Below are 72,089 nucleotides of genomic sequence, written 5' to 3'. Positions count from 1 at the left end.
GTTTGTATATTTAAAGCAGGGGTCGCCGCCGGATTCGGCCAGCCGCGCCCCTTTGACAGCTAGACATGAGTCCATTTCAAATATATTTTGACTATTTTACCTTTAGTACGGTAGAAAAATTTTTGCGCTTCGCGCGAATGATCTTTCTACGTCCAGTTTGTTTACACATTTTAAAGCTGTTTCTGGACTAGATCAGCGCTTCTTTACCGTTGCGCCGTGGAAGGCTACCAAGTGCGTCACGGAAAAACGGAAAACGTATTAAAAAATATTACACATATATTTTTTAACAATTTTTTGGCAATGTAATAATAAAAACTAGCAGGAAATTTAAAAGAAATGCCGGTATACCCCAAAAAAATCGCGATCGCTTCGCTCACCAGGTGCGCCCGGACTTATCTATTAAGGTTAACGCGTTTCCTCACAGTAGCTTTATTATACTTTTCATGTATGTTAGACCAGGGGTCGGTAACCTTTTTTGCCGGTTTAAAACTAAAATTTTGTCGCGGACCGGCCTTAAAAAACAACAAATGTTTAGAAAAGACAATAATTACAACTTTCAATACGAACTTTATGCTTGTTTGGCCGCAAAGACATGCTCCCATCTAAGAATTATTACACTTACTGAAACCCGCGAACGGCATCCGGCCAGCCAAACAATTTAATTTAACCCAGCCCGCGGCTCATTTTAATAAAACTTTTACGCCTTTACGTTTTTTCTTAAATTACACTTTAATACCATTATTACCAATTCCTATGTTCTTAGCCTATCAGCTTGTCAAAATAAGGATATTTAAAGCATTCTTCCAAAAGAGGTCACACTTTTGTATAACATATAGGAATGTATGATCCCCTTTTTGACCAGGCCCTACGCGACACTTTTATTAGTTAGCCTAACGTAATATAAAAACGAAAAAAAATAATAATAGCAACATGAAAAAGTACGAACCACAGACCGACACCTGAAAAGTATAGGATAGACATACGTACATGGCTTGCCAGAATGTTTTTTTTTAGACAACAAAAATAATTTTTTTTAACGTGGTTGATGTCAGAAAAATCATGATATTTTTGGCTTTTTTGTCATTTTTATAGAGTCTAAAACTAATTAATATACTTACGTTTTTTCGAAACCTTTCCTGCCTAAATTTCAAAATAATTAATTATTTCATTATGGAAAATAGTTTTATAAACATTGTTTGCATTAATTTATTCTATTGCACTTTAAGGTGAGCTCGCTTAAAATTAAAACACATGATATTTTAGCCCATTTTTCGATATATTTTAAGTACTAGAAGTAAGATTTTGTAATAAAAATATGCATTATGGATGTTGTGAACGTGCTATGTAACTCATATAGCCACAACACACTATTTGTTTTGAACCTCACGAGAGCTTGATACTAATTGTGATTTTTGTATCAAAACAATCAACCATGGAGTAGTAGGCTATATTAAAACGAAGGTAAATGTGTTTTAAACAGAAAAATGCGTTTAATTATTTTTGACTTTGTACCAGGATTTACGTATAGTTCGTGTTTAAACAAAATGTTAATCTGACAACCCTGCTACGGATCGGTAGCCAACTCTTCGCGGACCGGTACCGGTCCGCGGACCGGCGTTTGCCGACCACTGTGTTAGACAACCTAAAATCTGACTGACAGCTTATCGAAACGAAAGTGAAGACAATATGATGGTAGACAACGATTAATATAATACTTTACTGTAAAACAAGATAAGGGGGGCGATATGAAATAATATTGAGCCCAAGGGGGCACTATAGTGTAAAAAGGGTTGGGAAACACTGATATAGACTATACATAATTTTCGAAATGCGATACATAATGGTTTAACAAAAAGTCACTTAAAAGCAACTTACAGACCTTTTGGTCGGTAATTTTACTTATTATATATATAATTTTGATAAACTAGGCAGAATCAGTTATTGTGAAATCCATGATTCCAAACGGTGGGGATGTCTTTTTCGGCAACGCTTGTTTATATTTTGTGTTCCGTATTCCAAGCAAATGCTTTGCTGACGAGATGGAGCGTCTTTCGACGTATCTTTCGACGAAATCAATTCTTCCAACAGCTAGCTTCTTGCAGGTTTCAAGCATAATAGTTTTTAGGCGGTCGTTTGTAGGTGGTCCGTACAGATTAAGGCACATCTTTTCTTTGAGCTTCGTTCGACGACTTTTCTTGGCCACAATAAATAGAGTTCTTTCTTCCTCACTCGATGGCAACTATTTGAAGCAGAGTTGTTTAATTACAAGTCTCATTAAACTAATTTGCCTCGACCAATCAACCTCGCTATTGCTTCAATAAGTATTGCTGTAGTCCGATTACAAATCCACACAGTTTGTGTTGGCTATTATGGGCAAACCGGCAAATGCCGGCAAGCACAACCACTCACTGTATTGACTAGACAAGACTGGTTATATTGATATAAGCTTTCGCATATATAAGTTGAAAGTTTGCATAAAAGAGAAAAGGCGACACCAAAAAGCGGAAATGATTTATAACCCGGAGCCTTTTTGGCAGCCGGGAACTTTAACAATAACGCGTTCACACATGTGAAATACTTTTATCTGTTACGGAATATGGGTCACGATATAACATTTATCATGTGTGAAACAGTCGAATGCTCTGTTCTCAGAATGACAGCGAGTGTTTGGTAAAAAGCGTGAAAAAGTGACAAATCATAAATCGTAACACATTTGATAAATACACAATACAATAAATTCCAAATTATCCACTAATTATTACTTATGACGCTGATATTGGTGTCGAACGCGTTTAAATACTATTTTTATGTCTTTAAATATTATTTCACACAACGTTCGAGGTTTAAACATTGCTATGAAAATAAAATCGATTTTTTATTTTTTACGTCGTAAAAAGTGTCACGTTGCCCTTTTGCAGGAAACCCATGGTAGTGCTAAGCACGAAAAGTTATGGGGTATGGAATGGGGAGGGGAAGCGTTTTGGGCGCACGGCACCTCAAGCAGTAGAGGGGTGAGAATACTAATCGACAAAAACTTATCCTATTCCGTCTCAGGCACAAGGGTAGACCAAGAAGGTCGATACTTAATGGTTGAAATTACAATAAATGCAACCCCAATAGTAATTGTTAATGTTTACGCGCCGAATAAGGAAGATCCTTGACAGCTTTTCCGATGCCCCAATAATCATGGGAGGGGACTTTAATCTAGTTCTGGACAATGTCCTAGACCAAAACGGAAGTAAAAAACATCGTAACCGAAAAGCAAGAGAAAATCTTTTGCAATATATGACACATTACAAACTAACAGATATTTTTCGGCACAAATTTCCAACTGTTAAAAAGTTATCAAGGCTTCAGAAACTACCAGCCGCATCATCGCGTTTAGATTTCTTTTTAATTGACGGATCTCTCGTCGAAAACATTAAAAATGTAGACATATAGTCCCCGGTATAATGTCCGACCATAATATGGCAACTCTAGGGGCTGACATTAACCCAGCACCTCGCGGTAGAGGCTACTGGAAATTTAATACATCACTATTAAATGACCAGCGTTACAAGGATAAAATAAGAAAGGTAATCACATATAGGCGAAACCGACCCACATGTAAGATGGGACGCCTTGAAAGCAGTTGTTCGGGGAGAAACTATTAGATATGCGGCCGAACTAAATCGAAAGCTAAATATTAAGCAATATCGATCTGGAAAAACTGATTGGCGAGACGCAAGACGCTATTTTAAAGAACTCTGAAACAGAATTAGGCCCCTTGCACGAAAAAGTGTCTAAACTTAAATCGGAACTCGACCAACTAATGCTGCGCCAAACTAAAAGCGCCATAACGCGAAGTAGGGCGAGAAAAATACAAAATACTTTTTAAATTTGGAAAAAAGACATTGCGAAAAAAAGGTTATTAACAGACTTTTTGTAGATGATAAAATAATAACTAACCAAAACAACATTTTGGACGGTCTATTTGACTTTTACAAGCAACTCTACAAACAAAACGAAGAATCGCCTCAAAATTAAAAACACTAAATCCCCCGAAAATTAAGGCAGAACAATCAAAACTATTAGAAGCGGAAACAACAGAAGCGGAAGGAATAATCAATATAGATTGTTGGTCTTACATACTTGTTGGCCTTACATACGAAATGGATCTCTAAACTACTTGACGAAAACGCGGAAGCTGATTGGAAACAAATCGAAGGCCCCTTTATCCAAGGTAACAGATTAGAAGCGCTTCTTAATGGGAAGATAGAAACAAACAATGCAATCACAAGGCGTATACTTCCTATGCGAACGTTACGTTGCGCAATAACGGCGTGCAACTCTTGGAAATTATAGATCCAAAGTCAAACAGCCGTCCGCTTTGGCTAAACAAAAAAGTAAAATTCCGCTCAAATGTTTTTTTTATGCCATCACTTATAGATTCCAATATAATTTTTCACCAGTATTTATTGAATAGAAACGGCAAATATCTACAATATGACTCATTAGTAAATAAATTTAACTTTACACCTAACAAGACAGATTTTTTCCAATTCATAAAATTAATATCGAGTCTCCCAGAAGAATGGGATTCGGGTAGCGCAACAACGTTCGGATCGTATAGAACCCAAACATTAAAATTATTTATCCAGCAGTATAACTCCACCAAATCGGTTTACGAAAAAATACAAACAACAATTTTCTTTCCTCCAAAAGCTCAATTAAAATGGCACTGGACCTTAAATTGCGGGAGTGCACGTCTGCCATGGGAGAAAATTTACCACAACCTCACAATTCAACAATCGAAAACAAACTAAGAAGCTTTCAGATAAAGTTTAACTTGGGTGCAATTGTTACAAATGACTCCCTTTATTCGTTCGGTAAAACCGAATCTAACCAATGTACTTTTTGCAAAAAGGCAACGGAAACCCTGTACCACTTGTTTTATTTGTGTCCTGTTACGTGTCTATACTGGGAAAACGTGAGTTAAGTACTAAACTACGAATATCGTGTGTTTTTTTCCCGCGAGCAATTACTCTTTGGAGTGCACAAAAACGAAGCGTGCAAAACATTTGTGAATTGTGTCCTGTTATGCGCGCGATATGTTATTTATCAAATGTAAATATGCCGACACTGTCCCGACTATGTTACGCGTTTTACTGTTGCTATCTTCTGTGCGAACTTCGGCTTTAAAAAGAGGAAGTATGACAAAACACAAAAGTAAATGGTCGTTAGCTGCTTGAGAGCTTCACTATTTTGATTTGTTTTTCTTGTTCGTCCGTTTGCGACATTTTGACCGGTTTAACTGTTAAGTTTATCCCAGTAGTCACTATCAGACTATTTTTTTATTTTTATCGCAAAGACAATTATGTGAATATTACTTTTACCAGTCATAAAACTGTCCTGGCATTAAATTGTTGTAATTTACCCCTTTTCCATTCCCCGAATCAAAGACTGGATTGTTATTTAAGTTAGTTTACGATTTTAGCTTGTTGTCACACTCGGAAAATCTTTAACGAGAAATTTGGTTGGCAAGGTGGCTGTGGTATGTTTTGGGGTAAGCTTCTAGTTATTGATCCAGAAAGTGCATTAAACCAACATGTGTAGTGTCTCAATCACGCTTTTAGGGATTCAAACGGATTTTTTACGTTGCTGTCAATTACGCAGCACAACTTCAGCACACGCTAGGTAGAATACTTATGTACACAACAGTTCATGTAATAGACGACACGAAATGGTAACCGGCACATTATAAAACACTACAACATGCATTTACCAAGTGAAAGGGTTTACCATAATGAAGTTAGATATATTGGTCAATTTTTACTAATAATGTTGTTTATGATTTTCTGAAGTTGTGAGAATTTTGTGTAAACTTCTAGAAAATACTTGTTTGGTAATATTAAACCTGCTATGCATTCTCTCCCTGGGTTAACAATTTATGGAACTAAAGAAACTGGTACTGGAATACAATTTAAGCAGATGCTGCTTTCCAAGTGATCTAACAGGTAAAAGTTGATTTTCTACCTCTAGTGCTCGCTGATTAAACTAGATGGTTATATGCAGTTTTTATTAAGTTGTGGGATTCTTTAACAGTGTTTGATTTAGTTAAAATAAATAATAATCTTTAATTCAAGAAATACACTTGTTTAGTTGCTATATTGTTGTATTTGTAGCAAATAATCATTATCTTATAAAAATTATTTATACCTCTTTTATAGGTTTGGAATCAAAACAGACAAATCTGGAAATATCATTTCTACGAGGGAAGATTCAAACAAGCCTGCACTAAAAAAACACTTTTAATCATGTTCTTGATGTTGTATATTTCAACAGGTGAGACATGACCACCGTACTATCTGACTCCACTGAATCGAAACTAAACAAACTGTCATAGCATTTCAAAGCAGGGAGTCGAACCGTTTGACTTTTCCGGTTCAGGTTCGGTTCGGGTTCAAGAATTTTTTCGGAATCCGGTTAAGTTGAGGTTTCGGTTCGGAGGAATTTAAAAGTTCCGGTTCAGCTCCGGTTCGACCATCGCTATTTCAAAACCGGTTCATAAAGTTCCGGTTCAGATACAATATTATTTTGGTTAAATCTCAAAATGTGGGTCGATAAATGTAGAGAATAATCTTTGAATTGTAAGTCATTTAATCTAAGTTACGTGACGTATTTAAAAAACAGCAACTCATTATAGAAATATCTAAAAAATAAAAAATCAACGATTATTTTTTTCATAAAATTTCGAATATGGCGTAACTTGACTCTGTAAAATAGAAGTTGTGACGTCATGCAGGAGCGAACCGCTTTTATTTACAGGTTCGGGTTCGGTTAAGGTTCAGGTACTTTCAAATTATTCGGTTCAGTTCCGGTTCGGGTCCTTAAAATCTTGCAAAAAACGGTTCAGGTTCGGTTACGGTTCGGATAAAATTGACCCAAAACCGGTTCATAAAGTTCCGGTTCGGTTCCGGTTCGACTCCCTGTTTCAAAGTGCATACTGTCAGGTCGCTTATAGATTTATTGTACATTCACATAATTTAGCATATTTTGCTTTCAATAAAAGAGCTTACAGCGCAGTAAAAACGGGTCTCGCAAGTAAGGCATGCATCAGTTGACTGTAGTGTTTAATCCAACAGCAGCGTGACACTATATAGCACAAGAGCGACTGCGATGGAGATTAGCAGAGTCGAATGTCGGCTAGATTTGCCAGAACGGCCACGAAAGGAAATGAGTATCTAGGTGAAATATTTAACACTTTACCAGGCGAACACGCTATAATTACAAGCACAAACAGACATGCGTCTTTCTCTACAATGTCATATACTACAGTTCACACCTAACAAAAATTCAACAGTTTTGCTTGTTTTATTAAACTTCATAATATGCATTTATTCTTTGTATGATACGAAATGAAACAAAATTATACAGTTGATCTAAACGCTGCGAATTAAATTGATGCTTTGCAAACCTGAAGTACGCAAAACCACAAGTAAAAAACATTCAAAACAAATTTCATATTAAAATCAGTACAATATTATTCTAGAGATTTGACTACTGTTTGAAGAATGATAAGATTTATTGTAGTTGTGACTTGTTTGTAACATTGGAAACTGACAACACGTCTTTCATTGTCCTGGCGTTGTTCCACAAATATACGGTTTCTTTGTCAAGATGTAAGATTTCAGTTCTGTAGGTAAAATATTCTTTGGAATTCAGTAAGTGCCTGATTTTTCAGCCAAATGCACAAGCTTGCATGATAGTGTCTGCTCTAAGGCTCCAGGCTATATTTATTCAACTTTTGTAAAACCACATGGGGTCACTTGTAAGAAAGGCTATAATAAGATAACATTTACAAAATTACACCTATTTCAAAACAGTATAACAGTACACATAGTTAGTTGTTTTAAAGGATGCGGATCACTCGAATATTTTCCTAAGATGTGAGGTATCTTGTATTAAAAGATGTTAAATTAATGTTGAGTACAAAAGAAATATCTGGTGAAAATTTTAAGTAAATGCACAAGCAATACAATGTCGTTTAGAATACTATACAGAAGATATATTTTCGAATTAAAAATGACTGTAAATGAAACAACTTGCAAAATGCAAAGTTATAGGTTAAAAAACAGCAGTACCACAAAAAAACTACAAAATTCCCTCATAAAAATGCTTATTTCAGCTTTTTTCGCAACTAGCTGGCCTTAAATATTCTAATTACATTTTATTTATAATTTAAAGTTGACGCAAATGCTTCCTGGTTTTCACCGAAACCCTATTTTAAGTACTAAATTAAATTTGTAACAATTCATGTTTAACGACTTCTCGCTACCAGTATTTGACGAAATTGCGAATAAAAAGTGATTATAGATAATAATTAAAGTTAACTTAAAACGAATAATTAGCTTCACAATAGATTCTACAAAAACAAAGCGCGAAAACACGTAACTGTAAACCACGGATAACCATTGTAAAAGATAGGCGCTCGCAACTGTTCATCTGACTCACGCAACGCCTCTAGTGGTGGAAACCATCCCATTGCTTCAAAAACCGCTCACGCGTGCCACTAGTTGCGCTATCTAGGTTTCATAGAGATCAGTGTTACAATCCCCTTGTTTTTGTTTTTTTATTTCCTCTAGTAATTTGTGACCTGTGAGATAAAATTAATACATTTGTAAATTGAAAATATTTGTGGCCTGCGATGCATGCTTACCAGTTTTTACTTACAAATTAAAATCAAAAAATATATTTATTAAACACAATGGGGCTCTTTTGATACGTATAAAGTAACGAAAAAACAAAATAAAAAGGAAACCCTGTATGAAATATTAGTTGAAATGTAAATTATGTCTAATAGCGTTGTAAGTCACTCCGGTGATGGAATCCTACAAATCACAGAATTCAAACAAATTATTAAATCAACGCACATTATTTGGGTTAGGGTATCGGTTAGAGTTTGGGTGTGGGTCGGTCTTGAAAGTATTGTTATATTTATTAATAATAAATTATTATAAATAGTAATGCTTGACCAACCCAAATTTGCTAACCCAAATAATGTGCGTTGTGGTATGCAGTATTTGTAGGACTTTTTTGTTACTTTCTACACACCAAATCGATGGACCAACAAGCATAAATTTGTTGTCAGATTAATTAAACAAATTGTTGTTTTTATGATTTTGTTGCATAGGAAATTAGGAATTTACAGTTGTCTTGTTTAGCAAAAAATATTTAAAATATGTTGTCACTTTTTTGCTAAAACCGCTCTAGACTAATTAATTAACCAATATTACTTTTTTCGACTGATACCAATAGCTTCTACTAAAATTTTGTTTTTTGTTAAAACTGTGATATGGTTAAAAATAATTTATTTTTTGCGACAAATAGGCAAGTTTTAAAAATCAAGACATTTGTTTGAATTTAAAGAATAACTATTTTATACTTTTAGTAAATGATTTGGCGAAATGTTTTCATATAATTGGATAATATTGTCTGTCTACCTCAACTTTTAGAGATTTTATTTAAGACAAAGCCTTTTGCTTGCTTGACGTTACCAACTTATGCTTTACAGCTAAATATAATTAGGCTGTTAGATTTAAACATTTTTGTTTACCTGCTATATGATTATATTAAATATTTAAAAAGACTCTTTATCACTTGATTTGTATAGTTATAAAAGCTAAACAATTGTCCTGTGAATGTGTTGCCTTTAATTAATTTATGGTAATGGTGTCCAGTGTTCTAGTGATGGATTCAACACCAGTTGTAAGAAGAAATCCACCAGGAACAAAACATGAGGTAATTTCTTACTTTAGATAAGTGGTTCTTAACTAGGGTTCAATCGCACCCATAGGGTTCAACGGAGATGTTTCTTTAAATGTATTTAATGTCAATAGGACTTTTTCAAATGGCCCGAACAAAGTTTTGACGAAATGGACAGTACACTTGTGGTTCAGCAGTACATTCAACAGATGATAAGAAGAGATTTTACAAACGTTGAAGCAATATTGGACATACCTGTTGGCCAAGATGAAGGAGTTTGGAAATATGAACAGCTAAGGTTGTGCAACTACCTTCGTTGCTTTATGTTATTATAATTTGTAAAATTAATTGAACAACAATAACTAGGACGATTATTTTTTGACCTAAAAACGAGAAATTTTAACCTAACAATTTATTTTTTTACAAAATTTTAAACTATTAGAAATACATTGATTTAAACATCATATTGTTGTTTGAACTTTGAAGTAGTTTAGTACTGCCTTGGCATAGTTGACAAAATGTTTTAGACCAGTGGTTCCCAAACTGTGGTACGCGAGAGTCTTTCAGATGGTACGCGACTACTTATAAGTTTTGCGAAACACTTTTTAACGCATCTATATAAATTTCCGAAAACTTTCAACTTTTAAAACTTTCAGATTGGGTAATTTGCAATGTTGCGTTTTGAGGCAATGTTGCGTTTTGAATTTAAGGTTTCGCATGTTTATGACGTAACACTTATCTTGTTCAAGATAATAAAACGTTAATTGTTAACAGCTGGTGGAGAAAAAACAACTACATCCATCGCATTAAAACTATTTGCTGTGTTTTGTTTAATTTGTGGCTTTTATGTCTTCTTGGAATGGCATTTGTTAAACTGTAATGCAGCTACATGCTTATTTTCTTATCTATATGCTTATTTTCTTATCTATATGCTAAAATAGTTATAGTTTGAGATATTCTAGTCAGATGTAAGCTTAACTTAGGTGGTACATGATCACTGTACAAAAGCTCAAAATGGTACACAAGAAAAAGTTTGGGAAACACTGTTTTAGAATGGTACGCAAGAAAAAGTTTGGGAAACACTGTTTGTGCACTGTTTTAGATATTTTACTTACTACTGGTCGAATACAAGCCTTTTTTTCCGGTTTATGCAAAACTCTTGAAAAGCTTAGTTGATATTTTTGTCATTTTACAAACAACTTAAAATATTCCAAAGAAAAACAAGATGCTGGTTATTTTAGAATTATGTCGTGTAATCAGTGTAAAAAAGGTAAAAAGAATTGCAGAAGATTAACAACAACCTAGCATTTTATCAAAATGGGACAGGCAAAAATACTGTTAAATACATTTTTACAAATCACAGATACAAAACAAAGTCCGAACTAACCTAATGTGATAAACTAAGCCTGCATGGTTAAAGTATCTTGCTGTAATAAATATATAATACAGTTAAAATGTCATTAAATGCAATAAAAATGAATTTTTTTGATAAATATTGAACTGGACTACAATTTTAACAGCTGACTATAGTATTTTTTAATTGTGTAAACGATTTTTGTGCATTTTAAATTGATTTTGACTTGAAATAGTTTTGACAAATTTTGACTTTAAGGTGTAAATTTTGACTTTTTTGACAAGTCAAAAAATATTCCGCCTAATAATAACCAAAATGTATGCTGATGATTCTTAGCAGCTTCAGCCTCCAAATTAACAAATGACTTCGTCCAAGTGCTGTACTGTGAACTACAAACATGTAATATGAATAATAATATGTTGTAATGTAATATGGTATTACCAATGTTTTTTGTTTGACTTATTTTAGAGTTGCTAAAATAATTGACATCTTTCCATTTTAGGTATTTTATGTTTTTTTGTATTAAACAAATTTTTAGTCAAACAGAAAGATATTAAATTTGCTATTCTAAATCAATGCAGAGTATCTAAAAATTATATTTCTTTTTGGATATTTACAGGCAATTTTGTTTGGAGCTTAATGGACTGGCAGTATGTCTTCAAAGTGAGTGCACACCAGATACCTGCTCACAAATGACTGCAACTGAACAGTGGATATTTTTGTGTGCTGCTCATAAAACTCCAAAGGAGTGTCCAGCTATAGACTACACAAGACATACTCTGGATGGAGCTGCTTGCCTTCTAAATAGCAACAAATACTTTCCAAGCCGGTAAAATGGACACTATAATTATATACATTATTATTTTTGTTCTAAGCCAGTTTTCCACATTCTGAGTGCCCAATTTAGTGATCCCTAACAAATTATGCTTAATTTCTAAAGACCAATTATTTCGTTAAATTGCTTAATCATCTCATCACATAACTACACAAATCATGTACTTTTTGGGAACCCTTTTTTTAAAAGTCAACAGTAAGGATTCAAGGACTATCGGCCAGGCTGGTGAATCTTGCCTGGTGACAAGCATTTTTGGCCTAAGTTCTTTGTTTTTGGTCGCACCCTTAAACTTAAATGATGTGTTTGCCTAGAAGGAATGTATTAACCTTGCAATGTTTTGGCGATAAACAAGGTTATTAATAAGTAAATTTGACAACAAAAAGTTAAAGAAAAAAGTTAAAAATTTTTGTTGTGACATCAAGTCATTAACAAATACCAAGGGGCATGCGAAGGTACAACCTGGGGTTTTGGGGTGTACATTTCTGCTTTTCTCACTCTAAAAGTGTCATAGATAAGCTGTTTTCAGGCGAACTTGTGTAAAAACATGCAGCTCAAAACCAGATTGAAAGGCACGAAAAAAATATTCTTTTTATTTTAGGTTAAATTTCCAATTTATATTGCTCGAAATAATGATATTTATAATAAAATTTAATGAGAAATTTGACACAGTCACATGAAAAATTGTCATATTTAAAACAATGAAAAATATACGTTAGGCCTTAGGAGATAGATGTGATTAAATATGTGTGGAAAGAACCGCAAGGTATTTTGTAAATTGGATCTTGGAAAATAAAATTTTTCTAAAAAATTTCAATTTTGTTTTTCACTTAAATCTTTGCACCCATTTCTTCGGTTTTCTAGCTGATTCTTCAGCCGACATAGTCGCCAAGTCAACAGCATTCTGCCATACTGCTATCGGCTATCAAGCTATAATTTTACAAATCACAGAAAGTTTTTACACATTACTATCGAGTCACACCCTGTCCAGCAATCATAATTTAATTTCAATATTTACTAGTTTTAAACAAAACGTTTACATTATGGAAAAAACACATCTAAAAACAAAAGCTGTCCTAAATAATTAGTTTATATTTGTCTTCTCAAAAAATTATTTGGGTTGTTGTGAGATTTGTGCTCCCGAAGTATTACCAGGCAAGTTATGTTTCTTTTTGATTATGATTTTAGGTTTTATTCTATAGGTTTAACTTTTTTAATGCTAAAGATTAAAGGGGCTTATGACTAAATATTATATTTGTAAATGGTGAAAATATTATTTCATTGATTTTATTGATGATTGCTCAATAGTTTCCGTTCATTTAAGAAATAGGGAGTCTGCGAAATTTGAATGCAACAGTTCCTATATTTCTTATATATATATTCAAAAACTGCACATATTACGTCACAATAATGAAAGTATGGCCATGCTGCTCACACAGGTTAATAAAACTTTCTCGCATGCAAGTTTTAACTTCTGTTTAGAAGCATGAATTAGTAAGTAATTTTCACAAAAGTATGAAACAGTGTTCTGAAACCTTTTGTCATTTGCAACTTACCTATAAAAAATAGAAGCGATGATAAACCCATGGGCTGATATCCCATCAGCCGATGATAAATGGACGATTTACAATTGTATGTAAATTGGCGCTAAATTTTGATATATTATATTATATTATTTTATTTTCTAATGGTTTTTACCATCGGAATAAAAAGTAACAAGACTCTCAAAGTCCTAGAACTTGCCTCACCATGATGAATTACTAGGGGATGCTGGAGGCTTTAAAATGCATTTCGAAGATAAATCTTTTATTATATTTTGTACTATAATACTTAAGTTGCCGTTTGGACCACCAACCAAGACAAATTTATGGAACACCAACTATTAAAAAAATAGTTTCTGGTATAAAAATACTGCATTTTAGAAAGTACCTTTATAAAAGCCAAAGTAAAATAAATTAGCTACACTGCACAAACCTTTGCACCCCGGTTGCAAAGCACTGTCTTAAACCTTAAAACCAGGCTCTAATGTACTATATTCATATGCACTATTTTAAAGTATGGTTGACTACTTAATCGGCATAAAGTACGGTATACTGTGATGGACTTCCTAGTACCTTTTTAAAAATGATATTAATTTAACTAATGGCCTACAACTTCTATTAAGGGTCAGCATCAAAGAGTCCTCTGTTGCAAAACTTGGATCCGTTTGCCGGCGTGTATATCGTATATTTTCCCATGCTTACTATCACCACAGACACATTTTTGATGAAGCAGAGGTTTGTAAATTGTTGCTATCTACAATAAGATTGCTTTTAGACACACGAAAAATATAGGCTAATTTAAACATTATGTGTAAATTGCAGAACCAAACGTATCTTTGTCGGAGGTTTACATCCTTTGTTATCAAGTACAACCTGATGTCACGCGACAACCTAATTGTTCCAATTTTGGACGAGGCTTCGGACGCACCGCCTATCAATCAGTCCAACAACAACTCCGTAGCCACCGGTGACGCGCCTCCGACTATAACCCTGGCAAAGAAGCCGAAATCGGAAGACGGGAAGACGCTGGGCGGCATAGCGAGCTTTCTCAACCTACCCGAGGGTGTGGTGCCAGACGATACTGACGAAGAAGCAGTTGGCGAAAGCCTAGAAATCGACTTCTCGAGTGCCCAGCTGGAACCCGAGCCTGACGATAGCGACGATGTGGTTGATGACGACTTTTCCTATTCGGACGAGTCCGGTGCTGGCTATGGTACGTTAAAACCGGCCAAGGATGCATCAGACCTCGAAAAGCAAAACGCTAACAACAGCAGCAATGTAGAGGTTTCAAACTCACAGGAGGTCTCTCTCGACAGCACTGTTATTCACAATGACACCACTGAAGCAAGTGAAAATGAGGACTTACAATCAGGTGGTGACGCACCTGTCCAGATCGAAAACAAGATTTAGGATATTATTATCTTGTTTCATTACATCCTTGCTCCGTAGCAATATGTAATGTTTACGCTGTTGTTGTTGTTGCTGTTTGTTTTGAGGTATTATTACTTTTACTTATAAAGATGGTTATCGCGTATTTAGCAGCTTGAGTGTCGTGCATTTATGTTTTTGCTACTCAACTACCAAAACACTCAAAAAAATTAAACACTTTTATGTATCACACAGATTTTATGACTTCCCGTTGCACATATTAGTTTACAGAAATGTATCTTTAAAACAGGTAAAACGTTCAGTGTTTAATTTTCAAATAGTCAGAACGCGTGTAAAATGAACGTAGCTTATTTGTATAGTATTGTGTTTTATTAACTTTTTCATTAGAATGAACGCCATTTGAAGTCTTGATAGAAACCAGTAGTGCTGTATTAGAATATATATTTTTTTATTTAAGGCCGACAATCAAAATGCGAATAACAAAACATTTACATGTGTAGACCAGCCATTTTACAGTTGCAACCGGACTCATTTACACCAAGTAACTTGCTTGTATGCTACCAAATAGGCCTATTGGATTATTCCAAATCTCAAACAAAACCGTGAATTTTCCAAACGCGTACTAGACCACCAACTGAAACGAGTTACATGTGTTACCCGTATTTGGAGGGTGCTATTTGGCGCACGATAGTTGGCGTTCTTTTCTATCCTAGCTGTTAACAGAGTGACGTCCTATTAAACGTATTCGTGCATTTTCTACTGCACATGATCATGTTTGTTTTCGGAAGTCTGTGTTTTATATAAATTTATAAACGGTTTCTTCGTCGTTTCTGAAGTATAATCTTTCGCGCGAGCTGTCTTGTACTAGCTTGGTAAATTTGTTGGTGACTTATTTCTATTAATGTTTTGCTTCGATTAACAGTTTTCAGTTTTTTGCAGTGACTCTAAACAAAGACACGTTCTTCGAGAAAATGTTGTAAGCCTTCAGATTAAAATATTACGCATGATTTATCATGTTTAATCCAACTGTGCTAAGTAGAATTGTAAGAATATATCAGTCATATCTTAACTCAAATTTATTGGAGTTAAATGAAATAAAGCGTTGGTATGAAGAGTTTTTAAGTGTGTGACTGAACTGTATGACAGTGGTTCTTAACCGTGGATAGCTTGTAGCCTTCCTTCCGCAGGCTATTAACAATCTGTGGCCGACATTTTGTGTAGAGTTAGAAATATTGTCGTTAAAGACATAATAAGAATCGCAAACCAGAGTTTAACAAAACGTATATATGGTCTCGTGGCACACCCTAAGATCCACGTATAGGAAACCCTGATTGAAAGGTTAAATCACATTGAAACATGTGTGTTTCGTTAGCAGTAACCAAACAGCACCAAAACATAATGGACTATAAACTTAAAATGCCTAATTGTGCAAGTCTCTATTAGGGTCGTTCAATGTTGCTAACATGACTTATGAAACCTTTATTTCCGCATCTCGGTGTACCAACAAGGTTTCAAGAACGTGTAAGTGTTTTTTTTGGTTGATTTCTTGTAATATTTACCGGGTAGGTGTCAGCGACGTTACAAAAAAGTCCGCGGAAAATGATCGCGATAGCGAGGTGTTATTATCATATATAGGAAATACCGGTAATGACTCGTGTCGATTTTCTCTAATTGTCTATAACAGTGGTTTCCGAAATATAGTTATAAGAAGGTTTCCGAAATATAGTTATAAGAAAGACAACATTTTAAATGGCGGAAAAACATTTTCTATTCAATTATCTTGCTTTTTTGCAGTCTTTCTGAAAAATATAAAGCCCATTTAAGTAGTGATACAAACCCTTTTTTACTTACGGCACACTAACAAGGTTTAGTTTTTTTGCGACACGCTTACGACAATAGATTAGATTAGACATATGATCAGTTGATCACATAGCCTATCTAGGTCAGGCGAGAGCGATCCCGTGTTTAATAGTTAGTTCTGCCAAAGGCACTGAAATTTTGCCTTTTTTATCCCCTTATTACCAAATTTTGTGGTTTAACAGTCCTCCTATAACGTGAAAAAAGCTCCTCATTATTTTTAGGCTTGTCGGATCGGTGGAGACGTTGGAAGTTATAACAAAATGACTTTTAAACTGTTGGCTAACTTGGAAAAATGCAACGATGTACACCGAATAATCCGGTGAATTAACACCTTAAGAAGGTTTTGTGACAGACGGTTATTGGTCTAGCAACAGTCTACTTTTTATTAATTGCTGTTACTGTGGAGAAGCAATAGATCAGTGCTCTTTAACCTTTTTTGGTTTGGTGAACCCTTAAAGTTGTTGTAACAAACTCATGCACCCTGTTTACTTAAAACGCAAACTAAGGGCTGTTGCGAGTAGGCTACTATTGCATGTCATAACACAGCATTCAAACAAACTTGGGAAAATAGCGAAGAGAATATTTTATGACTGTTTTATCAATAAAAATGTGAAGTATCATGGTTCATTAAAAGTTTGTGATGCACCCTTGTATACCTTTTCGTACTGATGCACCCCATGCATATTTTGGTGCACCGTGCACACCGGTTGAAGAGCACTGCAAAATATGACTGCGGACCACCTAACAGACTTTTCACAGAACAAGTCACTATAGTTTGAAACTTTTTATTGCATATGAACCCGTGGATCTCAATCTTTTTGTTGTCGCGACCTCCGGTGGTAATATACGAATTACTAAAATGATCCCTATACAAGCAAGACAGATGTTAAACAGCGGGGTCCAACTACAGACCTTTTTTATGGTTCGGTGATAAAATCAAAATAATACATTTTATTTGCCAGCGATCAACTCGCCCGGCCACGCACTGCTGCATTTGTTTCTTTTTTGTTTCATTGCTGTGAGTGCTTCCCATGCTTTATTTCTGCCACTTTTAACCCAAAGTTTTTCGATTTTATAGACGTTGTGTATTAATGTTTTTGGCATGAAGGCGACGTGCAACATTTTAACATTTTGTATGTGTCACTAGCGCTGTGTAGAATAAGGCTTTCTACAAAACGCAATTTCTGCTTTTTGAAGCAATATGGCTATTGTATCGTAACACCTATCCCATTTTTAAAACGAGCTAAACGCAATATTTAATATTTACGCATTGAACGCGATGTCGGTGCAGCCATTCCGGTGTGGAGTCAACATAGTGCTCACAATTTCATTCGCCCTAAGCTTGAAGAATATTTCTGAGGTAAACGTCTTGCCAACTGAAACTAAATATATGTGTTTTTTCGCTTTTCACTCGTTATTTTGTCAACAGTAGCATGTTTGTCATCAGCTCAGCAGCTCTAGCAACATTGGCCCGTTATATGAATCAAATTGCATCTGATAGCTCGCGACAAAATATAGCTGGACCACGCTGTAATATTCTGTTATTTTTGTACACATTCCATTTATTTTTCATCACTAAAAAACAAAAATATTCAGAAGGAATTTCAGTGAAATACTTGTGTAGACGAATACATTAACACAACACAAAAAGTAAGCATAAACAGTATAACGCGTCTATTAAATGGTATGCTATATTTTAAATGTCTAAATAAGTAAAACAAAGAGGTTTAAAACAAAAACATAAATATTCCAAGTATATACGAAAAGCGAATGCAAGCAAATGTGAAGCTTAGCTAAATAGATACCACCGTCACCTCTTCTGAACGCGACATTGCACATCAGGCCAACAGTACAAAACGAACATGCCATGGTAATACTGAGAATTTTATCACACAAGGCTAGACCTATTTCGCTGCAACGGGATTAAGTGATCGTTCTCGTCTGTGTCCAACACATCCTTCTCGTACTGGTTTACTTTTGAAACTGTTTCTGTAAGTCCGGACTCTGTCAACCTTAAGGATAATAGGCAAATTATACTAATACAGCAATGAAAAAACAACGGATTACAGACATTTCGCTGAACATTATTAATAAGTTTTATGTTATTTAAAGAACTTACGCGTGGGACTCGACATCGTCGCTGTCATCTTGTGAAAGGGACAAATACGGATTGTTACAACCGGGTCGAAACTTATAACCAGTCACAACAAAGAAAACAAATGTCCCTGCTTCACTGAACAGCTGTAGCAGAAAAAATAGATATTAGTGAATGTTAAACAAATATTTGGATCTATATTTTGGAATTTAAGTATCTGCATATTTACAAAATCTACAATTTTAAGGGTTGATATTGAACTATAACTGTCTGCCAACCATCACTCGTTTGTACGAAGTAACAGTCGGCAAAAAATTTCCGTCCTTCTAAATAGTTTTTTCTCAAATGATTTAACTAGCCTTTTCATTTGGCTGGGTTTGCATCGTTTTTGTATGGCTGGCAACGATAGTTTAGCGGACTATTAAAAGCATGAGATGCGCTTGTTTATATCGTTTTTTGTTTTTTTTTAGTTGCGCTAACAAGATCGTTGGCGATTTAGGCAATACTTAAAATAGGTTTTGGGCGTTTAACATACTTTGTCACGCATAAACAAGTTTATTTTAGCAAGGCTGAATCTGATAACAGCAACCAACTTTTGTTTAGGGCGAGTGGGTGTAAATCAGCACCCGAAGTGGATTGCAGTCGCATTGGCGAGCGGGCGGGTGCAAATTCTCAAACCCGGAATTCTACAAAATTTGTGGTCCATAGCTATACATAGAGCAAAAAGTCTTACACAGCTACAAAACTGTTAGGGGGCCAAGGATTTAAAACTTATATGGAGTTATTTAAGTAATAATGTAGCGCCAGAACTTACCCTATGTATCCAGATTAACTGAAAGGGCAACGTAATTTCCAGGAGGTAAACAATAATTCGGGTAAAGTAAAGGTAACAAATGATCTGAAAGCAAAAATAGGCTATTACTTTAACAAAATTTTATTTCAGATTCGAATTAATGGCCGTCAAACTGAATTGTCATTTATAGTTTATTTTGTTTAATAAAATTCTTTTAAATATATATAGAAACTTGAAAACGCTCTGGTTGCAAAAAAGTGGGCAACAGGTAACAAAAATTCGTTTTAAAGCTTACCATAACATAAAAATGCTGGAACAATCGAAGTTTGGCCAGACTTATAGCTGCTTTTCCGTCAGTTTGTGATGCTTCCTGCAGGTGCCTAACAGACCTAAAAATTAAGGGACTCTTTAAGGCTAAGACAAAAATGATCTAAATGGGTTTTAAACTAAAAAAACTATGTAGCAAATTACTAAAATTTTTGCAACGGCCAGGATATTATTGGTTTAGTAAAACGTCAACCGCCTCTCTTTTAAGTCGGGGGTTTCTTACATTTTCTCCAGTGTTTGGATACTCATGCGACTGCCCCCATTTTGGTGTATTACACATAAATTATCACAGTCAACAAAAATCACACTCACATTGGTCAAACTTTTACACTTCTGGTCAGATTGTTAAAAAAATATGACAAAATGTTGGGATTTTCACCAATAATATGCCTAAGCAAAGTTAGTATGCCTAACCAAATAACGTAAATAATAATTGTTATTGATTAGGGATTGATGGTTTCTAGTTATTTAAAATAGAAAATTGTTGTTACAGAGGTTTTATGTTTAAAATAGTTGTTTTTAAGTACCGCAAAAAGGGTCTCACTTGGAAAGCAAAAAACTGGCAACAGTTCTAGATTGTTAACTGGAGCAAAAGTCACCACTTTTACTATTAAATTTTTGGAAGATTATATGGATCTAGATTTTCTCTAGATTGCTTTGGATGGAAATATATAATTATATATATATACCTCTGATTTGATACAAAAAATATTTCCCATTGCATATATTGTTTTTTTTTCGTAACTATGATTAAAAAACTAACCAAATAACTGGAACAAGGATAGCGCCACAGCATAATAAATCAACAAGTATCATAATGTCTTTCCATGTGTAATACAGCTTGCTGTCCTTATCCGTCCCTTCTATGATAATATAAGCAATGTTGGCAATCACCTGTTTAAATTAACCAACAAAGTGAAAAAGTTGGTAAACATAAAATAATCTAAGTATTTATATGCATTACCTGCAGTGGAATTACTACCATAAAAGCTTTTTTTTCACGGTCAGTCAAAACATACTTTATAAATGCCCATCCAGTTCCAATGAGAAGTAAACATATAAACAAAAGAATGCCTTTCAATCTAAAAAAAATAATTGAGTTGTATATTGAGAAAAATAACAAAGAAACAAATACTTACAAATGAACTATATAGAAAATAACAGCCCATGCTTCAGGTTTTCCTTCTTTTCCAATGAAATAGTAGTCAATCTGATAAAAAAACAAAGAATAGTGGTACACTGAAACATTGTTCATCAACGCATATCTTGTATTAAAAACAATTGCGTCAGCAAATGGGAAATATGAAACAGCAAAATGGAAAATAATAAACCGCAAATTAATCATATCATTAGGTTTACAGTGATCATGCACTGTGGGTGGATCTGTTATTGCAACATCAAGGTAACACAAACAAGGCTGATAAATACTTACAGCATGGAACATAATTGACAAGGCTTTCACAATCATAAGAATGCCCATTAAATAATGAATGGTAAAAACTCTGTCCTTGTTGGTACAAAGGACTAAGAACCAGAATATACCAGTCACAAAAAACAAGCATGACATTGTTCCATATATTGCAGGCAATGCTATTTCACCAGCTGACAGGAAGTTGTCTTCATTCATCTCAACAATATGAACCTTTAAAGAAGGAAGTTAAGTAATTATATGAGAACAACACTAGTTTTAATCCAATCAAATCTTGTAAGATAAATTTATTTGCTCTTCAAAAGGTCTGGGCTTCAATGATTATAAAAATATTTAGACCCTAAATTGTTGTATTTTGAGTAATAACTGCCAAAACATATATTTTTAAACTATAAACGCTACTCACAGTTGCAGAAACAAGATCGTTGCTATTTAATTCTAATGCAAAATCCTTGTTTTTTCGACAGTTATGAAAATACAGTTCATAATAACCCTCTTCCTCTGTGGAGCTTATTGGCATAAAAAATGAAGTTGACAACACTTTCATGCCATTCTTTGTGACAATCTCTACTGGCAGAATTTTTGATGAAAGTGCTTGGGTTGTAACATCTCTTGTCACTAAAAATAAAACTATATTTACCTATGTTTTAATTTAGGTTAAAAAAATACACAACAAAAAATACTAACATTAATACAAAATTAATGTTCCGAATTAGGAAATACGAAACCAACTATCCTAAAGGTCAACTTTGAACCTATGTACAAAAAAATATTTTGTACACAAGCAATTATAGGAATATTTAAATTCAATTATTTTAATCATGATGCTTACATTAACAAATCAAATATATACAAAGTAAAAATATTGAAGGACAGTAAACTGAGCCACAAACCACACCTCTGGAGGAATTGTTAAATGCATTCATCTCCAAATCCTTTTTAGCAATGGATTCATGTTTAGGTGGGGGAGCAGTGTAATCTTTCCACTCACTTGAAGTTGAAAAAAATGACAAATTCTCCAAGTTTTCATTTTTTATCTGCAAAAAACATTTGACAGTGAGTCAGTGACTTTCATAAGATTTCTACAAATTAACCTTAAAGTAAGTTTGTCATGGTAATATATGTATCTATTGAATAAGCAAATATATCTATATTTGAATTTAATCCCATATACACTACAATTAACTTTTAACCAAAACGTAAACCAACGGACAGCATGCTTAAAAAAACAAAGTACCTTGAAATACTCTTTTTGAAAGCTTTTAAACAAATCTCAAGGACATACTAGGCATTAATGTACTTTTGGAAATTTATGTTCAGGTTGTTTTTTTACCTTGCATGTCACCAACAGTTTTCCAATTTTGTGATAGGAACAGTATGGAAGCAGTTGTTTGTCAAAAAACAACCGGCCCCGAAAACTTTTATTTATTTATTTTAATGCCTTTAAATAAAAGTGTCCGAACTTAACAAAAAATATCATTCAAAACCCTCTGTTTCTTAAATGAATGGATGTTTCACAAGCAAAACAGGTTAAATGTCATGGAAATGAAATCATGACCCATTTTCAATAATTTTTTTGTTAATCCTATTTTTAGGTCCAAATTAGGGAAAACTTAAATTAGCTAAACTTTCTTTAAACCACATACAGTTACATGGATAGTGTATCCATGTGCCTATTAGACTCACAGTTGTGCCACCATAATTGTGTAGACACATACAAAAAGGTCAATTGATACAATCACTAATCTTCAAAGCATAACATTGTGCATAACATTGGAGTTACATGTTTTACTTTGGCAATAACCCAATCGTATTAAACTAAATACAATTTTAATTATGTATGTATGTAAGTATTGAATGAAACTATAAAAACTCTAAATACCTCCATCACTGTCTTATTTTGAGATTCAACAAAAGTGAAAATTGCCCTCGGGACATCCTTGACTTCATAATCAGTTTTTGTGAGAATACAACCATTAGAATTTTCTTCTCTTTCCTGGTAAAAAAGCAGCATGTCATTGTGAAACAATGTGGTCTGCGTTTACCAGTAGAACACAAAAAAATTACATAATTATTCTGGATAGGGCAAACTTTCTTTTTTGTTGAAATATGCTGTTTAAATTTTTGTGTTCAGTAAGGTTTAAAATACAAGATATATGGTGCCCATGATACAAAAACGCCACAAATATAATTACTTTACCAAATAACATAAAAGCAAATATTAACATTTGGCTTCTTGAACTAACAAGTTTGCTTGTTTTTATTTATCACTTTGTGGGTGTATCACTATCACACATTCTTTTTTTAGAACAAATGGTTTGTCAATATAATCTTTCATGGGAGATGCAGTATAGAGAACTCTATATTATGGCTTCCAAACAAGCACACTTGGTCGGTTCATTATCAAATTATTACGATATATGTTTACTTGACATGTTAAGTGAAACTAATTTTTTGCTAGCTAGTTCTTCCTTGGGAGCCTTGAGACACTGCCCATTTAAGCAAACACAACCATGCCTTGAAGATAACTTGCGTTGACATAATCAGCAACAAGTTATGATATTAGGATAATAAGGCAAAGTCTTTGGTCTGCGAAAACCTAATTAGGCTTGACACAATTAGCAAATACCTACATGCGGTGAAAAAAGGCACCTCTAATATCAAACAGCACACACATAAAATTATTTGCTAATAGAAAGCAATATTTTCTCTCCAATCTTATTGGGGCATTAAATTCCCTGTTCCAAAAAAGACAGAGGACAAAAAACAATAAATATACAACTCCAGAATTTTGCTTGTTCCGAATAAATAGTTATGATGCACTGGTTAACAATCACAGATCAAAACAGAAGCAGGAAAAACAGAAAATGATTTTTTTTAAATGTTACTTGCGGTGAATCTCTACAAAGTTAACATACTAGAATCTGACTGACTGGCAGAAAGTAGTCCGATTGTGTGCCAGATAAATTGAGAATATCAATGTTTTCTACTATTATGATAAGCCAAAGGTGGTAACATCTTTTCTAACTAACCAGGAATGGCAATGAATTCTACGAAGACATTTGACATTTTTTCTGATGAATGCCGGTTTATTTAGGTGCATATACTTAGTTGTTAAACGGCAAATCTGGAAGTTTATTTCTATGCTTAAAATGATACCGTTTAAAAAAAAAGGTTTCAGCAAGAGCTTAAATTGTTTTGCATGTTCTTTGCAAATTATAACAACCTTTTCAGCAATTTATTGATATTTGTTAGAAATCAACATGTTAAAAAAGTTAATAATGTCTTCAAACTGAGAGTTGAACAGGTAACATTGTATTAAAATGTTATAATGTGTTGTTAAGTGATGTATCTCATACTGTATTTTGCACCAAGCTTTCAAAACCACTTGTTAATTAGTTGGTAAAATCCTCTGCTTGAGTTTATACACACTTTAATAGCAACAGTGGGAGAACCCCATGAAGCTCTTGACACAGTTTTACTATCTTTATATTGGGCTTAGATTTAATGGTTTAGGGCAGGGAGGGCAAACTACTGACCCGCGGGTCACCAAGTGACCCACCACAGACTTTTAATGACCCATTTGTCTCTCTAGAAATACCGAAATATTCATTTTTAGAAAATTATAAATGTAAAAAAACAATTCTTCGTTATAATAACACTATTCTGTTATCAGGGCTGCCCAATCTGTAATTTAAAAACTGTTTTAGAGGTGACGAGTATAGGCCTACATAAACTACACTTCAACAAATGCGTGCAGAAAAGCAACTAAAAAGCATTTTGACAAGCATTCGTTTATCGCTGTTAAACATAAAGGGTGGCGGGAAACTAAGAGCTCGCAAACTAAAAATTGTGCATACCCTGTGACCATGCTGAAAAGCTTTCTGCTGAATTCCTGTATTCCATAAAAAATGCTGCAGCATTTATTACCTATATAGGTTCTTAATATTCGTGGGAATCCGAATTTGAAAATGTCAAAAAAAAATTGAATTACCAACCCAGACAATAACACAAAACAACGCAGCAGCAAAGTTTGCAATAAAACTAGCAAATAACTAAATATAAGACCCACTTGAGCATTTTGTAAGGATTAAGGTTATGTTTGTGACCCGCATGATAAAAAGGTTCGCCATCCCTGGTTTAGGGCTTGGGCATTTATTTGAGGGATTACAATTTAAGCTTTGACAGCATAATGGCATTTATTTACCAAACTTCCATTGAAAAATTAAGTTAGTAAAGTAGCTTACTCTAAACTTGTGCATTATTTTCAATAATCTAGCTAAGCAATAGTATGTATTTCAGTGAGGCAGAAACATGGTGATTTTAATTTCTGTCCATGTGTAAGGTGGGGGCTCTTTGCAACGTAAGAAAAGCAGCTCAAGGTTTTTGACTGGTTGGCTATTCACACTTTCAGCAGACTTGCACAACTTAATATAGTAGAAGGAATGCAAAACCTCAAAACTAAAATTTACAGGCAGCAAACAGGAGTCGATGTAACCATTGTAACAATGTATTCATATATTGTTCTTAAGCAGTTTAGGAATAGTATTTACATGTTCAAGTTAGCGAGTTTTTGTTGAAGGCATAGCATGGTAATCCCTTCTGGATACACCGCGCTGTTTGTGACCACCAATTTGCAAAATCACTGTGTTGTAGCCCCCACAAAAGACAACCCTTATGAGTTGTAAAAATTCCACATGCTAGTCCACTCAGTGCAACTATTTAGTAAAGTATTGAATTTAAAATAGACTAATGTTTTCTCACTCTTAAATTAACGTTTACTCACTCCTAAATGAAAAGCATATTATTAATCCCACATTAAACAGCAATTGAATGGTTAAGTCAACCAGCTAGGATACCTAAATGTCATTTCATTATTCTGTATTCGAAACTTACTATCCAAGAACACCTTGTTATTCTACTACAAACATCCTATACTTAAGTAAACTTACTGTATATGCAGAAGTCCCACTACTACCCGATTTGTCAAGAGTAAATCCAATCTGAACATAAAAAATGTTTTAACTGCCAAAATTGTGTACACATAAAGGATTGAAGATAAATATATTTAAAAAAAAGTACCTCTTTGAAATTTTCCTGCCGATTTCTGCTCTCCTCAATATAAAGTGATGTTATATTGACAGACAAGTATCCTTTTTTCAAATATCCAAATGAACTGAGGGATATCATCGTTCTACCATCTCTCTGTTAATATATTATGTAAAATATTCTTATATTTAATATAAAAACAGATACAAATTAAAAAACTTGGCTAATGGATTTTTAGAATTCATGTGTAACAGTACAAAAACAGCTAGATAGCAAATGACCTGTTAAGACAGGGGTCGGCAACCTTTTTCTAGTCGCGGACAAAAAACAAACAGAAAAGGTCTCAACGGGCATCACAAAATGATAACTAAGAACTTTGTTATTTGCATGTTAAAACAACTGTGAACCAGCCGGGCCTCGAATCAATTTTGCACTTAAAAATGTGTTTAATTACGTTTAAGAAGGCAGTAAAGTGTTGGCACAAAGCGCGCCCCCCAAAAAATGTTAAAAAATGTATGTCCAACATTTTGAATATGATTTTCGTTTATCGTGACGCACTTGGCGGCCTTCAACAACGCAGCAGTAAAGAAGCGCTGAACTAGGTGAAAACACAGCATCAAAACGTACTGGACGTAGAATATTGATTCTTTTTTGCACTGACGAAAAGTTTTTTGCACTTACGTAGTTAAAATAGTCAAGAAGTATGTGAAATGGACTCGTGTATAATTTGTCAAAGAGGCAGGGGGCTGAATGAATTAGCGGGCCGTAGGTTGCCGACCCCTGTGTTATGGGAATAATTTAAAAGCAAAAATCATCTAAAGAGTTAAAACATTTTAGTATAATTAAAGGCAAAACAATGATTTGAGGGTTACGCCGACACGGAATTGATTGGGATAATTGTAAAATTCTAGACTGGGAACCGCACTATTACAAAAGATGGTTCATTGAATCATTCCGGATTGACAAATCTCCTAACACCATGAATAAAAAGGATTCATGGTATCCGGCAATCTACTCGTCGTTGTAGCTATACGCAATAGCTGATAAACGCCCGTTGTCCGACGGCACAGTCCTGCACCAGATGACTCCGGCGCGTCACAGCTTATTGCATACTTCAGCGACGTCTAGAATTATTAATCTACATTTTTTACTTCTCAGTATATAAGATGGCTAACGCACTCTCGTTTTGATTATTACCCTGATGAGGTCAGCTGGTATCTGCTGCCGAAACGTCGGTTTATACTTCGTTTACACCAGAAGAGCGATTTCTATCTATATACTTTTATGTTGAATAGTCTCTGGAACACTAACCAAGATAAAAATACAGTGCAACCTTCGTATTATCTAGAAACGAAATGACCTGGTAGCTGAGTTTGTTTCAAAATTATTTCCAAGTTACGGCTTTTTGAGATTGAATTTAACATTAAGGAAAGTAAGTTTACCAGAAATGTATGTTGTATACAATCAAAATGCTTGCCTAAAATGTGTGTTTTTGGTATTATTAGTATTAAATATAAGCCAGTAATTTTTGGAAACTAGGAAAAGGGTATTTTGTACCACGGCACACCTTACATGGTCTCATCACTCTACCAGTTAAGAAGCACTGGTTTAGGGGAAGAGCATTGTCCGGTGCCATACTTATCTTTTATCTATTTAGCTAGAATTGCAATTTGTGAAAAAATGACCACAAGGGTTTTTGTAAGTTGTTTCGCGTAAAATGAAAATTGATCTTGCGCAAAAAAAATGAATTCAAATATTTTTTTGGTAAATCAATTTTTTGGCATCAATTTCTTCGGTTTTCTGGCTGATTTTTCACCTGACGCCTGATATAGACGCCAAGCCACCAGCCTTTTGCCATACCGGCACACACCTGCTTGACTGGCAAGTGCACATTTTCATTTGAAAGACCAACCTTGTGTTACATACAAGCGTAGCTCTCTATAGCAGAGTATTCAGTCAATCTATTTAAATGCAGTTAGTGATGTTTAAAGTAGAATATCGTATCCTTGGATTTGAATCCAAATAAGATTTGTATCCATTTTTGCAGTTTATATCGGTTAATTGGAAATGATATATTTTTTTATTTTTTCTGCAGAAGGTTGCGCCTTATTAAACATACGCGAGTGGAAAGTTTGGATTAAGGCCTGTTGGTGTGGTGACACATTTAAATAGGCAACCAATTAATTCAAGTCTTTTTTAGGCAACTTATTACATGTCTTTTGCGATAACTAGTAAATAATTGAGTGTCAATCAAGAATTATTGGGCGAGCGACGAATGGGTAATGCCAGGTGCAGAGTTCGCAATTTCCTTAAATGCGCAACAAAAATAACATATCATCGTATAACGTGCTGGCCTTGGACAAGATTTGCCAGGTTTACTCTAAAAGGTAAGCTTTAGGCTAATTCTGGACGAGGTTATGCATGATGTAGTTGTCAAGTTTTGGTTATGCATTAGTAACGTTGCATTCTTTGCAACATGTTATATTACTGCATAATAGATCACTTTAGTCAAATTAGTAGAAGTGAAACACAACTATGTTTTAAAAACAAGGTAGAATTGCTGAAGAGTCCATTGTGTAGTGTTGCATTGTACTCATTGGCAAAATTCTAAGTTTTGGCAACAACCTGGTCATGTATTACAGTTTACACTACTACTTCAAATGACAGTTGTTAAGAATGTTAAACATGAAATTATTTGTTATCATTACAATATGAAATGTTAGCAAATTAGTTTGCGAGTTATTTCTGTGATGGTGGACCCTTTAGGGCAGTAGTCTTTAACCTTTTTAATAAGCGACCCCAATTTAAATAAAATTAAAATAGAATTTACATTGTGACCCCATTTTGTTTTCAGATAGAAATAAAAATGTTTTCAATAATGCTGAAACTAAGTAACGACTGTCATACTTAATACTTCAAGATATTTACGATATTGCGTTTTTAATATGCTTGGTGTTTCGTTTTAACTATTGCTCGCGGGCGAAATTTCGCTAAAAAACAAAGCGATGTGGTTGAATACAGAAAGAGTAGTTAACTCACAATATTAGACAGATTCGGTTTAGCAAATGCGGGTGTGTAGTTACGACAAAGAAGGCACTGGCTCTTAAGGCGAGAGCCGACGGCAACCTAAGTCGCTTACACGTCCTTGTTGCATCGAAATCCAAAGGTAAATATTCATTTGCTGAAATCTTTGTAACCTACCAAATTTGAGAGCTGCCTAATATACCTTTTTCATCTAAAGAAACTTATCTTTGCTATGTACTCAGTCACGTTTATTAGCGTGACGTCAAATGTTGTAAAGAAAACAAAATATATAAATTGTAGTAAAACAGCAGAAATTTGATCAGTTATGGCGACCCCGGAAAAATTTTAGGCGACCCCCAATTTGGGTTTTTTATCATACCAAGTTTCATGTGACATAGTATTAAACTGGCAAAATAAACTATTTAAACTCAATAACACTGGGTATAAAAAGTACAAATTTAGAAATACCATTATTTAAAATAACAAACCTTCAGGTTTGCTGTGTGGTCCCTTGAATTGACAATGAGAAATAGAGTTGAAATTAAAGCTAATTTCATAAACAGTTTCATGTTGGTTTAGATAATTTCCAGGTGTCTGGCTCTTTACTATATAATTTATAGTTGTATCCTAAATAAGCAAATAAATGTAAAACAAACTTAGATGCAGTGAGCAAAAAATAACAGCTTTTTCTAAACATATGTCAGAGGTTATAAATAACAACATGTAGAGGCACACTTTTTTCCTGAATTGTTCGCTAATTCACTAATCTATGATACATACAACAAATAGGGTTTCTCTCCGAGAATATTTCTGAGGGAAATTAATAGCGATCCCCAATCTTGGGAAATTTTTTTTTAAATCCTGGTTATTCAGCAACATAGCAAAACTTTAAAAAACTTGTCATTTTTGACCAATACAAAAAAAGTATTACCAAACCTATTAAAGTCGTTGCCTGAGCTGCTTTATTTGCGCTTACCAGCGGAAAAACTTAATTAAATTTACTTCACCAAAAAAATGCGCCCTACATGTGCTTGTTTTCTAAATAAAAACAAATAAGGGTGCAGCCTTTAACATGAGAGGATGTTGTAAGTAGGGTTCCTCTTTTTCCCGGATTTTTTCACTCCCGGAAAACGGGATTGAAAAATGAAAATTCCCGGGAATCCCGGGATTCACGACGAAAAAATTATACATCAAATATGACGTTTAAAATTATTTTATATTAGCTCCAAACATTTAATTAGGCTCATTTATGTTCTGTAGTCTTGCTTCTGCAATCTTACAAGACCTTCTCGTATTAAAGTCAGCACCCTTATTTGTTTTTATAATATATTTTTTCTTTATATTAGTCAAAATCGACATTTTTTTTTCAAGTTTTGCTATGTTTTTGAATAACCGGAATTAAAAAAAAACTTCCCGGGATTCGGGATTGGTGATTCGCGGAAAATCCCGAGAATTTCCCGTCGAAACATTCCTGGAGAGGAACCCTAGTTGTAAGATTGCAGAAGATATACTACAAAGCAGAAATGAGCTTAATTATAATGTTTGGATCTGTGAAAAAAAGTGAAAAAATCAGTGATAAAGAGAAACTCTAACAACAAATAAGGTAACCTAAGCATGAAAACATGCAGTGGGTTAAAAAACTTATGCATACTATAGTGCTGCGCAAAACATAGTGCTTTTACGGTTTCACTTTTTTGTTTTGTACATGCAGCAAAGTGAGTCTTCATTCGGCGCTCTTTCACTATTGTACGTGAAAAGTTATGCAAAAAAAAATAATAATATTACCGCATACCACAACGCATATTGTTTGGGTTAGGTTTAGCGTTTGGGTGAGGGTGGGTCAAGTAATATTATCTTTGTTATTAATAATAACTTGACCAACCCTCAACCAAACGCTAACCCGCACCCTAACCCAACAATATGTGTTGTGGTATGCGGCATTTGAAGAAAATTTTTTTTTTATTAATTTTTACGTACAATAGTGAAAGAGCGCCCTTCATTCCATAGCACTTCACGCCAAAATTTCGGGTGTGCAGAACATATTTTGAGATGCACATGTGTTCAAGTTCAATTATGTTTTTTGCACACCTTAGGTTGGAAATCCTACCACAATTTAGTTTTTTTTCGAAATTTAAGTGCGCAAACTACCTCTGCAGGTTTGCACACACATATCTCCAAGTTTTCAACAATACACTTTCGGTTGTTTCAAGTTGCTAATAGCTATCCTGATCGAAAAACTTAGGATAACTAATCTGTGTACGGAAAGCTAACTGTGTGAAACGAAAAACTAACACTCAAACACATACGTGGAATTTTTGAGTGTACTAAACGAATAACGTTTTTTTTTTTTAGTACCGAATACCACAATTGTCCTTTCGGCAAAACAATTTATTGATTTTTTTTAATATTTTTCCACTGATTACCACATAGCAACTATACTTAAATTGAAAGATAAAACAAAATCTAAGCAAATTTTTAGGTAAAAAAGGTCTGACAATTCATTGATAATTCGTATGAACACGTATAAACAAACATAAAAACTTTAAACATATCAACAGCAGTGAATATTCAATTAATTGTTTTTTTTAAAGCCCAATATTTTTTTGGAATTAATGGATAATCAAGAGCGAATTTTGAAAACTATCTAATCTGAGTCTATCGAATGTAGGTCTTAAATGCTCCACTGAGAAAGTTTATAAATATCGCTATGTAGGTACTAAAGAACACACTACTAAAGAACACAGTAAATAAAGTAAGGTTCATCTCCCACTTACCTCATTAAGAAATTTACAGCGAAATGACGTTTTCGAAGCCTAATATTCAGTGTTGTAAACAAGTCATTTTGAAATGACTTAAGTCCCAGTCAAGTTATTTGTAAAATAACTTAAGTCCAAGTCAAGTCTTACTGAATAAATAACAAGTCAAGTCCCAGTCCAAGTCATCAGTTGCACAAGTCAAGTCCCAGTCAATTCATAATTAGAGCAAGTCAACTTCAAGTCACGTCCTTGTCGTAAAAATAAAACGTTGAACTATTGGAATTTTTAAACTCGTACGATTATGAGTAATAACTGAACTAAAAAATGAGAAAAACGCAATTTATAGCAAGCAAATTGTTTTATGTGCAAACATTTGGATAAATAGCTCAATTTTATTAAAAAAAAGATTTACAGAAAGCATTTCAATTCATCCTAAGTAATTTGCCCATAAGACTTAAGTCAAGTCAAGTCATTTGCCCCAAAGACTTAAGTCAAGTCAAGTCATTTGAAAACAGTGACTTAAGTGCACTTAACTTAAGTTATTACAACACTGGTAATCGTCAAAAACTTTCAATATTTTACGCGTAGAGAAAACAATTTTTTGGTTAATTTTAATAATGTGTGGTACACGCTTCCTCAATAACCTGAAAGATTAGGAGGATCAAATTTTGTGAATTTTTTTAAGTCAAACAACGTATATTTTTGCACTCAATCCGACCAAAGAGATCCAACTTTTGATCCTACTACAGGTACTTTTGATGGATTAAGCCAAATTAAAATCTTTCGTTTTCGGCCTTTAAGCCAAGCAGTAGGCTGTAGCTGCTAATTTACTGAGGGATCACAATTAATAGCATGGCGTGGTCTAAATCATTCTAATCTCAACCGTAGACAAAAGTGCAATTTAAATATTCGATTACTAACATAACTTACTTTATAGACTACAAGTAACGTACCGGTATAGCTATTTCTTTTATGCATTGCGTTTACAACGCCCATTTTTCTTGAAAATCAAGAAAAATGCTGTTTCTTCAATCATAATAAGACGTTTTTTTTCGCCCAGCGTTCATATAGTGGTTAAAACATCATATAGTTTTGGAGTTTATTTATCGTGTGGTTGTGTTTCCAATTATAGATTTAAACAAAAGTAGGCCTACAAAATTTCAGGGTTCCATTTTCTTTGTAACGGGTCTTAATTAGGTCTGCATAAAATATGTGATGTGCTTAAGCCGAGCGTTGTGTAATTAGTCGTTCACTTTCAAATAAAAAGACAACAATTGCACTTTGGCGATAAGAATGTTAAAATTAGAGGTAGATCTCCTTCGAAGTGAAGTTACTTAATGTACTAACATTTGATGGCGCCTTATTGTTTCTCGACTCGCTGTGCCCTCTGAGCCTGTGCAGCTCACAATTGATATAGCGACGGTACCGATATGGCCGAAGGTCGTAATTTCGAAACTCACTGCAGGCGCCAAGTTCGCCCAGTTCACTGCAGGCTAGTTGTTTTTCTAGGCTACCTTACTTGCATCCTCGATCGACATATTCTGTCGATATGTGATAATGGTTAGATATAAAATGTTACATTCAAGTAGGCTATAATTGCTTCACATTTCAAAAAATTCTGTTTTCCAATGCACTCATAAGAGCCCCTGCACGTTTTACGTAGCCCTGTTTGGAAACAAGGTTACTTAGTTGCAGCCTACAAAACGTTTTTTTAACAAAATTTCACTATGCTAAATCAACAATTTTTCGCGGTCACACGATGTTTTATTATTTTTGTAGCAATTTTAAACATGTGATCTTTGTAAGTCACATATTTAAGAAAATTGTAGGCCAAACAAACGAATTTTTACGTCAGTTGCATATGACTTCGCTCGAGCAGAGCAGTTTTCTGTAGATTTCTTGTATTACGACGTCATCTCTAACATTTCGTCCCCGACCCTAAATAAAATTCCTGGATCCGCCCTTTCTAATATCGTACGTTGTAAACACATAAAATTGAGAAATTGAGAAATCAAACTTTGAAACTGATGAAAATTGAAACTCATTTTCAGCCATTAGAGTTGTCGCGTCATAAATAATAATTAGTGGATATTTGGAATTTATGGTATTGTGTATTTTCTGATGTGTTGCTGTGTACTCTGTTTGGCGCTGTTATGCCCCTTTGATGTGACGTCACGGAATTTTTTAAAAACTTTTAGCATGCAGAAATCATTTCGCTGTCACTCTAAAAACTAAGCGGCTGTTTTCACACATGAAAAATGTTTTTGTGTGACACATATTTCCGTTACAAATAAAAGTATTTCACCTGTGTGAACACGTTGCTGTCACAGTTCCCGGCTGCCAAAAAGGCTTCGGGTTATAAAACATTTCCGCTTTTCCGTGTCGCCTTTCTTTTTCACGCAAATTCTCAACTTGTATATGCGAGAGCGTTATATGAATATACCCCAGTTGGTGTCAGTCAATACACAGAACGGTTGTGGTTGGCTGGCCGACTTGCTTGCTTTCTTGCTCACTTATATAGCCAACAAAAAAAAACTCGACTGAATCTATGACAGAATAAGGCAGTAGCTGAACAAACAATTTTCTACAACTTCCCTACCTTGAAGGAGTGAGGTTGATTCATCGGGCAAAAGACTTTAATGATTCTTATAATTAACCCGCTTGCTTCAGAGTAAAGCAACTTTAAGCAAAGTATGTATTTGGAGACGGGCTCAAAACCAAAATGTGCATATTGTGCGCACAATGTGCACTTGTCATATGTGCACCGCATTCTAAGGTGCACAAAGTGCACGAATTAAAACATGCACATTGTGCGCACAATGTGCACTTGCGATATGTGCACGGTTCAGTGCCTATTTGAAGGTGCACATTGTGCTCTTGCGATATTTGCACCAAATGTGCACTAAATCTGCATCTAATGTGCACCTTACGTGAATTTGATGCGCTCTTAATGTGCATGTGCGCCGAAAGTGGCTAAAAGGTTCAAACCTTGTGTTCCGTGATAAATTTGTCCACCGCTTGTCATGGTAAAGGCGCTATTTGTCCGGCAGCCGACTATTATCAAACTTAAAAACAGACAGACAGGCAGATGTAGGATTTGTACTTGCTAAATTCTTACCACAATATATACATTTGAAAGGAAAACGGTCTCCGTGGATAACGACCGCGAGGTTTTCGCCAGATTTTCGTTACTTAAAGTTGTATGAGGAATTCTGCAATATATATTTACAAACACGAAAGGCAATATTTTAATGTAAAATCACAATGCTATGGCATGCCACGTCAGATAATGTCACTTGCAGGGCTGTTAAACAAGCATTGATTGCTCGAAGTGTTTGACGAAAAGGAAAATGAATACATTCAGGGTGCAGGGCTAAAAAATTAAGTGTGCACTTTTGCAGTAAAGTTTTTATGTTAACGTGGCTAAAAAATTAGGTTTACAATTTGCAATCAATTAATGTGGAAAAATTAGCAAACGAAAGCTAGGAACGTACGTCTATAGTGTGTGTTTGATTCTTTACCTTTTTGGATGTTGCATAAATGTATGCCTTTACTTTTTGTTCTCAGTAATTATTTATTTCTCTGTAATCTAACAATATATATTTTTTATGTTTCTGGAGCATTTTTCTACGTTCGTCTTTAATTTTCCTTTTAGTGTTTAATTTCCCTTCAGTGTTCAGCTTTAATTTATTTTTGCTATAATTCCATTTTCTTTTGTCATTTGAGGTTAACGTTATTTTTTTTCTGTCGCATTTTCATATTACCTATATCTATAGCAGCACTTCGTCATATTGTTGTTTACACAGAGAATTTTTGTTTTAATCGCTGTGTCGTAACGGAAAGTTTTCGGTAAAATTCCGTTACCTAGATTTCTTGCAACCACATTCTCAATGTTTGCGATATCCTTTGCAAGATTCCATTTTTTGACACCAATTTTTATGCGTCAGAGCTGTATGTGATGTGACGTATATCCGTTTAATGTGAGCGCTTTGTTTTGAAATTCGCCTTATTGTCAAAAAAAATATTATTTCCGTCTATAAGAGTCGAGAGAAAAAGGTTTAGACCACGCCTTGTTGTCACGTGATTTATTATTGAAAATCGTAAGAATATCTACGTCAATATTTCCTGTGTATTGTAGAAATCTTTTCGCCAATAAGTATAGTCGCACAATCGAATAAACTAACCAGTATCAACCAGTATCACCCAGTACTGCCTAGTGCAGAGAGAAAATACTGAGACAGCAAAATTGACTGTTCATATATCTGAACTAAAGGAAAGAATTGGACCTGTCTGGCCTCACGAAGACAGGCCATCTCAAATCTTGAAGGAGTGTGGTCGATTCATCTTGGCAATTATATAAATGAGGACTCATTAATCTGACCCACCCCCTCATATCTGTAGTAGCCACTTCGTCATATTGTGTTTACACAGAGAATTTTTGTTTTTAATCGATGTGTCGTAACGAAAAATTTTCAGTAAAAATCTATGGCCTAAATTCTTTGCAACCACATTGTAATGTTTGCGTTACTCCTTGCAGCCAATGTGCAAACGATAAGCGGAAAGTTTTCGGTAAAATTCCGTTACGTAGATTTCTTGCAACCACATTGTAATGTTTGCGATATCTTTGCAGCGAATTTGCAAAAATTCAAATTGCTGACACCAATTTTTATGCGTCAAGGTATTTACATCCGTTTTTTTGTATATGTTTCAAAACACCGCGGTCTGAACATTAGTCGGTTTCCCCGGTCGTGTGATTTTCAAACTGTTGACATTTAACTGGAGTCAGAGGCTGTTTCGCAATCGCATTTTGACGTAAAATTTGTATGTTTCGCGTCAGAAATAAGTGTAAAAAAGGTTTAGACCACGCCTTGTTATCACGTGATATTTTGTTAAGTATTATAAGAATTAATGACGTAAATCTTTCTTCGTTCGCAGAAATTTTCTTAACTGATTCTCGTCGATAAATAGCGTGTTCAATCAATATAAAATGGAGAGGCTTTTACAGCTTTTACTAAGACAGCAAAATTGACTGTTCATGTATCTGAACTAAAGGAAAGAATTGGACCTGAATGGCCTCACGAAGACAGGCCATCTCAAATCTTGTAAGAGTGTGGTCGATTCATCTTGGCAATTATATAAATGAAGACTCATTAATCGGACCCACCCCCACATATCTATCGATAGTATTTCGTTTATAATCTTGCTTAAAGTATTTCGCAAATATTGCTGCTGCAGTTTACGTTGCGCTTTTCGTTAAAAAAATTTGTAACCATTTCCATTTTTCATATTACGATTGGTTTACGCCCTGTAGTGAGTATTTTTTTGTTCCCTTAATTGTTTTTGTGCTATATGCGTGCCGTGACGCCTTCAATTTTCTGGTTTTGTTGAAGTTCTTTTTAATTTACGGAATTATGGCCTGACTTAATGTTATACAATCACTCATTTTAAATATATATTTCATAATAAAAATGCTTGAATTTTTTTTAAATGCACTGAATCAGAGAGGTCGATAGAGCCACTACCGGTAATTACGAAATATATTTTTAGGAGTCATTGGTCATTTAAAAAATAAACAATCTAGGCTGACGTATCGCTATTCAATGTTCAACTAATTCTAACAATTTTTTTCTAAGTTAAAATTAAAATGCAATATTGTACTTGAATTAGATTAAAAATGGTCAAACATAGATCTTTAAATACAAGAAGTGTTGCCTTACGTTTAAAAGTTCCTACCAACATGCAATTGGGTAGGGTTTCCCAAAACTTGACATTCCCATAACCAATATCGTGGACAAAAAGTATCACAATCCGATACCCAATGACGTCATACCCATGCCCACATAAGCAAAGTAGATAAAAATTATGAACATTGAAAATTTTTTTAACAGGTTTTAAAGATAAATTTGCAGGTTATAGTTACCTTCAGTTGTTAAGTTATTTTTTTAGTAAATTTACCCCATATAATAAAAAAAAAAAAAATATAATATAATTATAAAAAGAACCGATAGAAAAATAACATGCATAATAAATCCACTCCATATAATCGGAAATCCATAGAATTGGGACTCAATTAAAAAATATATAATAATAAAAAGAATTGCACGAAAGATAACATGCATTGCTACTTGATCTTCTCAATACAAAAACATCAGCGAAAAAATCGTTTCATATGAAGTTATTTATTTTACTGTATAGTACGTACACTGGTACATTGTAAGTTGCACATTGCACATTGAGCGACAGTGAACAATGTGCACTTAATCGCCACATCTATCGCAAGTGCACATTGTGCGCACAATGTGCACGTTTTGGTTTTGAGTCCTGTTGTGTATTTGGGTGAAAAAAATCTTGTTACTTTTGCACAATTTGCATACTCTTTGGTGCACATGACTGCATTCCATAATTTGTAGCCGCCATATATTCACGCCAAAACTTTTTGCGGCCAAAATAGGACGATATATACGCAAAAAAGACAATTTTTTCTTGGTAAATCCACTAGGCTAGCGATATTTCACGCCAAATGACGTCACTGGCGGAATAGAATGCAATCAGGATGGTGCGTTGTGCGGTATTGCACGTTGTGCACCTTCAGATGCTTTTGGTGCACACATCGCTAGTGCACATTTTGTGAACAATGTGCACCTTAGAAAGTCTACCAAACTGTTCACATATCGCAATTACACACTGTGCGTACAAAATGCACGTTTTAGTTTTGAGTCAAGTGTTGGGTATTACAGGCAAAATGCTTTAATGTAGTGTTACGGCTAAAAAAGAGTTTTACGGGGTTAACAACTTTGATTTAACCAATCATTCCACATTAAAATTATGAATAGCAACAAAAAAATCTGGTTAATTAAATATAAGCAGTCTATAATAATCTGCGAAAAATATGCTTGACTGCACGTTCGAGCTGTGCCTGACGCTGCAAAAACAACAACCAAGGCAGCAGAACTGTACTAGTTAGTACATCTAACCTGCAATTTCGCTGAGCTCCCTGCGTTAATTCAAAGAAAATTTCGCAATAATGGAAATTAATGTAATAAACCTTCCTGGTTGGATAGAAGAAAACAAAAAGTTTTTTTTGCCACCTGTTTGCAATAAGCTTATGCACAATGACCAGTTGAAGATTATGTTTGTTGGCGGGCCGAATGTGCGCAAGGATTATCACATCGAGGAAGGCGAAGAGTTCTTTTACATGATTCAAGGAGAAATGTGCCTTAAAGTAATTGAACAAGGCAAACCACGAGATATTGTCATCAAAGAAGGTGAAGCGTTTTTGCTACCAGCTCGTATCCCACACTCACCTCAACGTAAGGCAAACACAGTAGGCTTGGTTATTGAAAGAGAACGCCTTAAACATGAAACTGACATTCTTCGTTATTATGTTGATGGCTCCTTGGATGTTCTCTATGAAAAAGCTTTCTATTGTGAAGATTTAGGAAAAGATCTGCCTCCTGTTATACAAGCTTTTTTTAAGTCAAACGCTCACAAAACAGGAATCCCAGATGCAGAAAATGTTTTAAGCAAATATCCGTTTGAGTTGGATCAAGAAACTAATTTGGGAAATGCAGCTTGTCTTTTGGATTTAATTTTAAAGTCAACACAAAATGTTGATATGGATCTATTCCCTGGCAACAATCAATTCAAAGTACAAGTTATTCGCAATGGTTCTCATAACTTTGAAACAGATGATATTGAAAACTGGATTTGGCAAATTTCTGGAAATTCTGCCATAACAATTGGAAACAAGTGTAATAAAATGGGTAAAGGTGATACAGCTCTCTTGCAGGCCAGGTGTTCATTCAATTGTACTCTGAAATCAGAAAGTGTCGCTTTAAGAATCTCCCAAAAGCGCTGAAGACAATGAAGTTTTCTGTTGTCAGCAAAGTTTTTATTATTATTCTTCAACAATCATATGCCAGGTTCTTTTTAACTAAGATGTAATTGTGCAATATTACAAAAAATATTATTATATAGGTCGAAAATTTATTTTTGCAACACATCTTGTTCTTGCTTAAAATTAGCTTAATTGAAAATTTTAGTTTTGTTTGTTTATATTTATAAATGTATTCGTTAGTATATTCAATACATCATGCACATTTTGCATGGAGGTACGAAATACAACAATTCAATCAACTGTTTTATTTTGAATAAAACATCAAGGATGCCATTAATATATAATGTATTTTTGTAAATGATTTTAAATATTTGTGATTTTTTTAAATAAACATTGTTTATTAATTGGCACAGTTACTGTGTAACTTGCAAACCTGTTTAAACAGTTTTGTTTGCTTATGCACTCTTTTGGATATGGCATGTGGGTTTACATGCCGGATGTTATTTTAATCCTATGAATTGGCATTTGTACCAACCTCTTATGCTTACGCTCAATATGTGGTATTTAGTGGGCTGTATAAAAAAATGCTTGAGATATTTAGTGGGCTGTATAAAAAAATGCTTTAGCAATTTCAAGTCTAAACAAAAATTTTGAAATACGTACAGGATAACCGCTAAGGTAATGTATCGTAATAAAACAATTCTATTTAATAATATGTGGTTAATTCATTGTGAAGTGAGAACTTTTTGACATCAAAAGTTTAAAACTAGTTGTAATTTACTACAATTTTTGTTGATTTTTTTGCACCATGAAATGCATCCTACAATCACACGGTGCAATCAAGTTAGCACTCCTATGTAAAACAGATTTTTTTCATTTTCATGCGCCCCGGGGCATTCTGAAAATACTTTAGGGCATCAAGTCTCTACAAGCCCATATTCACACAGTTACTTCGATTTAGTTTATCGGTGTGTAATATGCGTTTGCGAGTCCTTTACTTGCCTGCTTGTTTGTTTGCTATTACTCAATTAACGTTATATGTACATAGACAAGGGTATGTCTTAACGCTAAGCAGACGTGCTACAAGAGAACTGCACCTCTTAGAAAAAAACACAGTTTTGCTTAGAAAGTCAATTAGCAATGTGTCATCGGAAAACGACCGTCTTGAAAATGTTGTAAAGTCGCAGTATAACAAATTAAAGCGATTGGTTGAAGTAAGTCGGAAGAACATCATAAGAATTAAAGGTGTGCCAGAAAAAAAGAATGAAATTTTGGAAGAAAAGGTAATACACGCTCTTTAAGTTACGGAGAGCATTTATAATCCACGTTTAGCGTGTTAAAATGTTCTACAGTAGGGAATGTTAAAACGATTATTAGGACGAGTCCATGCTATAAAAACACGAAGTGCTTGTGCAGCGGTAGTGTAACTCTTCGTCAACTACAATACCGTACTACTCCTTGTCAGTGCGAAACTTTTATTATCAAATTTAGATCCTAATCAAGTTACCTGCTGTGCCCAGACGAACTTCAGGGAAATGTACAACTATAACATACTTTTAAATGAGGTGTTTGCGTGGACTAACTAAAAAGATTTACGCCAAAAATATGGAATAAATTTAATAAACTTTTGCAGGTTTATATTGTAAACTAGGGTTTTAAGTTTTTGCGCTGCGGCCCCTTGGCAGTATTTGCCAAAACTGGCGACCAGTGCTCCCTCTAAGAAAATTTGCTACTGCGCAAATATTTTTTGTATAACATTTTAGCATTATAGAATATTTGATTTAGAGCACATTTAAGAATCGCGAACTACTCGCTCATTTGCATTTCTCAAGATGAATATGCCAATTTGTGAGGGCCAATAATTGAGTCCACGGCTGTATATGCACAGAAATCACGTAAAAATTGCGGTTGTATTAAACTATTCGTCCCCCAAAATGCATTCGGTTTCATGATTTCTAATTATTGTCAATCACTCCCTGCTGTGCTTAGCATTCTCCTGACTTTCTTTTTCCTTTTAGCTTAGTTTTCTTGGGTAGACATTTAGTTCTACGTAAGATATAAAAACATAATCAGCATGATGATCAAAAAAGGATAATACAAAAAAGCAACAGCAAAACATGTATTAGGCCTACGTCACAATCGTCAATGCCGATTTGATTTGTTTACTTAGCTGCAAACATCAATCAAGATTTGTTTATCTTAGCTGCAAACATCAACAAAAAACATGGCCAATGCGAAATGCTTGAACTGTTGTGGCAAAAAGTGGAGATATTTGAGTTTTAATTTTGAGAATGGTGAAAGTGCGCAAGAGACAAATTTTACTGCGCAATTTGTCTGGTGTGGCTGCGCATTGAAATTGCGCAGTTGCGCACCTTAAAGGGAACACTGCTGGCAACCCACTCTCCAAAGTTTTTGTTTTTCTAGTTCAATGAATTAGAGCAAAATGCGTCTAATTCTAATCTAATTTGAGAATGGCATGTGTGCGCTAATTCTAGTTCTAATCTAATTCGGATTTTACCAAAATATTCTACTTTGTCCAACGGCATTTTTAGTATCTCAGTCAAAAAAATAATTTGAATTAAAATTCGTTGGTCGAAACGACTTGTGTGTGTGTAATATTTAAAAAGCATATAGGCTATGCTAAAAGGAATAACATCAGAACAGGAATACCTAGCTTTCACATTCTTATTAGATTTGTAATTTAAAATAAATTCATTGTGGATAATAAATGTAATTCTAGTTCAAATTCGTTTTTTATAAGAATTTGGTAGGCTAATTCTAATTGTAATCTAATTTCAGAAAACTTAAAATGATCTAATTCTAATCTAATTTTAAAAAGCTAAAATAAATCTAGTTGTCCAAGTCTGGCCCGCAGGTTAAGTACGAGTTCAATATAGTCTTTAAGATTGGTCGACACCAGGTGCACCAAAAGCTGCAACTTTTTGGGGGGTTGACAACATTAGGACCACGTACAACACTAAAGCATCACGTAAAAGTGCTTAGATAAAAGGCGAATGGCAATCAAAATATATATTTGCCCCCGTTAGTCACAAGTGAACGTTCAATCCACAATCTTTATTTACAAAATTATATTTTGCTTTGGTAAAATCGCTTGCCCAAGCGCTTTGAAACATACAACATAGCACAAACGATGAAAAATCAGTGCAATTGAATATAAAATCGCCGAATTGCTTAAAACATATATTAAAACCAAAAGCTATTTAATTACTGCTACACATTGACCTTAGTTGATATGGTATTCTTAACTTAGCAAAAAGTAATATTGCCATTTATATACCTAATTCCTTTATTTAAGATTCTTATTATTAGGATAACACACCAGTTTTTCTGAGTCATACATTAATATTTTTACCTGCCCTGATGCAATAAAATTGCCATTAACGCGTTGTTTATTCTTAGATTGTAGAGTTGGCTGATTTTATTGACGTTAAAATATCCACAAACGACGTGGAACGTGTCAATCGTATCGGCGCTAAACGACGAAATGGAGCCCGCGCTATTGTTGCGCAAATGTCATCATTCAAGGTAAGACAGCGGGTGTATGTTTTGATTTAACAAGCTTCTCACCAAAAAAATTTAGACAGGTGAAAGATAAACAATAGCCAAAATTTTATGATATGTTCGAATTAGGTTAAGCAACTGCTAATACGCGAAGCTGCTGCTTCCTTCAGAAACCTGGAATTTACTATACAAGATGATGCCACCAACTACATCATGCCAAATTCTATAAAACAAAAAACTTCGCAAACAACCACAGGTAAGGTTCGAAACCAATGGAAAATGTGTTTAACGCTAAAATATTGGTCCTCTTGAAATATGCTGGACCTTAAAAACAGTAAAATAACTTCTATAGCCTTGACGATGGCATTAAGAGTCCAATTGCGTGGAATTAAACGTCTTGGAACAAGTTAATTCATTATTGGATAGCTTATATTAGGAAAAGATAAACGTAAACATTGCCGAAAAATGCCATGCACGTATAATCTGTTTAAATTCTGATGCACACACATAGTTGGAGTATCTTAGTATGGAACTGAATAGCCTTTATTCCTTCCGATGAGCGTCCAACAGTTTTGTAAAACAAGTTTTTCGGAAAATTTTAGTAAAGGTAAAACATGTATTTTTTTGCTCACACCAACAAATGTTTGAAAAGTGCACACCTTATCTAAATTAGGAGCACTTTTCAGATTACAATTCTTGCCAGCTTAGATATGCGATGAAAGTTATCGCGCTTTTCCCAAAGGAATGATGTAGGCTATTTTATAGGACAAAATGCTCGCGCCTCAGACTTCTGTCCGTTTGGCAAAACTATAACGTTGTTGCCATATGATTGTTTTTCGTGCCAAGCTGCGTATATTATTTTTACCAAAATGTTTGGCCAATTTAAATCAAACAAAGGCATATGCCGAATTCACGTCAATATGTCGTTTAAATCTTAAATGATACTGCAGCTTCCAAAATCTCAGATAGCGCACTGATGACCACATGCTGATTCTTTTGCGTGGTTGTTTAGGTCCTGCAAAACGCATCACGCTGTTTGAACCATTGCATTTGCTTTTTTACCTTTATTGCAAGTGCATTAATCGCTTGAATATGAACGCTGTGCACTACTAAGGTGTGCTACAACTATCTTTTCTTAACATAAGTACAACAAGTCGAATGTAGAACAATTAAACTGCAAAAGTTTAAGTGCAAACATAAAGTTTATTTTTAACTGGAACATATTATTCTATAATCCTGCGATTTTGCGCATTTAAAATCAATCCATAACTTGACATGTGTTATGCCACGGTGTAAACTAGCTACAAGCTACGATCAATTAGTTATGTGTATATATAGTCAGTACCGGCACACAATACCCGGTATCGTCGCCAAGCTGTTGGAATGTTTGCTGTTAAGTTTGTTACATCACATTGTAGGAAGAACAGGTGACCTGTTCTGGTATGGCAGGTTCAGAAGAAGATAATGAGTACTTCGGTTTAGAAAATTTAGCTACCGCTAGAGAGTGATACAGAGATAGACGCTACAAAACCACGCTCGCTACGCAAATTATCAAACTTTATCATTTAAGCACTTTATTATTTGAAGAACTTTTTTGTATTGAAGTAAAAACAGTTTGCAACCCTTGTTTCAAAGCCCTGATGTATTAAATCAAAAAGTTTCGTGTACGGGACCCTACGTTGAAAATCACGGTTCGGCAATCCAAATAAATGAAGGTAGTACGAAACGCCATACGTTTTGCAAGCTGTCTATACACTTATAAGAACAGGAAACGATTTTTAAGCATATTAAATATGTTTTATAATTCCATCATATAGAATGCCACTTGGTTGAAGCAGTAAGCGAACCCGAAACTGTCGGCAAGTCTGATACGATATTCGGTGCCTGGATGAGAGATCCGCTTTCATCATCACTCGACGGGGAAGGCACAATTTGGGTGATGGTACATTTTTACGAAAATGACCAGATTGAAGAATATCCTTCCATGCGACATTTTGTGAGAAGGAGACCCAGAGTTACTTACAAGTTGCCGTATGACAGAGCAGGTACGCAATTCGATCGATAAAATTGCAGCAAAAATTAATAGAGAATGCGTAATAAGAATATCAAAGCCCATACAGAAGTAGGTATCATTTCGAACGTTTCGAATAACTCTTTATTCATTTTCAACATGTTACTTCTGTATTGCCTTTGATATTCTTATTACGTCTTACTACAACCACCAACCATCAAGCTCCAAATAGTGAGTACACTTAAACACATTAATTACCTTTTTACGACTAAACAGATTTGTGTCATTAAGTTACCCCGATAGATATATAAGTTTGGGAGTTCCTTATTATCAACCTAGAACAATGGGCAACCGTTAAGCAAAGTATTGTTAACCAAAAGATTGGGTACTTTTGTTATAGTTCGGGATCGACTCTCCCTAACAAATCGGCAACCGTATACTCTCAGTCGTGTGACATATTCTGATGAATAACAGGTACAGGACATGCGGTGTACAACGGTTCTGTCTATTTCAACAAATTTAACAGCAGCCTGCTGGTCAAGTATCGATTCTCGTCAAAGTCAGTAGAAGTGGAGAGAAACCTACCTGATGCAGCCTTCGGCAATGTCGCCCCTTACCAGGTTACTAATTAATTAATCAAACGCTGGCTTTAAAACATTTAGGATAGTGAAAACTAATAACACTACTTTATTGTATATTACGACAAAGTTTATTTTTACGCATATTAACGTAATTTTCGTGCTATTATCGAGTATGCAAGAATATAGGGGGTAACAAAAAAACCGTTAACTGTTCATTTTTCTGCAAAATAAAATAGATAAACTTAGATGGAAGGTCAATAGGCAGACGTCTTTAACACCAACGTGAAATTTTGAAACCAATTTCCGTCTAAAATTTAATTCCAAGTAAACATTTCTGTAAATACCGAAATAGGACATCAAAACTGTATAGACCACATTAGTAGGGATAAATAAATATTATGTGACACTATATCTAAATAATATTGACCAGATCACCAGGCAAACGTATATAAAGCAGGTAAACAATAATAATAATAATAAATCGTTCGCACGTAAAATATAAAATGTTTCACCTCAAGTTTAACAAGTTTGAACTACGTTAAAGAAGATATTTTTATATAGTGGTCAGGTTCTACGGACATCGATTTGGCAGTGGATGAGTTCGGTCTATGGGTGATCTACGCTACACCAGATAACGCACTTGACATCGTTATTAGCAAGTTGAATACGGATACTTTGGAGGTACAGTATGTCTACGTTACTAATTAGATTAATTAGAAACATAGTTTTACTACGTGCACCCATGTGGACTAAAATAACATAGAAGCCATACAAACACTGTTACTATATTTTGTAAAATTGGTGTTTATGGTTGCAGTTGGTGTTTATGGTTGTATAAGTTATTGTCTACATTTTTTGCAACTCAGCTATAGCCCCATTAAAATTAAAAACAGTTAGTCATTAGAATATATCATGTCGAATCGTTGATACAATTTTAGGTAAAGTCTATCACTTGGATTGTTGTAAATAGTTGGATTTGATGTTCAAATAAAGTACTCTGGCAAAGTTATAAAACCAAATAACACAATTCAACCATTTAAAATTATCCCGTGAGTGCTAAGTGCTTGCTACGGTTAGGGATGTCCGATACTTGACATTTTAATCCCATACCGATACCCGCTATTTTAGCTCAGTGGTACCAAACCTAATGGTCGCGACTCCCAAGGGGTCGCAAGAGGTTGTCTGGGGGGTCACCGTACACTATTTGTAAACTATTTGTTGGTTGTTTAATTGACTAGAAAAAGGCAATATGAAATAAAAAAATAGCAGTAGAAGGAGCAACAACAACAATCGTGTTGATGAAATTTGCTTCAGTAAACAAGTCGTGTTTATGACGTCACAATTTCTCTTATTTTCAAGGAATGACCGAAGCCTAGCTCCAGTCTAATGGCCTGGTCTAATATAAATTGGAACAGTAGTCATCTGCCTACCTAAGACGAAAGACCACGACACTTGATAAAACTCTATGTAACAACATTGTTCCCAATTAAACAATTCAGATAAAAACATGATACCTAATATAAAAACAATAGCATACATAAAAAATATTGCTAAAAAAACTACATTTTTATTTTAGACTTAAAAAAAAAAAAAGAAATAAATCAATTCTTATTTTCATCAGTTTACGGGAATTACATTTTTATTGTTACGTTGTAAGGGCACAATACATTTTTGTTATGGGGTAATAATAAATCTTATGACGTAAAACAACCTTAAACCGAACTTCAATTACTTGTGTAGGCTTTCGGTGTAAATCCAGACAGTTTTGCCAAATTTTAAAACAATTTGTCCAGAAATGTGAACAGTTTGCCAAATTGTATATTACTGTCATCTGGTTTGTGTGTAATACACCAAAATAAAGGATGCGCGCAGGTTTAACAAAAAACTAAACCGGGGATTGCGACAACAAAAAGGTTGGGAACCACTGTTTTAGAAAAAAGTTTTGCGATCCGATCCGATACCGAAGGTGCCATTACTATGCTCAAACAAATAAAATAAATTTAGTTGAAATGTTTAGCTACTAAAGAATTTTTCTCAGATTATATGGTAAAAATTTGCATAAGCGTGAAGACGTTTAATTACCATCAGTTGTTAACCTACTATTTTTTGACGAATTACTACCACTTGGCATCGGGTATCGGCTCCTATCCGATATTATTGGACATCCCAAGCCACAATTTTAATTAGTGACAGTCTATACGACCAAATTGTAAATGAACGGGCAGGTGGTTGATACTTGGAACACAAACTGGAGAAAACAGTGGTCGGGAAATGCATTCATTGCTTGTGGAGTTTTGTACGTGCTGAAAAAATACGACGAACGCAAGACCGCCATCAGCTACACATATGATACTCATACAAAAACATACAAGCATGTCGAAGTAAGTTTTGGCCGGTGTTTTGACGTGGAGAGTCTTAGGGAGTTTTTTAATGCGGTTAAAATTAGTATTACGAAGTGCGTAAAAATCAACTAAATCAAATGTACAGCAAACAAGTTATTCACGAGTAGATTTGAAGATCAATTGGATTTAGTTTCAATCCAATTTGTCAATTTTGACAACTAGAATAAATTAGAATTAAACCAAATATAAGGTGTTCCACATTTTATAAGTGCATATTGCATGTATGGAGTCAGCAAATCTTACTGATAACAAAACTATTGTTTGCACAAATTAATTAGTTGCGGAATATCAAACATTTCTATAATATCAAAGATTCCTATAGTTGACACATGTTAAAGCCACCGGTTACTGATATGACTCTGTCTAAGAATCATGTAGACCTCCTTCTTAACTACTTTAATAACTTTAATGATGATGTCTGTAAATAGATAATTTATTTTTATCAATAATATATTGCACGAAAAAGGCGTCTTTATGAAAACTAATGGGTTGTGATTTGGGTATCGTTGATTTAAATAGCATAGCTGATCAACACCTAATCTATTTGAAATACTGTTAAATTGTGAACTTGAGAAAGTTTTCGAACGTTTGTTCTTGCTATAAACCAGGGGTTCCCTACCTTTTTACACCGTGGCACCCTTTAAAAATTTTGAGAAATCAATGGCCCCCCTAATTTTTTTCAACCTTTTTAACCAAAAAAAATGTTATTTAAATTTAAAAGTGGTTTATACAGTAACCAGTAGTTAGAATGATAAACTGATATAAATACAACACATAATAAACATTATAGTACATAAGTAAGTTATTACATATTCAGTTATGGTTGAGTCCATGGCCCGCAGATTGGTAACTCTTGTCGTAAACAATGCAATTTCTTCGATTTTTTCTACACTAATGAGTAATGAGTATTTCTATTTTTCAATATATTGGCAAAGGACTAGGCAAACTTTTATGCCATTAACCTCTGAGTCTAAAGCGTGTTATTTAACCATCAGATTCCTTTCATCAACAACTACGAGTGGAACACAATGCTTGCGTACAACCATAAGGAAAAAGTGCTTTATGCCTGGGACCGGGGATTTCTTGTCAATTACAATGTGACTTTTAGACAGACGAGTTCACGTTAACTAAATTATCCCAAGGCAAAATTGTTTCAGATTATAGAGAATATTTGAGATAAATTCCCTGTATATGTGCAATGTTTTTTTTTTTTATAAATGTTGTGATTGAAATGTAAAAGAGTATTACAACGCTGTGTTTAACTATTTAGTCGTTTACTTGTTATGATTTCAATTGGGAAACTATACTCGACAGCAGTGAACAACTTTCAAAAGTTGACAATTTTTTTCTAGTCTCGGGCGAAAACCTAACTCAGAAATAATTCCAAGTAATAAATTAAGTAATAATAATTGACAATATATATATATATTTTTTTTTTTAAATGTCTAGTTTTTGAACAATTTTTATAACAAATGTTATTCAGCGACGGACCTGGATTTTTTTGGCGAATAAAAAATGTGTCTTATTAAGAAGACGAGAAAGCTTTTGTGCGTAGGCTATAGCAAGTTGTAATAAAAATAATTTATGCTGTAATTTGAATAGGGACGTTACATTTTTGGGGTAACATGTTCTTGTTACAAAAACGAAACGCACTCGTACAAAGCTCAATAAAATCCATCGAGATATAAGTTGGCGAAACTTCCATTTTTGATAGTTGCAGGGTATTCACGCCGCCATTAAGGCAAAAAGATTCCCTCAAAATCCAAACATACTAGAAGAATAACAGTTTAGTTACATATTTTTACTTTTACGAATAGTTAAAATGGCCAACAAATTTGGTCATGACTTTGTGCCTTGGTTGTAAGAGAGGTGGCGGGCCGAGTGAATTACATTGACGGGGCGGATATTTTTACAAGTTTCATAACTGAAAGGTATTTCTTAAATAAAACACTTTATTTATGTCAAAAAATATACAATGAATACTTATATTACGACTTTACCGGAACGACGTTGAAAAGCAAAGTCGGTATTAGGCCCCTAAGTAGATAAATGTGAGGCATGTAAACATTTTAATTAGGCAATAACGTTATTTTTACCAGTTGTAACTTTTTATGTAGATATAGTGCTATTGTACCGCTCATTACAGGTTAAAACTGTGTACCAATCAGTCAATTTTCGGCCAATTTTTGTTTAGTTATTAATTTGAAAACAAGCTATCGTTGTCGGTAACCATCGCTTTTCAATAAATGAAGTTAAAGTCGCAAATAAAGCGTCATAACACATATATTTAATATATAATTTCCAGCTTCCAAATGCATATTTGCCATTTGCGATCACCTTGCCACACGGTTTAAACGTGCGAAACACAGCTTTAAAAACACGTACAGCTTCACAAAATTAACTTCCTATAGAGTTTTCGCCGTCAAGCGTACAAAGAAATCTCTTTAGTACAATATTACTTTATTTGCAGTGGCATTAGATCGCAATTGGGGCAGCACCTACATTGATTCTTATCAGCGGCCATTTATTGACCCAACCTTTGGTATTTAGTTGCTCACCTGTAAAACGTTTGTAGTGCGTAAAACGATAAGAAATACTGCAAACCGAAATTTGCCACCTGGGTAAGCCAACTAACGTTATCGCAAATTCGTGGCAATTGTGAGGTACGAACAGGCTTTGACGCAATATGTAAAGAGCTCTGCCATTTTTGCGATAAAAATGAAATCAACATATTGCTTTGAATATGAAAAATAATTAAAAAATATGAAAGTTTATTAAAAAGCTTTTTATATGACAAGAATAATTTACAATACAACATTGTTTCAAAAAACTTCTCCATCGCCTATGTCAGGATTCGCCATCGCCTAAATATGGAAAGGAAGTCGGTGTTCAAGTTAAATTGGAGATCGAAAATGTGGTATCGGCCAGTTGTTATAAAATTAAGGCAAATATTATTTGCTGTTTATTATTTTTTAGTGTTGGTTGCATAAACATAAAAGACTTGACCAATAGGAATAAACTGAATACAACGGTTTGCAATCAGCGAAAATTAACAAAAATATGAAAATTTTAATAGCATGTATGCCGGATAATTCCAACTTGTCAATAAGACCAGCTTAATCTTAAGACAACTATAGAAAAACACCTCATAATTTTTATTACTGGCATCTTAGCATTTAGATAACAGAAGGCACAAGAATTAATAATATTTTTTTAACGTAGGTTATTGAAAGTTATTGCAAACAAAATGTACGCTTTGAGGGTACATTTATTCGACTTAGTCATCGACCATATTAGTATAATCAAGTCAAATTCAAGCATAAGGATAAACTGCATCACACCCCTTGCAACACTGTGCAAACGTATATTCTTGATTTTCGTTAACGAAAGGCGAAGTACCGGGAAATTTCAGAACAAACCTAACGAAAGTTAGCGGAAGGCCGCTGTTTGACAAAGGGATGACACGTGACATCCCGTCTCCACTCCAACCCGCGACAATTGCGAATTAGCGCTGCTGATGTCAAATCAAACAAGAAGCGTTGCCGCCGCACCCTGGGCAACAAAAGACCGACGAAATGTCAAGATCCTCCGCGTCTTGTCTTGTACTGGAGCGGTCAGTTTATACAGGGATATTTTCGTTCGTCGTGTTGGGAACGCTTTTGTGTTTAACACGTCAACGACAGACAGGTCGTTACCACTGAAAGTGGTGCGATTGCGACAGTTTTTGCCCGGATGACTTGTTCCGATGCGTACACTGCGTAAACTGACTCCGCCTTGTCCAAATTTAATCGAGTGTACTAATAATATTACTTGACTCCAATACATAACACCAGTTATTTGCCAAATTAAAAGTTTAAGTTATTTCGTAAAAATCTCATATGACTAGTTACTAAGCATCTTAAACTGTTTGCATTTATTTTATCGTACGTCCGCGGTTTTGTTAATCGATTAAATTCGTAGGATTATGGGCGATTTTCGTGCGGCGCGAAAACCGTCGAATCTCTAACGTTTTTGCGCCGGCGCCTTTTTGTCGTCAAATATTTGCGCAAATCCGGGTGGGCTTCTCCTTTGTTCCCGGACGTATATTCGGTGGCAACATATGCGCGGAGGTGAGCCAGGGCAGAATAGCAATTAGCGTCGTGCAACGGCGGCATTGGTGGCAAACGCTGGCACAAAGGGAACGTCGGCTCGCGCGCGCACATTGGGCCGCTGGCAGACCAACTGTCTGCAAATAGCGCCATTGAATTTTGGGCTGCCAATCATTGCGCTCATGGAAAAGTGGGCGGGACGACATCCGGAGCTACCGGGAACGCGGAGAGGATGGGCGCGCGGTCAATATGCCTCTTTCTTTGTTCGGGCACGTATTCCGACAGTCAGCGTCGCTCTAATTTGGAACAGTGACCCCGCACAGGGCAGCACTTAGGTTTGCTTTGCAGGCCCCCGGCCTTTGTTAGGCCTGTTTGCATTCGAAATATCGGAATCGCTCAGATCGGTTTCGCGACTTCTCCGATCACGTAAACACTCGTCGGACGACAAAATACCGGATCACACCTGTTTGCCCATCACTCATATACGCGATAAAATGTTTTGATTTGAAAACAACGGCCAACATGATCAAATAGGATTCAACGGCCCATGTGCTGTAACATCTATTTGTGTAATATTAAGTATTACAAATAACACTTGAAAAATAAGTATGGTGACCCATCATTTGAACAAAATGACAAAATTAAATATTACTGCCTATTGCAAAAACAAAAATGTTTGTTTATTTAAACTGCTATAGTTTTAAATCATGCATTGCCAAAAAAGTATAACGGCCTTTACTTCTACAAATTATGTGAAGGAATTAAAAGCAGTTTAATATAAGGAATAACAGACCAGTACACCATTAACATATTACGAATATGTTTTGCTTTTTATCATTTTTGGGGTGCGATACAAGCACACAAAAAATCCAGTTTAATTTCAAAGCAGCCAATTACCAGCCTGTGATTTTCAAGCAACTATATCGGAACTACACAAATTCAGCCAATCAATCCATTAGCATCCTAGCAAAGTGGATTTGACCTAACGCGTATAGGCTTTAGAATCGTGTGCCTGATACTCAGCCTTACTGGTTTATCGTCATCTCTATTCGAAGCGGAAACGGCCTTATCGCGATTCAAGCTTTATCGACAGGACGACGCTCGTTTGTAGAGCCGGCTTGTGGTGACACTTGAAGCCTCTTCATCGAGAGACGGTAAACGAATGCTTCCGAAACGGAGGGCTTGGCCGGGCGGTTGATCGGACGCAGTCGATTAAAAACAATCGCGGATCGCTTTTCATCTGCTTGACCGTACGTTCAGTTAATGGTGCTGCTGCGTCACTGGCGTGAAAGGGGGGACACATCACGTCGGATGTGTCACGGCGCGGTTCCCCTGCCCTACCAAAGCAAGCACTTCAATGTACAAAGAGCCACGACAGGTCGCCGAGTCACGAAACGGAATTGAAATGTTTCGGCGCCGCCTTGCTTTTAAACACACGTGGCAACCTGACTGCAGAGCCACGATTCGACTGAAGTCGTTTGTATAGTGTCAGAAATATGTCGGAAATATCGATACAGCGTTTTTCAAATATACATTCGGCTCATATACTTACACGATGGCAGTCTGACGACTCAAAAAAAAAAGGCGGCAGTCTGACGACTCAAAAATGCCATTCTTTATTCCTATTTTGGTTGTGATACTTTTGTTTAAATGTAAAGGTAACGACAATTCCATTTTTTTAAGATTATAATAAAACATCCCAGTTTGGTTATGTCCAATTATGGTAACCAAACTTTTTAAAAGAATGAATTATATCGCCTATTTTATTTAAATTGACAAGACAATATAGAAACTTTTCTATTTAGTCGTCTTGCGGAAATTCTGGCTCCGATTATGGCGCCGGCAGCGATCGAGCCTGAAAATTCAAATTAAAAACTCGTAATTATGTCAATGACGGCAAAAAATAAAAGGCCTTCGACGATTTACCGTGGCGCGTATATTTCTGAGTCAATAAAGTCGTCAGCGAGACAGCAGCGCTAAAACCATCCTTGCCTGGCCCGCTGTATGCTCAGCGTATCGTCGTCAGACGCAGTTTATTATTCGGGCGTAATTATCGCGCGCGCCCCTGCGACAATCGACCGATGTTATTTGCCCGAGCGCCAGCGAAAGCGTGACACCAAGTGTTTGTTTTCGGGCCGCGATCTCGGCCGGCTTTGAGTCGCGGAAACGCATTAGAGAGTGCGAGGGGAAGCGGTCGACAGTCGACGTACGGATGTCACTTTTCACTTTCGCCTTGTCGCCGGTTTGCAAGGGTCACGGTAATCCTGGCGAATAAATGACTGCCAGCTATAATGCGTAATTTCGTTTGAACTCAGAATCAGTTGTGTTACGTCGACCTGACCGAGGTAAAGAGTTTGGATTTTCTTCAGTTTCAGTTTCGACAAGGCGCAATTCATCAATTAAATTATCTCTACTCTTATGGTTATATATAAAAATTTGAAAGAAAAAAGGACCTTAGACATTTAATCGTAAGGGCAGGATTGCGAGTAGCGGCTGCTAATATATAAACAAAATGGCGCCATTTGCAGTAAAATAGCGAGCTTAAATTATAAATTTATTTGACCAAAATGATCTGTGTTTTATGTTATGAATTTCGCTAAAGTTTTTAAGTTATTTTTTAATCCAGTGCAATTAACAAATTATATTAATCCGTTTTGATATTCAAGTAATTACAGACGCCATATTTTAATTATTGTTTGAATTTTATTTATAAAATAAAAGAAATTGCCCAACAACAATATAAGACCAATCTCTTTGAATAGAAATCGACTTTGTTTTTAAATTACATTAGCAATATTTAGATAACCATAATTATACAACAATTAAAAACTTTGACACTGATAATTATCAAAATAAATTGGATTTCAAAGTCATCTTTTATTAAATTTCGGTAACGCTTTTAGAAGATTAATATTTATTTTTTATAACAAGGGTATTCATTTAAATTACTGATTTACTTTCCTATTGGAATTCATTTGACGCGCCTATCTTTGTCTAGAGGCAAAACCAGAAAAAGCGAAACGCATATATTAATTTTCCTTTTTGAAATTTTAACTTTAATTGCTTGAAAACGTGTTTGACAATTATTCATACAAAATTGCAATGTTTAGCCTGTTATTGTTTTATTTTGTTCGCACAACGATTACGGCCTTGGGTACACTATGCCAGTGCCTGTAATGTAGCTTGATAATGAATTGCAAAGCCAAAAAGGTGCACATTATCTGAAGATGATACAAGCCCGTATCGAAACGTCTTAATCAAGATGATGTCGATCTACTCGAACTTTTTCCTTTGCAATTCATTATTATCGATGAGGGTCTTAATATGCAACTAACACTAGGAACATCGGTAAATAAATCCACTTTTAGTATTTATTGGCATTGTCATTTACATTTTTTGCCGGTTAAGGTGAATAACTTTAAAATTAGTTAAATGCGAAAGAAAGTTAAAATTACGGAATTTATAACTGCTATCATTAAATAAAATAAAATTGCTCAACACAAGTAGGAAAAGTCTACGTCATATAGTTTGCTTTCCAAACAGGTGATTTTCTAAATGAAATTCGGCGTAATTGAAAATTAAACTTAAATAATGAAATTGACGCGTAGTCGCCTTGGCAGCATGAACTGCGCGAAAGGGCGCCATATTGGCTCGTGATGTCGTCATGTGTTGACGGCAGTCGGTGGCTACCGTTTTATGCCGCGCTTCGCAAACAGGTAGAGCGACTTTTACGACGCCTCTTGCTGCCGTTTTTGGGAGCAAAGTTCGCGGGCCTTGACGAGCGATTACCCGTTGATTATTATGGCTCCGTTATTTACGGCTCAGCTGTACGGTGGGCCGCTGCTTGCCAAACAGCTCGCACGATGCACCAGGGCTCCCGCGGCAGCAGATTTATCGCGAGTTTAACGGCGGCGCACTCGTTTCATAAACTTCCGTCGTATTAAATCTGTCAGGGGAATTTGTTACGTCGTTAGCTGACTCGTAAAGCAATGGCAATTTCAAACGAACCACCGGCGGCCGCTGCCTTTTGTTTTTCGTCTATACGTTAAAACAAAAAAAAAAGCAGAAAAAAAGTAAAAGCAGAAAAAATTCATAATGCGGGTTTTGTTTGATATTTTAATGCGGTTCATAAATATAGAATTTTCAACAAATTAAAATCAATTTAATAAAAAAAATTGTCAAAATTACAGAGAACATGAAAGTAATTTCAGCTAACTGTAACAAAATAAAAAATTGAAATTGAATGTACGAAATCTACGCCATAATTATTCACGTAGAAATAGGTCTAATAAACACATACAGGTCAACGGCAGCTAACGATGGTAGCAATAACCAGCCAATGGTCGGTTCAGGGTACTTTTAACGATGCGTCGCCTGTTGGCTCAACAATTTACAGCTTGCTGCCAGTGACGGAAATAGCCGCATAATAAAACATTAAGACTGGATTATATCAGTAGCCAAACTATTGGGACCAACGACCTCAATGTCGTTGAACCACGCCTGGAAACACCGGAAGAAAAAATTTAAATGAGACAAGGCGATTGTTGAATTGTGATTCGCATTATAAATACGTCAGTTGTTGAGGAGTAATATAAGGAAATGGGGGTCCTTGAAGATGGGACCGATTTTAAAACTCACGATTTTGCTTGCATTTTTATATTAGCATAAACAAAACTATCAATTGAAATAAATTTAATAAATGTAAAAGTCAATTTAGTTTTAAAAGGCAGCTTCGATTGCTTTAACAAGAGTATATTTCGAAATGGCTACTAACAAGATGGAACTGTTTACCACATATTTTAGATTAAATAAAAAAGTGTTACAAATTATTGTGTTGACTGAATTTAGGCTTAAACGCAGTATCAAAGTCTCAATATGACGACGGAAAAACACAGCCAAAATAATCCTATCGCTTTTCGCTGCGACAAATTGGATTTCATAAAAGATCATTGCAAAACGAGTACTTTGTTGACGAATCATCCTTTGTCGTCGAGCATGTCCGGCTGCAGAAACGCAAACTGTCTTTGTGAGACCTCACTTTCAAATCCGTCGCTTCTTTGGGAGCAAACAAATATGCCAAAGAAAGTAATAAACGTTTTTGACGCTGGCTTTCCAAGCCCACCTTTGGAAATCGGCCTGAATGTGAATTTGTTATCGCAACGGCGACGAAGCGCCAGTCCGCAGTCGCCGACTGTCAACAAGGCAGCCTACATTACTCCACCAATATCACCGCAAGAAATTTCGATGCAACATGCAGAAGTAAAAAATACCAGATTGTCACCGGTGAATGTCGCTCAGAAGAGGAAGCTCGAAAAAGAATTCAATAATCCCCTCAAGCGCTTGCACCTCGCAAAATCTGCGCCCGCCGAAGAATCTCTACGAGTTAACCCCGCGTATAATCAAGTCGCCACTAACTTTGAGTCGATTGTTGCCATGCAGAGTGATAGAGCTTCCAATGCATTTAAAAGAGTGAACTGCAACGAGCCCTGTCAAGCAACAGGTATGTACCTTATGGCGATGTCCCACTATAACTATCCACGCGGGCAATTCAAAATCAATTTTTTGTTGTTATTAGATGGCCTCGCTTCCCTTAACCCCCAGGACAGCAAAATTGACTTCTCCAGGCTTGCAGCGTCGCTAACTGGAGTATTAGTCAAAGAAGGTGCCGTGTTTTTTTTATATTAAATCGTTATATTACTTTTTTAGAAAATGTATGAGCATATGATATGCAGTGTAAGGTTTACATTTAAAGATTTTAAACAAAATCTTTTTTCAAGTATTACCATTGAAAAGGTAAAATTAATAAACGTAAAGGTCAATTTGGGTTACAGAAACTAGCGATATAAGCAAAAGAAGTTTGCAAACATCGCAAGACGAAAGGAAAAAACAGCTCAGCGATTTCCAAGTAGCCGCGCCAAGTGCATTTCGTAAACTTTCCCCGCATGAAATTAAGCCAGAGTCTCGTCTTTTGCCACCGCCAGCGCAAGGAATTTCAGCCTTTCCGCCGCACTTATCGCCCTTTAACCACTTGGTAAGTAATAAAAAATTTCACGAACTCTAATAATACATTACCAAAGCAAACTATTTAGAGCAGTGGTCCCAAGGGGACCGCGAGAGTACTATTTCTTAAACTAAAGCGACCAGGAAAAACAAACAACAAAACTTAAAATTTAGCAGTAGATTTCATTTTCTTCAGTGATAACCAGTCGTGTTTATGATTTAAGTCTGGTCTAAGACATACCATTTGGAAAACTCAAACAAGGATATTGGCCTTAAACCGTTTGATATTTTTTTAATTTTGTCTAGCAAATGATAGGAGGTGGAAACGAGTTTCAGAAATCTGGCGGCACTTTACCCTTTCTTCCATTTTCGGCGCCATTTTCTTGTCCGCCTCTGTCCAACTATATGTACGATCCAATGCAAAGCGCGTACATGGCGTTACTAAGGCAGATGTACTCTCGGATACAACTCGCAATTCCCCCAAACGTACCAGCAAACTATCAAGTTCCAGAAAAAAGGTAATTGTAGCAGTAACTGCCGTTATGCACCAAGGAAAAAAATGTGACCACACGTCAAAGTTTCTCTGTTAAGAAGGAAATGTTTCTCTTGCAAAAAATATTGTTGTACGTACACGTTCAGCTGATTATCAATTTATTATTACCAAGTCGTGTCGGCGCCATTTTACTGGTATAGTACCTTGCGTAAATTTATGTCTGTACCACGGTAGTGTAATTCTTTGGTTTTATTTTTAAATTTGGTTGACCACCAGAATAATATAGGTTTAAGAAACTTAATTTTATGCTTAGTCACCCACTTTCAACTACGTTCAAATCGTGCTTTCCTCATCTATACTTTGGGCAACAAGAAACCCTTCATCAGTCACCGTATATGTCAAGATTTCCCCCATTTGTGACTCCTTCAACGTCTGATGTTGTACAAAGCAAAGGAAAGGGTAGAGGAAGAAAACCGGGAAAGACTCCGAAACCGAAGCGCCAATTTATATGCAAGTATTGTGGACGGTAAGCAACTTCAATGTTAACGAAAAACTTATATTTTATAAAAACAAACTATTTGCACAGTGAAATTTTATTTCTAGACACTTTACAAAAAGTTACAACCTTCTGATCCACGAGCGGACTCATACCGACGAACGACCTTATGTTTGCGATATTTGTAAGAAAGCGTTCAGAAGACAAGACCATTTGCGTGATCACAGGTACATTAATTAATGATATGGTAAATAGGCATAACCACAACAGTACACACAAAAGTCCCTAACTGTAATTACAAGCTGAGTTAAAATGTTTTTGACGTTTTTCCAAAAATATAAAAACTTAGAAATATATGAGTTACAACCCTTAAAAAAAGGTTTATGAATGAAAATTTGGGTCTTACTTAAAACAACTTACGTGAAGGTGTAGCTTGTTTTTACGTCGAGGTGCACTTTCAAACTTCTATAACTAGCAGCCAACTATAAATGACATTTTCCCAATTTAATAGAAATATATTTCATATCACATAATATTTTTTCTAGGTAATACAAATGCCTTTTGCTATGCGGAAAATGACCTTAACTTGATTCATAACAATCAAATGAATAAAACAAATATCTTGTTCGAAAAGCAGAGACCATAAGCGCAGTAAAATATACTTTTTGCGCACTTGCACAATTCGCTATATAATTAAATAGACCTTAATATTGTAAAAACGCATATAAGCACTCTATGTAAACTGTAAAGGAAATGTGCATTAAGACAAACTTTATCTAAATTATATTACTTCAATTTCAAACTTTCATGCCGGAGATTGCTTACTTACGCTTACAATATTCATGCTCCCTAAATGAAAGATTTGCGCAGTATGAAAATTTTCAGCGAAAACGCTGGCCAACATGATATTTCGTAATTAATATTTTCGTACTTCATGTGGTTAAGGTCTATTTGTTAACGAAAATATCGCTTTTACTAAGAAAAGAATAATCGTATCTGAACCAAATTCACAAAATGCGTAATAAAATCATACACGTAAAATACAACCTTCTGACAAACACCACGATTTTAAAGAATAGTTTTAGGTTGCAACTATATTTAACTAAACAAAGTCATACGGCATTTTCAAAAATACATTAAAAAATGAACATCATGACATATTACACGCGACTACCATGCTTAGCGAACCCTGTAGTGGCCGCTGCAAATAATTTTTTATTTTTTTATTTTAGAAAAATTAATACATAAAAATCTTTATAATAGTCTTTACATTTTCTGGGGTTGGTGTGTGGGAAAATATTTATGAGCCATAATAGGCCTAATGTTGTTTGGTTTGATTGTGTCTATTTCATCTGAGCAATATTAGCCCAAGATCATTTCTGAATTAAGTGCTATATTTCGTTTTGCTTTGCGTAAACACTCATTATTCACACCTGTCACACTATTTCTAATTGACCATAACGGCGTAACTTCTACGACCCTATCAAATATGAAAATTGTTTCAACTTATATAAGGTGAAGCATTTTATCGAGCTTTACAGAAAGTTTCATGAGAACATAATTAAAACGTTTTTTAACTTAAACCAAATAAAAACACCTGAAATGTTTTTAAACACTATTTTAGTTGAATCACACGAAATTTACGTTTTAGAATAACGTTATATTTGAAATACCATGTAAAAATAATTTCGTTTACCGCTAAAAAAAGTATGGAAACAGACTTGGCAAATGTAAAGCCATATGTTTCACGTTGAAGATTGTTTGTTATACAATGCCTTGGCTCATATGACAGTCTTACGCTTTTGCTTTTCAGATATATTCATTCCAAGGAGAAGCCTTTCAAGTGCGAGGAATGTGGAAAGGGTTTTTGTCAGTCCCGTACTTTAGCCGTTCACAAGACTTTACATACACAAACAAGATAAACAGATCTACAACTATTGGCATCGGAAACACGAGATATAGTTGCTGGTAATTTGAGTAATTACGTATAACCGGACTTTGCCAGCTATTGGTATGGCTGTTTTGATTCTTGGGCGAAATGTGCACCGAAACGATTTGTGAATTCATTAACATTTTCACCACAGTAAGCAATTCACATTGTTTCAACCTGGAACAATACCAACCTCTCACCGAGGCTAACTGATGGAATACATGAGAATGGGAAGTGGTGCGAAATGTTGTTTATCACCCCAGATGTATTGATATTATATACTGCAGGCCGGCACCACATACGCCCGCAGGCATTTTGATTCGGCCGGCGTAAGACCCACGATTTAATAACATGTTCGGATTAATCACTATTATAATAAGTGAGAATTTTCTGGTGCATTATTTTGCGGAAACAACGTTGCGCATAGTTCAGATATGCGTATAATAGTTAAAGTGACTGAAAGCGTAAAATAAGTTAGTGATAAACCAATCCAGAGGTCGGAAAATATTCCAGCTCGTGATGCGTTTCGAATTCAGTTTATTTTATATAGTCACACAACGTTGATTTACATGTAAAAAAATTTCACCACTCCAGAGACCGATTGAAGTAGGCCGCTGGGAAGGCTGAACAGACTGATTTTGTAAAAGCATGGTCAAAAACAGAAGCTTGAGAGAAAGCAGGCTATGTCCCCCCAAAACTATATTTATTTCCTAAACTTTCAAATGTTAAACTCGACCACAAGTGCAAGTAATATGAGCCCTTTTCCTGGTATGGTGAATATTCATAAATTAGCATACTATTTAATTAAACCTAAAAAATGAAACCATTTCTTCTGAATTTCCATATTGTGCCTCGACTACATCTTATTAAATATTTATGTTGCAGTTTTTAAGCCATAATTAAGATCAATTCTTACTTAAACGTTTTAATAAATTTTTCTAGATCAATTCTGAAACAACGTATTTTTTTAATTTTGTGGACGTCATCTCATAAATTTAGATCCGCCTCTGCATGTTTTTATAACATGATATAACCTAACCCATATTTTGCCTTCATTATACCAATTGGTCATGTATGACGATATTTATAAAAATATATAAATGAATATTTTTTTACACAAATCTTGTTGTAATTTTACAAATACAATCACCAGTTTTATTTACAAATTTATATACAATAGTTAACTACAATTATCTGTATTGTATAACATTAATGCTACAAATAGTCTAACTCTTTTTTTAAATTACATATTACATCCTGTTTTGTGTTTTCTCTTGTTCATTTATTTTATGTATATCTCTTGTTCCTAAAATCGTGTTTTATTTTCACTGTAGCTTACGTATTATATTATAGCTTTAAATAAATCTGGTTTACAGTAGAATTTATTTTGTCGTGTTGCAAAGAAGGCTAATTTAGTGTTTAGGAACAGCACAGAGAGTTAGGTTATGGGGGTTTGATTCTCACGCAACTACTTTTAACTAACGACATTCTGAATCAGGGTAGCCCATTAGTTGCATATTTAAACAAGGACGTCAAACAAAGGACATGCGTGCTTAATGTTACACCAAACGAGAGTTGGAAAACAAGCTCTAGCGAAAATGTATAACAGATAACGTAGTATGTGTATCTTTTCTAGGAAAAAAATGTTGATGGGTAATAAACGTTTTATAAAATGTATCACTTTAATTAATTTCAGTTCAGCGTAAAGCTTAAGTGGATCTTATTACTAACAACAATTTTTTCCATTGTTTTTTACAACACATGATATCTTTTGATAAACATGTATTTTTTGACTTTATTACACTTCAGTGCTAATGGGTAAACGAGTATTTTACCTTTAATTTGCATTTTTTATTACATAGGCTTCATGGTTGCATATCTGGGAAGTACTGTGGGATCCAACTGTGGGTTGAAAAAGTAAAAAATCACCTTTAACCGACAGTATCACAACAAAGTTATACTTTTTAAAAGAGTTGTCATTTGCCTCAAAAGTGATACATTGCCTTCCAAGACGACAACCAATGCTTCTCATCGCGTACACATGTGACGACGAGTGTTTTTTAAGTTTTTGTTTTTTCAAAGTTCGACGAATTGTTATATCGTTTAAGGATTTTATACAGTTTTTCGTATTTTTTTCTGAATCTCCCTCTTTTTAACAATAAATCTAAATTCTGGAATACATAAACTAAGAAGAATATAGCCTACGTAAAACGTACGAACCGACTGAACCTAAACATAAACGATGTCATTAGTAGAATTACAAATATCGAACAGGCTGGCACTGGCAAAATGTCGAAAAGTAAGATCCATTGCGAAATAAGATGGTGATGGACCACTACTTATCCATTGACGAAACTAAAAGCGATTTAAAGAGTTGAAAATAATATGTAATATTAAAACTTGATCATCGTATATTAGGGGTGGCCAACACGTCGATTGCCACATATCGGCAGGTCGATTGTGTCGAATATGTGTCAGTTTTCTATAAGCAGCGTCATCCAAGCAAAGTTCATACGAATAGTACGAAAAACAGTCCATTAAGTAGGATAAAATCAAGAGCACAAATAGTGTAGTAATCAACAGCTATTGTATCAATATGTTTAACATGCCGTTTACCTCACGGAATCGTTGGAGAAATACTGGTTACGTCATTACAGTAACTGTCGCACACAAGTCGAACATTAAAATGACTGAATGTACGTCTGGACAGGTCTAATAAAGCTTATTATGACGTAACATATTGCACTTCTTCGCTGGCTTGGAATGTAAATTCCTGCTCACAATGTTAGTAAGGGAAATACAAATTTATTTACAATACCAGGATCCAGGAGTCACAGAAAAAATGCATTGTGTCGTTTGTTCTAGTGAGTTTATTACCGAACTGGTCGATCGTGACAAATTTTCACTCAATCGCAATTAAACATTAGTCGGACACACCATATTAGATAGGGAAAATACCCTTAGTTTTTTTTGCTAGAAGCGTCTACAAGAGCGTACGTCTAGTAGATCTGTAGAAAATTGAATGTAACACAAAGTATATCAACCTTTCTCCACAAAAATTAAACACGAACCTTGAAAAAGGGTCACTACATCTTACAAGCAATAATGTTGAGAATGGTGGTAACGTTAACCGGATTTAAATTTCAAACTGCCTATTCCACATATAGCAGTCTGTTTTTTTTTGCACGGTCATCGTAGTACAAAAATCCCATAATTATGCAAGTATATACATTAGGTATACAGTAGGCTACATCTACTTCTGAAATCGCTACAAGGAAGTCGCTAGCTGGAGCAAAAGATCAAATAAACTTTTGAAAAACCAATGAAACATATGTCTTTGTTGACACAATATATTTTAAGTCAATATTGGATGGCAAACTAAGTAAATTAACATCAGAGCCAAACAAGAGTAAAGCAAATAAAGGACATAACTTTTCAATTAAACAAATCGTAGTGGTTCAGCTTTTTTTTCACAGCTGTTGACTCTAATCTGTCGTACATTCGAGTTTTACATAATATAATGCAAGTACTAGTAACAACGGTACGAACGAAGTCGACAAATCAAATATGCTGAGCCATTAGTCATTCTTATTACTGAATAGTGAACCATACTGCAAGTTGAGCATAGCCTTAAATTTTCTAAAAAGTCAAATGTTATGTAGAGGCAAGCAAACTATATATTTAGTAAAAAATAATTGCCTGAAAAGCGCATTTTTTGTAAACCAGTTTTACTAATAATTCATCACATTAGAATACTTAGTCTAACCTGCCAGACCAACTTTTCTAGATTAAAGAAGACGTACGCCAAAAAGCTTCTAGATTTACTGTAAGTGTTGTTTATTTCTCATTACATTTTAAGGTTCCCTTGCTGTGTAGCAAAACGAAACCTGGAAGTTTTGCAAAAAGACGATTTGTATCCGATTTCACATATTACGAAGAGTGTAGTAATTTATTCGAATCAGGGAGTTTGTTCAAGTTTTCATGACTCCATATGGCTTAGGTGAATGAAATGTTTGCAAGGGTGAATCAACAGATAAGGGTGAAGGAAGGGTGAATGTCTTATATCAACTTGTTGTTTGTATGCATTGTCTACACCAGGAGTCCACAAATAGTGGGTCGTGAGACCCTTCCCGTCGCGAACGCAAACAAGGTAAACTGTTTAACCAAGTCAATGCAATGTTTCGCAATCTCTAACGAGATAAACACGCTGTTTTAATACGAAAAACTTTTTTACATAGTTTCTGCGTTAGTATATAACTGTTGGGTGAATGTACCCTTCCCAACACAAACGTGATGCTCATATCACCGAGTTTTGCGCGAAACTTTTTGTGTGTGTGGCCAAAGCATATTTTAACTGAAAAGTTTTTCCAAATAAAATTAAATACAGGGAATTTCTTTGCGTTTGGTGCGTTGAGTTCGACTGTTGCGCTGATGAGTTATTTTATAACATCATGCATTAAAATTTCTATCGCCCCCTAAAAAATCCTGAATCTTCGCCTTGTGCTCATACTGTTGAGTTTTCTAGAAGGATCGCGAGACGTCGGGCATTTCTTGTATGTCGCGCCAAAAAGTATTACACATCTTGCCAGCAACAATTACAGTAAACTAAGTGCCGGACGTGCTTGATGGGGCTTATGGCGGGGAGATGATGGGACTGAAACCATAGGAGCCTTGAAAATAATACTAGTTCCTAAATCATTTTGGGCATCCGAGTGTGACATTCACAAGTCTTAAAACTCAAGGCTTCTTTAGAGTTTATGTTTTGTTACAGATACTGTCGAAATCGTTTCTCGCTTAATATAAACAAACGCCTAACACAGAATTATCATTATAAGAGAAACACATTAAGTTACTGCTTTTAACGCTATACCGTACTGTAAAAACAAACAATGGAGTATTTGGGTCGCGAGGCTTTTGCCTGGCCCACACAGTCTAAAAATCTCCAAATATCCAATCAAAAGCAACAGTTATTCTAAATGCGGCAAGCTAAACAACCGGTTCTCATGCACATCAAACAGGCCTGCGTGGTGGAGTCGATTAAAAATAGCCCGAGTCCGACTTCGGTCAATTCTGGGATTTCGTCGAGTCCGGAGTCCGCTCCCTACTCTACAGCCTGCATGTATTTCACACATTTACGCAATTAAATAAGGTGGATATACTTAGCATCCAGTCATATGGCTGTCATATACAGTAATTGATCCACACACAATACGTGGTTGGAAATTACTTCACCATATGCTATTCCATTTTAACAATTAACAGTTTGTGGGCACATCAGTTTCGAAATGTAGAGCAGCGAATGGGCCCGTCGGACTCGGGAATCGGGTTGTCTTACGCAGTCTTACTCGAGTCCCGAGTCCGACTCCGCGGCCCTGATATCAAACGGACTGTATCAACAAACCTGCCAAGTTAAGTTGCGTCACATCTATTCGGTATACTGCTGTAGTAATTTTAAACTTTTTTGTAATATGTTTGTTGTTGCTATTTGCTATATGCCAACTTGTGCTTTCGATTTTCAGTGATGTGATTGTAAATATTTTGTTTTTCTTTAAATAGAATGGACTATTATGCTTGTTGTGTTTGTAGATTTGCACCCTATTAATTGTAGACATGGACGGTTTTTATCGCAATACATTTTTGATCTTAACACGAATATGATAACACATCAGCTACGTACAAGGGTGTCGAACAAGGCCATGGACCTCTTAAAACTATACTATTCCTATTTTACTTACTATTGGCAAGTTGTGTCTTGCTTCGCGAATCTTGTATGCTTTTTTAGTGTGTTTTTGATTTATTTGGGTACAATCATTTAGTAAGAACACAACATCACTAGTATGCCGGCTCTATTTAAATTATATACCACCTAAATTGGACACTTTCTGAAAATATTTAGTTATTGCTGCACATTTTCTATGTAACCATAGCCTATCGCTTTTTGAACGAAGTCCACTTAAATCTAAACCTTAAAAAATTTTATTATCTTGAGTAATTTACGAATGTTTTTCGTGTGCTTAAGACGGTGTTTTGTTAGCCTTTGATACCTAGCTGCACCCCTCAGAAATAATAAATAGATTGCGGCACCCCTACAAGATTTTTCCGTAGGTAATGTACTAAATGTAATAAACGAAGCTGGAACAACACACATCAACTCTACACAACGTAGGAAGTTGTAATTGGAATTATTCCACTCTAATCTTACACAAAAATATGTATGAGTTTAGCAAAAATCAGATTCCTAAAAATTTTCAAATATCTCGCGGCACCTTTGAGCAATAATGGCACCCCAGGGTGTCGAGGCACCCCGGTTGAGAACCACTGGCTTAAGGTGTCATGCCTCGATTAAATGTTTTTCCGCGCCATTCGAGCGAAATGCTTGAACGTATTTGGGCAAGGTTACAGTTACACATTTAGGCAGACAGTTTTTAAGAAATACATTGATCATGATGTCACATTGTGATGCACTTTTTTACGTTTACAATGAAAATATTTATGTTCTCTTAAACAAAATCCGCCGCTGTAAAACATCGTTATACATTATACCAGAGAACAGTGATTTTCAGTGGGATGGTACGCACTTGTGCGGATGAAAAAAAATTGTAATGCGGATGACTAACGTCGTGCGTATGTATGTGCGGATGAAAATGATGAATGTTATTATTTTTCCTTATGTGTAATACAGTAATCAAATAAGCTGGTGCGCCCACTTATGCGTTACAGGCACAGTAATATAGTCTTGCATAGTGGTTCATTGCAGCTTCAGCTATCTGTTTTATATCGGTCAAGGTTTAGGCACACGGTTTTAATACACAAAACCTTTTATTGTTATTTCACAAATAAAACTAAAGGTTGCCAACTTATTGTGCTTGTTTCGTGCAAATGGAATTTTCCGAAATAAAAAAGTGCGGATGAAAATATTAAAGGTTAAAAAGCACTGCATTGGGATATTACGAGTTTTTTGTACTTGAATGAATGGAAAGCAGAATCTTGTAATGGGGGTGAACAAAAAAGTTAAGAAGCACAAAGTCTAAAATGACGAGGAAACTGTTTTACCTGGCTTGTCATTAGTTTAGTTACAGCTTTTACATACTAGAAGCACAGAACAGTATGTTTGTTTGGGCATTGTTAATTGTTTGAATGACAAATAGAGGGAAACAATGGGTGAAGGAAGCGGAGCAGGCGCATTGCACAATATCCGTCATGTGTTGAGCGATTTATAAAGTTAGTCGTACTATTTCGCTTGAATCAGAGCGGTTATAATTACCAACCCGATTGAAGCGCTTTTACAGTAAACGGTAGTTCGCTTATCTCTCATACCTAAAAACTAGAAAGGCGAACGAACGAAATAACGAGCATTTAAAAGGGAAATTCTCCTGTAGCTATGCGGTAAGCGCCCAGGCGTAAGTATAGGACAACCTAAATTTGATTTTAAAGCTAGAAATATTGTGAACATGTTTTTCGTGCTATGCATTTCCAATGCGTTTGAAACTTGTATTGAGAGTTGATTGATCGCATTCGCAATTAAATAAGCTTACAGTTGACTGTTCTTTAACACAGGCTGGGAAGCATGCCACGCGAGTCATTTCTGCGAAACGCATTAGTGCCGACCCCTCATTTTTGTTCCACTGACATATTTATATAGCGTTTTAAGGAATAGCTAAATTGTCAGTCACGTATCACCCACATATAAGAGTATGTTGTGGTAATGTGGTGAGTTGGCTGTGTAGTCTGAAATGCCAATTCCATTAGACAAAACCATTTAAGCATTCATGTATAAAAAGAATTGGTTTAGTGTATGTTAGGGTAAATTTTCCAGGTCAGTGCATACTACTTTGGCTTGAAAATGCAAGCTATGGCTGCTTAGTGTCTCGATTTTTTCCTATAGTTGTTCTAAATGTGTTGTAGCTGTGAAGACAAGGTGGCGGTGGCTGTATATTTATATACAGCATTAATATGTCGAATTGAAGTGTTTTTTTCCGGCGTCCTGTCTAACAAAATCTAAAATGTTCTATTTTGCAAAATGTATCATATTAAATGGAATATTCATAAATTGTTTTTACTATCTTCATTTTGTATAGTTTAAACAAGGCTTTAAATATTTTCTGCTTGTAGTTAATGGATTAAACCTGAAATGATTTTTTTAGTATGAGCAATTTTGGACCCAGTTCCTATTTCCAGTAAAAACCTGTTTTAGAACAGGTAAGTCCATCCTTTCTATTAATTTTCGTTTTATTACGTCCATTAGACAGCCTAATGTCACATAGAACAACCTTGTGCAAGGCTAAAAGTGGCCAAATTAGTGACCTACATAGGTCCAGCTATATTTACAACTCAGATTAAACAGTGACTATTTTTTGTCTATGTTTTATGGTGCTGTTTACAATTTTTGTATGTATGTCGTTTTATACTAGTAAAATCCGAGCACATAAGCGAAGGGTAGGATATTGGTGATAGTTCTAAACGTAAGGTATGGTGTTGATAACATCTGAAAGTGCCGCCAAGTACCCGCTTTCACGCTGTTCAAATGAACGTGAATTCATTTCGCATTGCGTTTGTCTTGTCAGCATAAATGGCCAATGGCTGTTTGGCGCTGAGCAAAGAAACTTAAAAAAGTTTTGACCGCAAAGAACTTTCCCGTTTCCATGGCTCTTGGAAAATTTTAAGCATGAATTTGTTGTACAAACTCTTAGCCAAAAGCCTTACAAAAAGTAAAGCCTAATGCAATATTCGATATTATGACTTTTTACATAAAAATTATTTTATTTGTAGTTGTCTTTAATTCTTTATTTTCCCGTACATTTATCGACTAAAATAAAAGGCAATAGTAAGTTAATGGGTTTACACAAAAGTAAGATTTTTTCCTATTCCTGGTTTGAGTTATCCCGATATCAAATTGCATATGTGTTACTTATACATCGTGTATATGTTTGATTAGATAACGCGAGTTGCGACATAATCCGTCAATCCATATTTATTACGGCAGCCCTGCTGGGAAAACTACGGCCCGCTGGCTGGGTAAACCCACCAAGAAATTCAATGTGCCTTTTTTAGGTAAAAATGAACCTTTTCCATTTTTATCTTTATTTTCGAATATATTAATAAATAAATGAAACTGGGAAGACAAACTGTCTCTTTCCCACTTTAACCAGTTGTCGAAACAATGTTTTTTACGTTTTTTGTAAATATTCTCACTTCATATTATGTGTATTTTGGATTCTGGTTTTCACCTGGGCCTCAAATAAGTTTTTTATATCTCATGCGGCTCGCTGTCAAGAAATTGAGTGGCAGTAAACATTAAAATAAAAGGTTAACATACTTAGGCTTTCTTTCAAAAAAAAATTAAAAATGTTAAAAACCGAAACTAACCACACATAAAGGTAAAACGATATTTAATGATTCTATACAGTTGCAGAGCAAAGGCTTACTCTCCTATTTCTAAAGGCGTATTTTCGTCAAATATAGTTTTAACAAGATTCAGCTCTTTTTAAGATTTCATTTATTACCTTCTGGAAGTATAGGCCTATGCATATATCCTTATTAAAGTAATGTATAAAACATAAATATTCATAAATGACAACATCGTCTATTACTGCACTTTAGTTCAAATGTTAGGGAATATTATGTAAAGTATACCGTATTACTATGCTTCATACAAGCACACCACTACTAAAAGACACATAAAGAGTGATGGACAACAACAACGTTGAAAAATGTTGCACAGGGACTACAAAGTCTACGCAAAGTGGGTCATGGACTGTAAGTTTGCCTAGTTTTTTTTAAACGTGTTTATATGTTATAATTTAACTTTGGGTTACACCGAAAAACGGAAATGATGTTCCACAAATGTTTATGTAAGGGTTCTAGAAGTTCAGTTTGTTCTAAGAGCATATTTTGGTTTGACATCGGTCTACAATAAACAACCTTTTTAATTACTGAGCATCGTTTAAAAGAGCATTTGTAAATTTACTATTTAAAAGTTGTTAAAGTCCTATAAGGTCCAGGAACAAACTCCGTTCTTACGTATAGCTTATCTCGTCTCTCAAACTCGGAATTTGCGGTAAGGTATATAAAAGGAATATTTTACACTGAGGATTGAAATTTTCAATATTATTGCAGCCTTTCGTGTGCTCAGTCACCGGCTTCGCGTTGATGTTTGGCATGAGCGTCCTATACCTACATCGCTGTGTCACAATGAGGTGGGCTCAAGAAAGACATATATATCGGATTTACCAAGAAATGGCACTAACGTTCTCGCCAGATATCCGCTCATCCGGTCCAGAATGCGCCACGCTGGTCGTGGCCCATGGAATTTCAGGTTATAGTAGCGACTTCAACTATGGTCTACAAAAGATGTTTTACACGCCGAACTCGCATTCATGCTACTGCAGCCAAGGCCAAATGCAGTTGGACACGTCCGATTTGAAAAACGGGGTTCAAAATGCGCGCAAAGGTGGTCTTTTTATATTCGAGGGTTTCTCATGCAAAGATGTCCAGCGATTCAATGCAGACGCGGCGATTTTTACTGGAATCGTTGCC

At 35.1% G+C, this 72,089-nt stretch overlaps 5 protein-coding genes across 5 annotated transcripts in view; 4 read left to right on the top strand and 1 right to left on the bottom strand.

The window, feature by feature from the left end:
- Positions 1–9,431: 9,431 nt before the first annotated feature.
- On the top strand, positions 9,432–15,977 carry LOC146132929 (MOB-like protein phocein). The gene is made up of 5 exons (XM_083396570.1): positions 9,432–9,780; positions 9,879–10,042; positions 11,718–11,927; positions 14,095–14,206; positions 14,294–15,977. The coding sequence occupies exons 1-5, from the start codon at positions 9,703–9,705 to the stop codon at positions 14,879–14,881; spliced, it is 1,152 nt and encodes a 383-aa protein (XP_083252696.1). The 5' UTR covers positions 9,432–9,702; the 3' UTR covers positions 14,882–15,977.
- Positions 15,978–18,267: 2,290 nt separating this feature from the next.
- On the bottom strand, positions 18,268–30,066 carry LOC146132928 (protein GPR107-like). Its single transcript, XM_083396497.1, has 14 exons — positions 29,926–30,066; positions 26,447–26,569; positions 26,317–26,367; positions 23,247–23,360; positions 22,263–22,401; positions 21,771–21,982; positions 21,368–21,577; positions 21,075–21,145; positions 20,900–21,017; positions 20,699–20,829; positions 19,904–19,997; positions 19,630–19,713; positions 18,840–18,961; positions 18,268–18,732 (listed from the first exon to the last, which is right to left on the bottom strand). The coding sequence occupies exons 1-14, from the start codon at positions 30,004–30,006 to the stop codon at positions 18,609–18,611; spliced, it is 1,674 nt and encodes a 557-aa protein (XP_083252623.1). The 5' UTR covers positions 30,007–30,066; the 3' UTR covers positions 18,268–18,608.
- Positions 30,067–39,126: 9,060 nt separating this feature from the next.
- LOC146132927 (3-hydroxyanthranilate 3,4-dioxygenase-like) lies at positions 39,127–40,722 on the top strand. The gene has a single exon (XM_083397237.1). The coding sequence runs from the start codon at positions 39,218–39,220 to the stop codon at positions 40,049–40,051; it is 834 nt and encodes a 277-aa protein (XP_083253363.1). The 5' UTR covers positions 39,127–39,217; the 3' UTR covers positions 40,052–40,722.
- A 285-nt stretch (positions 40,723–41,007) lies between these two features.
- On the top strand, positions 41,008–49,907 carry LOC146132926 (noelin-3-like). The gene is made up of 8 exons (XM_083396951.1): positions 41,008–41,313; positions 43,451–43,576; positions 43,682–43,808; positions 45,370–45,597; positions 46,038–46,183; positions 46,706–46,825; positions 48,370–48,525; positions 49,542–49,907. The coding sequence occupies exons 1-8, from the start codon at positions 41,008–41,010 to the stop codon at positions 49,671–49,673; spliced, it is 1,341 nt and encodes a 446-aa protein (XP_083253077.1). The 3' UTR covers positions 49,674–49,907.
- Positions 49,908–71,159: 21,252 nt separating this feature from the next.
- The window catches only part of LOC146132925 (uncharacterized), a 1,260-nt gene continuing 330 nt past the window's right edge, over positions 71,160–72,089 (top strand). Inside the window, exons 1-2 of the mRNA XM_083397482.1 lie at positions 71,160–71,309; positions 71,670–72,089. The exon at positions 71,670–72,089 is cut by the window's right edge and continues 330 nt beyond it. Coding sequence (XP_083253608.1) covers positions 71,241–71,309; positions 71,670–72,089 — 489 coding nt within the window. The 5' untranslated portion in view covers positions 71,160–71,240. The remainder of the gene's footprint in view (positions 71,310–71,669) is intronic.

Source organism: Ascidiella aspersa, chromosome 9 (genome assembly GCF_963924565.1).
Source record: "Ascidiella aspersa chromosome 9, kaAscAspe10.2, whole genome shotgun sequence".
NCBI classification, from domain to species: domain Eukaryota; kingdom Metazoa; phylum Chordata; class Ascidiacea; order Phlebobranchia; family Ascidiidae; genus Ascidiella; species Ascidiella aspersa.
Note: the sequence above shows the minus strand (reverse complement) of the source record. Positions and strands in the feature narration are given on the sequence as shown.

What these genes read in the sequence shown, in the direction of transcription:
- LOC146132928 (XM_083396497.1), bottom strand. Translation starts at nt 30,006, where the DNA reads ATGAAACTGTTTATGAAATTAGCTTTAATTTCAACTCTATTTCTCATT. An exon ending in AAAATAAGACAGTGATGGAG is followed by an intron (nt 22,402 to 23,246) that starts GTATTTAGAGTT and finishes TGTTTTTTGCAG; the next exon opens with ATAAAAAATGAAAACTTGGA. An exon ending in ATTTTCTATATAGTTCATTT is followed by an intron (nt 21,018 to 21,074) that starts GTAAGTATTTGT and finishes TATTTTTTTTAG; the next exon opens with ATTGAAAGGCATTCTTTTGT.
- LOC146132926 (XM_083396951.1), top strand. Translation starts at nt 41,008, where the DNA reads ATGCGTTTGCGAGTCCTTTACTTGCCTGCTTGTTTGTTTGCTATTACT. An exon ending in CGCAAATGTCATCATTCAAG is followed by an intron (nt 43,577 to 43,681) that starts GTAAGACAGCGG and finishes TGTTCGAATTAG; the next exon opens with GTTAAGCAACTGCTAATACG. An exon ending in GTTGCCGTATGACAGAGCAG is followed by an intron (nt 45,598 to 46,037) that starts GTACGCAATTCG and finishes GATGAATAACAG; the next exon opens with GTACAGGACATGCGGTGTAC.
- LOC146132927 (XM_083397237.1), top strand. Translation starts at nt 39,218, where the DNA reads ATGGAAATTAATGTAATAAACCTTCCTGGTTGGATAGAAGAAAACAAA.
- LOC146132929 (XM_083396570.1), top strand. Translation starts at nt 9,703, where the DNA reads ATGGTAATGGTGTCCAGTGTTCTAGTGATGGATTCAACACCAGTTGTA. An exon ending in AACAAATACTTTCCAAGCCG is followed by an intron (nt 11,928 to 14,094) that starts GTAAAATGGACA and finishes ACTTCTATTAAG; the next exon opens with GGTCAGCATCAAAGAGTCCT. An exon ending in ACATTTTTGATGAAGCAGAG is followed by an intron (nt 14,207 to 14,293) that starts GTTTGTAAATTG and finishes TGTAAATTGCAG; the next exon opens with AACCAAACGTATCTTTGTCG.